The sequence below is a fragment of the Lepisma saccharinum genome, chromosome 28 (assembly GCF_977018435.1).
Source record: "Lepisma saccharinum chromosome 28, izLepSacc3.1, whole genome shotgun sequence".
Classification (NCBI taxonomy): domain Eukaryota; kingdom Metazoa; phylum Arthropoda; class Insecta; order Zygentoma; family Lepismatidae; genus Lepisma; species Lepisma saccharinum.
The window spans coordinates 36,855,596-36,927,684 of NC_139256.1; the positions used below are offsets into that span (position 1 = coordinate 36,855,596).

General features: G+C 41.3%; 1 protein-coding gene across 1 annotated transcript; it reads right to left on the reverse strand.

Annotated features, from left to right (window-relative positions):
* Positions 1 to 14,306: 14,306 nt before the first annotated feature.
* Positions 14,307 to 58,136, reverse strand: LOC145980901 (CLIP-associating protein 1-B-like; the record flags this gene model as incomplete). Its single annotated transcript, XM_083113985.1, is given in 10 exon segments — positions 14,307 to 14,908; positions 15,001 to 15,223; positions 15,225 to 15,839; positions 49,240 to 49,253; positions 56,350 to 56,390; positions 56,392 to 56,637; positions 56,639 to 57,112; positions 57,114 to 57,462; positions 57,465 to 57,755; positions 57,758 to 58,136. Coding segments are annotated over 10 exon segments (3,234 nt in total), but the record flags the coding sequence as incomplete, so codon positions are not given.
* Between the last annotated feature and the right edge of the window lie 13,953 nt (positions 58,137 to 72,089).

Below are 72,089 nucleotides of genomic sequence, written 5' to 3' on the forward strand. Positions count from 1 at the left end.
ATTTCACAAAAGCATTCAATTTTTCAGTGGCAAAGCGACGTCCGCCATTTGCATTTACCACGAGATTTAGCACGAACGATTTTTCATCTTCTTTGCACCACTCGCAACACACGTAAGCATGCTATTGAATACGGGTGTACATTAGGCAGATCTGCCGATAAAGTACGTAGGCATAAGCTCATGTATTAATTGTAACGAATTTCGGCTTATCTCATTGCCGGTTGGTTTGGAGCACATGGATCGCCTCCCCTACCTTATTCCTTTCGTTATACCAAAAGTCCTACTGACACATCATGTTTTACGAGTAAGTCCAGCTGATCTCCAGCCTTTCATCCTTCAGAAAGACTATGACATAGCCCTCATCTTGTCGTGTGTTTGAATATTCCGAAGATTATTTCTTCTCGCCTTCCAATCTTCCGCACATCAACCAATATCCATCCTTCTTACCACCACAATTTTTTACCCAAGTTGCAACAACTCCTTTTTACAACACGTTTTTCCGCGTTAACAAAAACAATATTTCTGAACTTATTATTGAACATGAATATATATATATATATGTGTGTATCTATCAAAGATCTTATTATAATAAAGACTTAAATATTAATAGTTATTTATTTATGCGAAGTATGGAGAATAACGTGCTGTATGAATTAATTTTAATGTTAAGTGCACAAATTGCAAGACCCCGTAAAATCGTTGTCAGCCCGAAATGTCTCCGTGCACAAGGCGACATCAAACTTTTCGTGGTATTTATTATTAAAATAAAGGATATTATGACCAAAAGTCAAAAAGTGCTACCCGAAAGCTTAAATATGAATCAAAATGGATTTTATCATAAGATCGATATCTACACGAGACGTAACTTGAGAATTCATAGTTTAATTCCTAAAATTCCGATTGGGCCCTTCAAACATTAATTTTTTCATATTAACGTGAGGAGTGATTATTTTAACAGCACTTATACTCCATCTTTCGTGAATTACTTGCATTCAGGGTACCTGGACGTGTTTAAATCACAGTTAATCATCCCGCCGGTTTGTAGGTAAGGTAAGATAAACCAGCCATATGACGATATCTGTCATACTACTTTAATCTGTAGGTCCAGTCCGGATTACCCTTTCTGTGCATAAAGTGGACTTTTTAAACACTAACTCCATCAATCAAAATCCATGGCAGTTGATATTTGAGTCTATTTATTCTGATCAAAACTGAACTCTTCCCCCACCAAATATTGAAACGTAACTTCAAGAGTTTGCTAATGCTACGTCTTTTGCTTTCAAAATGTTTTCCTGAACAGTAGTCTATAGAGTTAAGTTCACTCCTGTTCACATAAAGTGTCACATTTTGTAATGTTGGACAGGTGTAGTATGTGCCATTTTATCTGAACAGGAGTGTACAACCAATGAAAATCGCCAACTTAAAATTACTTTTGGGAGCAAGATTGGCATAAACAATATTTTATATACGTAAATATACAATACCTTTCCCCGACATGAACTTTAGGAGTGCAGAAAGTGCCTTGCCCCCCAAAAGTCGGCGCCAATGCTACCAACTCTGTCAACCATTAAGGAAACAGAACTATCCTGATAGGGTAGTGATGAAGTGAGAGCTCTGAGGTGAGTTCTTCCTCGGAAGATCATGGCTGCTCTACTGATCGCAACTCCAACTGGGTTTGACTTGATGGCTATCGTATCACGCCGCAGACGTGAATCGAACCTAGGACCCGGGCATCATAAATAAATAAGCTAATCACATTATAAAAAGGGTCCCGCTGAAGCATTGAAAAAGAGGTTCTTAAAACCTCATCGCGAGAGCGACCTTCAGCGGAGTTGGAAAAACTCTGCTGACATGGCATTAGAAAATGAAATCAGGAATCAGCGTTCTTCCTCAGAATTGCCGTTGCCAAAGGACGCGATCGAAGCAACCGTCGTAACGGCGGATAGTTCGAATTTCACTTAAATAGGTCGCGTGAGAAAATGTCAGGCTCAGTTGTCTTCCGTTTTCCGTCAGATGAAGTAGTTACAAAAGACTCCGTTTCTAGTTGTTTTCAATTTACATTGAATCCGGTTATCCCGAGAGAGCTCCACAGGCATCATAAGTCTAAAAAAAGGAGCGAACGAACAATCGTGATGTTAAAGTTATCGTTTAGAAAATCGGTCTACGAAAGTACAGAGTTTGGAGTAGTGTAAGCTGATTGTTTCTAAGTCGTACTTGGTACGAGTGTTTTTTTAGCCTCTTTTTTTATCAATCGAATATCAGTTTTTGACATATTTTGACAATTTTTTGTCTGTGTTTTAGCGCTTAGCGATGTTTTAGCAAAATTTCCCTTTTTTCCCACTCGTACTTGGTACGAATGCCACGATCTTACGTGATATAACTTAACCTATTCATTTTTTTTCGTGCTAAACTACACGAGAGCCTCTACGTGCTTTGACCTACTTTAGAGTAGGACCATAAAGACAGTTCTGCAACCGAAAGTGAGGCTCGGTGAGGCTCGACTAATGGTTTGCTCTTGTAAGCCTCATTTTCTCGCAGTGTTGCCAACACCTTACTTGAAATAAAATCACCAAGGTTTTTTTCTTGGTCTAACCTATGTTATTGAACTGCGTCGTCACGTCCAAACCCGCATGAATTCCGGACACTATTGGTTCTATTCATACTTTTTCTCACGTATAGGTGTACATGATGAATCCGCAAACAGATTTCTCCTAAGTCTTACAGTTTCCAAGATAACCCCACTTCCGGTCGCCATTTTGGATTTCCGAGCATAGGTTATATCCATATTTTTTCTCACGTATAGGTGTACATGACGAATCCGCAAACAGATTTTTCCTAAGTCTTACCGTTTCCAAGATAACCCCACTTCCGGTCGCCATTTTGGATTTCCGAGCATATGTTCTATTCATATTTTACTTACATATAGGCGTACGTGACGAATCACCAAACAGATTTTTCCTAAGTCTTACCGTTTCCAAGATAACCCCACTTCCGGTCGCCATTTTGGATTTCCGATTATATGTTCTATTGATATTTTACTTACATATAGGCATACGTGATGAATCCGCAAACAGATTTTTCCTAAGTCTTACCGTTTCCAAGATAATCCCACTTCCGGTCGCCATTTTGGATTTCCGATCATAGGTTCTATTGATATTTTACTTACATATAGGCATACGTGATGAATCCGCAAACAGATTTTTCCTAAGTCTTACCGTTTCCAAGATAATCCCACTTCCGGTCGCCATTTTGGATTTCCGATAATAGGTTCTATTGATATTTTACTTACATATAGGCATACGTGATGAATCCGCAAACAGATTTTTCCTAAATCTTACCGTTTCCAAGATAATCCCACTTCCGGTCGCCATTTTGGATTTCCGATCATAGGTTCTATTCATATTTTACTTACATATAGGTGTACATGACGAATCCGCAAACAGATTTTTCCTAAGTCTTACCGTTTCCAAGATAACCCCACTTCCGGTCGCCATTTTGGATTTCCGAACATAAGTTCTATTCATATTTTTTCTCACGTATAGGTGTACATGACGAATCCGCAAACAGACTTTTTCTAAGTCTTACCTTTTCTAAGATAACCCCACTTCCGGTCGCTATTTTCGATTTCTGAACATAGGTTAGTAGTATCACAAATGTGCCTTTGACTGCAATTCTGATTTCTTGACCAAACGACCTCAAAAACCTGAAAAACTCATTTTCTCTCCACGTTCCGCGCCTCATTTATTGCGCTAACGATGTTTCACAGCGTAGAAAAGCAGTGATGAGTGAAATTCACTTTCTCATCCTCTCATCCTTTGAAGTACGAATGTACCTTATCGTAATTTTCCAAGTCCGGGACCAAATGTTTATATATCGTGACCTTTGTAAACCTCTCTTTCTCTCGGGGGAAACGATGTGCCACACACGCGCGCGCGTGCCTCTCATTATTTCCGTATTTTGACGCAAAAAAACAAACAAATAATAATTGTTGTTTTTTTTTTTAGGATTCCCTGGCCCCTATATAACCTCGCCAGGGGTGCGTGGTGCCCAACCAAAAAAAGTAAAAGGTTCTCTAACGGCTGCGGTTATAGATTACCACACCTCTATAGAGTTTCACGTGTTTGTTTTTTTCTCAAAGGTCCTATGGGACACCTCTGTTTGTCAAAAATTCGAGATATTTGCAATTTAACGCTGTGGACTTGGAAAATTTTCGATTGATGAAAAAAAATTGGTTCCATGACGACCTATGTTTTTTTGGTATGGGATGACAGAGGACACCGAGACTCGACCGACGCACTAAACCCAACCTCTCTACGCGTACTCTACGTCACCAAAAAAGGTTAAAGGTTCCAAATAACAATAGTTAGAGTTTCGCCAATCTAGTAAAGTGGATTGGTTGAAATCTCCAAGGCGTATTTTGCATTTTTTTTTTCAAATATGAATACGTTAAAACTGAACTGTCTCGGATTTTTGAGTTTTGTATTCGCTCTGAGAAAATTCTATATAAAATAACATACCTGAAAATTATATTCGCAGTAGATTGATTTTTTTTGAGTTTTGTAATCACCTCAAGAAATTCTATATAAAATAACATACCTGAAAATTGTATTCACAGTAGATTGAATTCTTGAGTTTTTGTATTCGCACACAAGAAATTCTATATAAATAACATACCTGAAATTCTATTTACAGTAGATTGAATTTTTGAGTTTTGTAATCACTCCAAGAAATTCTATATAAAATAACATACCTGAAAATTGTATCGCTATATACTAGATTTTTTGATTTCTGTGATTTTGGAGAAAGCAATGGCATCCACCACCAGTTTCAATCATAAAAATGATAAAACTGAATGTGTTACTTGCGAAAAATTAATATCTAAAACTAATATTAGCAAACACAGGGCAAGATGTAGCGAAACAGGTTCGAGAATTAATCGTTCGTTACCTTCTAAGTCTTGTGCTCGATGTGGAAAGATGATTAGCATTACAAATTTAAGTAAACACCTCAAAATTTGCAAACCATCGACCGGACAAGCATCGGAAAGGAAAATCGATAATTCAGAAACGGAAGCTTCCACTTCCAAGCAAATTAAATTATCTAATGAACGCAAACCAATTAGATCTGCATTCAACGACCAACTCCAGGATTTTTCAATTAAGTCAGAAGCAGGCTGTGACATCCTTAGTTTCTTGCATGAAACGAAAACATCTGTACTAAATATTTTAAAAGATAAACTTGAAAACAACTCTATAAAAGTATACGTTGTTCTGTTTTCTGAATACGAGAAAGTTGATGGCACAACGAGTATTTTTTATCATCGTACAAAAAACCAGACTCTTCATTTGGCGGACGTCGAAAATTTAGACAACTTCTATTATAAAGTTACCAATGAGCTGGTTAAGAAACATGACGATTTCGAGGCTAAAGGGTCGGGATGGTCTCTGTGTGGAAGTCCTCACACGTTAACCGTTTACGTGAACCGATTCTCGCCTCTTCGCGCTTCCAGCTACGTTCCTCTTCCACCGAACATTCAACACAAGAGGGCTGTGTTAAATATACAGAACAGCGATAAAAAGTGTTTCCTTTGGTGTATATTGGCTGCACTGCATCCTGTTCATTGGTCAAATAATCCAGAACGGGTTTCTTATTACAAGCAATACGAGTCCGAATTTGAAAGTGTAATGTCTGACATTGAATACCCGGTGACATTGTCGGATATAACAAAGTTCGAAAATCGTGCAGGAAAACGCATCGCTATTAATGTATATTCCTTCACGTCAGATAAATATCTCGTGCATCCCGTCAGGATAAGCGATATCGACGATGACGATGCTCGTGTAATAAATCTTCTTCTAATTTCCAACGAGGATGTTCATCATTACACGCTAATTCGTTCTCTATCACGTTTGGTCAGAAGTCAAACTACCAAGTATGCAAACAACATTGAAGTTTGCCCGAGATGCCTAACCACGTTCGACGATCGAAAACAACTCGATTATCAAAATTACACCGGACGTCAAATTGCTATCGAGAAACTTGCCGAACATAAAATTTATTGCGGCAACAACAGACCGGCTAGAATGTTGATGCCCTAAACGAACGAAGTGGAAGAATTCAAAATGCACAAGGCATTGTTGGAACATCCCACAATCATTGTTGCTGATTTCGAGGCGTTCCTCAAACCACTCTCATACTGCGAACCGGATCCTGAAATTTCCTCCACAACGCCGTACCAGCTTCATCAACCTAATAGTTTCGGCTATGTTGTTGGGCGACGTGATAAAATAAATGAAGCATATATATACCGCGGGCCAAATGTAATCGAACACTTCCTGGAAAAAATGGTGGAGGAGGTTGAGGTAATTGGTAGCGTACTGCTTACATCAAAACCGATGGCACCTTTAACTGAAAATGAACTTCAAAATTACAATTCCACTGAGGTGTGTCCGGTATGTGATCAAAGTTTCACTGATGAGAACAAAAAAATATTCCACCACGATCATTTCAGCGGAAACTACATAGGTGGAATTTGCAACACGTGCAATCTTAAAATCCAGAAACCTAAATTCATCCCCATATTCTTTCACAACGGAAGCGGATATGATTTTCACCACCTGGTGAGACATCTTGGCTACGATCCGAAACGTATAGGTGTCTTGGCCGAGAATGAAGAACGCTACATTAGTCTCAGCAAGCAAGTGTCGATTCCGGGAACGAAAAATACAATCGAGATGCGCTTCCTGGATTCGTATAGATTTCTCTCTGCAAGTCTGGATGCTTTAGCGAACAAACTCACCGACGAACAATTTAAAATAACTAGAGCTAGTTTTCCCAACGTAGACATAGAACTCGTTAGACGTAAAGGGGTTTATCCTTACGAATATGTTAGTGATGGTTCTAAATTTAACGACGACGCTCTTCCACTTCCAAGAGAATTTTACAGCAGACTCAGAGAGAAAGAAATCACGGACGAAGAATACCAACACGCGCAACTCATGTGGGAGAAATTAGAATGTAGGACACTCGGAGACTACCACGACGCATACTTAAAATTAGACGTGACGATACTCGCGGATGTTTTTCAAGCGTTCAGGAAAACGGCAACGAATATTTATAAATTAGATCCAGCGTATTTCTACAGTCTACCGGGATTAGCGTGGTCGGCAATGTTATTCCAGACAAAGGTCAAGCTGGAACTGATATCGGACGTTGACATGTTGCTATTTATCGAAAGAGGGATACGAGGTGGAATGGTGCAATGCGTACAGAGACATGCAAAAGCTAATAACGTACACATGAAGGAAGATTACGATTCAAATCGAGCATCGAATTACATCTTCTACGCCGACGTTAATAATCTCTACGGACATGCCATGGTTCAGAAACTTCCTTACGGGGGATTCGAATGGTTAGATCCCACTTCGATAGACATTATTCATTTCGACGATAGCGAGTGTGGTTTCTTCGCAGAGGTAGATCTCCAATTCTCCGACCACCTGCACGACACGTTTTCGGAGTTGCCTCCGACTCCCGAAATCAAATGTCCACCCGACTCGGTTCAAGACAAGCTTTTGTTAACATTGGACCCTAAACAGAGATACGTCGTCCACTACAAGAATCTCTGGTTTTTGATTGGGAAGGGTGTTCAGATAGTAAACGTTAGAAGAATACTAAAGTTTAAACATTCCTCGTGGTTAAGACCTTACATAGAAACTAACACACAACATAGAACAGCTGCCACTTCCGATTTAGACAAGGACTTCTTTAAATTAATGAACAATGCGGTGTACGGAAAGACCATGGAGAATGTTAGAAAGCACGTAGACGTGAAATTAATTTCCGATAAGAATAAATGTCGGAAGTGGATAGCCGATCCTAGATTCAAGTCGAGAAAAAAATTTTACAACGAGAATTTGGCACTTTTCAATCTAGATATAAAATTGATGAAATTCAGAAAACCAATTTACGTTGGCGCAACGGTTCTCGACTTGTCGAAACTTTACATGTTCGAATTTCATTATGACGTGATGAAACCCTTCTACAATGATAAAATATCACTTTTGTACACGGACACCGACAGCTTTATTTACAGCATACAAACACCTAACCTATACGAAGACATAAAAAATCCTTCCATGCATGAGTATTTCGATACTTCTGCGTATCCTCAACCCAACAGATTTGGAATTCCTTCCCTCAACAAAAAAGTCTTAGGTAAACTGAAAGATGAATGTAACGGTGATATTATTGTCGAGTTCGCGGGTTTGCGTTCGAAAATGTATGCCATGAGAACAGAGAGTAGCGTCACGAAGAAAGCAAAAGGTGTGGGCAAGAATACGGTGGAGAACAAACTCACCTTCCACGATTACATCGATTGCCTTTACTCACAATCGACGATACTAAGTATACAACAAAGAATCCAAAGTGTAGACCACGTGATTACAACAAACAAAGTTAGGAAAGTAGCATTAGATCCGCATGACGATAAAAGATGTATTTTGTCTTGTGGAATCCACACGTTGCCTTGGGGACACTATCGTTTAGAAATTAGTAAAAATTGTAGGCAATGCAATTGAAAAAAAAAATAAACTTAAATAACTATAACTAAAATAAAAAAACTTTAACTGTCTCAAATTATCACATACACAATAAAGAACTAGCAAGGACAATGAATCTCTTCGGTTTCCGAAAGCAAACAATGGAGACTGTACACCGCAAAACAGATCATGAATTTCTACCTTCCATGTTATCTAAACTCAACGGCCTGTTGATCAATCAATTTTCGGAACGCTGCTCTTCTTGCTGGAACAGTGACGATTTCGGATTCGCGACGATCGACATGACGAGGAAACCGAACGACGGAAAATACAGAAACAAAATCAACGACTTTCTAAACGTTGCAACCATGGCATGTCCGTAGAGATTATTAACGTCGGCGTAGAAGATGTAATTCGATGCTCGATTTGAATCGTAATCTTCTTTCATGTGTACGTTATTAGCTTTTGCATGTCTCTGTACGCATTGCACCATTCCACCTCGTATCCCTCTTTCGATAAATAGCAACATGTCAACGTCCGATATCAGTTCCAGCTTGACCTTTGTCTGGAATAACATTGCCGACCACGCTAATCCCGGTAGACTGTAGAAATACGCTGGATCTAATTTATAAATATTCGTTGCCGTTTTCCTGAACGCTTGAAAAACATCCGCGAGTATCGTCACGTCTAATTTTGAGTATGCGTCGTGGTAGTCTCCGAGTGTCCTACATTCTAATTTCTCCCACATGAGTTGCGCGTGTTGGTATTCTTCGTCCGTGATTTCTTTCTCTCTGAGTCTGCTGTAAAATTCTCTTGGAAGTGGAAGAGCGTCGTCGTTAAATTTAGAACCATCACTAACATATTCGTAAGGATAAACCCCTTTACGTCTAACGAGTTCTATGTCTACGTTGGGAAAACTAGCTCTAGTTATTTTAAATTGTTCGTCGGTGAGTTTGTTCGCTAAAGCATCCAGACTTGCAGAGAGAAATCTATACGAATCCAGGAAGCGCATCTCGATTGTATTTTTCGTTCCCGGAATCGACACTTGCTTGCTGAGACTAATGTAGCGTTCTTCATTCTCGGCCAAGACACCTATACGTTTCGGATCGTAGCCAAGATGTCTCACCAGGTGGTGAAAATCATATCCGCTTCCGTTGTGAAAGAATATGGGGATGAATTTAGGTTTCAGGATTTTAAGATTGCACGTGTTGCAAATTCCACCTATGTAGTTTCCGCTGAAATGATCGTGGTGGAATATTTTTTTGTTCTCATCAGTGAAACTTTGATCACATACCGGACACACCTCAGTGGAATTGTAATTTTGAAGTTCATTTTCAGTTAAAGGTGCCATCGGTTTTGATGTAAGCAGTACGCTACCAATTACCTCAACCTCCTCCACCATTTTTTCCAGGAAGTGTTCGATTACATTTGGCCCGCGGTATATATATGCTTCATTTATTTTATCACGTCGCACAACAACATAGCCGAAACTATTAGGTTGATGAAGCTGGTACGGCGTTGTGGAGGAAATTTCAGGATCCGGTTCGCAGTATGAGAGTGGTTTGAGGAACGCCTCGAAATCAGCAACAATGATTGTGGGATGTTCCAACAATGCCTTGTGCATTTTGAATTCTTCCACTTCGTTCGTTTCGGGCATCAACATTCTAGCCGGTCTGTTGTTGCCGCAATAAATTTTATGTTCGGCAAGTTTCTCGATAGCAATTTGACGTCCGGTGTAATTTTGATAATCGAGTTGTTTTCGATCGTCGAACGTGGTTAGGCATCTCGGGCAAACTTCAATGTTGTTTGCATACTTGGTAGTTTGACTTCTGACCAAACGTGATAGAGAACGAATTAGCGTGTAATGATGAACATCCTCGTTGGAAATTAGAAGAAGATTTATTACACGAGCATCGTCATCGTCGATATCGCTTATCCTGACGGGATGCACGAGATATTTATCTGACGTGAAGGAATATACATTAATAGCGATGCGTTTTCCTGCACGATTTTCGAACTTTGTTATATCCGACAATGTCACCGGGTATTCAATGTCAGACATTACACTTTCAAATTCGGACTCGTATTGCTTGTAATAAGAAACCCGTTCTGGATTATTTGACCAATGAACAGGATGCAGTGCAGCCAATATACACCAAAGGAAACACTTTTTATCGCTGTTCTGTATATTTAACACAGCCCTCTTGTGTTGAATGTTCGGTGGAAGAGGAACGTAGCTGGAAGCGCGAAGAGGCGAGAATCGGTTCACGTAAACGGTTAACGTGTGAGGACTTCCACACAGAGACCATCCCGACCCTTTAGCCTCGAAATCGTCATGTTTCTTAACCAGCTCATTGGTAACTTTATAATAGAAGTTGTCTAAATTTTCGACGTCCGCCAAATGAAGAGTCTGGTTTTTTGTACGATGATAAAAAATACTCGTTGTGCCATCAACTTTCTCGTATTCAGAAAACAGAACAACGTATACTTTTATAGAGTTGTTTTCAAGTTTATCTTTTAAAATATTTAGTACAGATGTTTTCGTTTCATGCAAGAAACTAAGGATGTCACAGCCTGCTTCTGACTTAATTGAAAAATCCTGGAGTTGGTCGTTGAATGCAGATCTAATTGGTTTGCGTTCATTAGATAATTTAATTTGCTTGGAAGTGGAAGCTTCCGTTTCTGAATTATCGATTTTCCTTTCCGATGCTTGTCCGGTCGATGGTTTGCAAATTTTGAGGTGTTTACTTAAATTTGTAATGCTAATCATCTTTCCACATCGAGCACAAGACTTAGAAGGTAACGAACGATTAATTCTCGAACCTGTTTCGCTACATCTTGCCCTGTGTTTGCTAATATTAGTTTTAGATATTAATTTTTCGCAAGTAACACATTCAGTTTTATCATTTTTATGATTGAAACTGGTGGTGGATGCCATTGCTTTCTCCAAAATCACAGAAATCAAAAAATCTAGTATATAGCGATACAATTTTCAGGTATGTTATTTTATATAGAATTTCTTGGAGTGATTACAAAACTCAAAAATTCAATCTACTGTAAATAGAATTTCAGGTATGTTATTTATATAGAATTTCTTGTGTGCGAATACAAAAACTCAAGAATTCAATCTACTGTGAATACAATTTTCAGGTACGTTATTTTATATAGAATTTCTTGAGGTGATTACAAAACTCAAAAAAAATCAATCTACTGCGAATATAATTTTCAGGTATGTTATTTTATATAGAATTTTCTCAGAGCGAATACAAAACTCAAAAATCCGAGACAGTTCAGTTTTAACGTATTCATATTTGAAAAAAAATGCAAAATACGCCTTGGAGATTTCAACCAATCCACTTTACTAGATTGGCGAAACTCTAACTATTGTTATTTGGAACCTTTAACCTTTTTTGGTGACGTAGAGTACGCGTAGAGAGGTTGGGTTTAGTGCGTCGGTCGAGTCTCGGTGTCCTCTGTCATCCCATACCAAAATAAACATAGGTCGTCATGGAACCAATTTTTTTTCATCAATCGAAAATTTTCCAAGTCCACAGCGTTAAATTGCAAATATCTCGAATTTTTGACAAACAGAGGTGTCCCATAGGACCTTTGAGAAAAAAACAAACACGTGAAACTCTATAGAGGTGTGGTAATCTATAACCGCAGCCGTTAGAGAACCTTTTACTTTTTTTGGTTGGGCACCACGCACCCCTGGCGAGGTTATATAGGGGCCAGGGAATCCTAAAAAAAAAAAACAACAATTATTATTTGTTTGTTTTTTTGCGTCACAATACGGAAATAATGAGAGGCACGCGCGCGCGTGTGTGGCACATCGTTTCCCCCGAGAGAAAGAGAGGTTTACAAAGGTCACGATATATAAACATTTGGTCCCGGACTTGGAAAATTACGATAAGGTACATTCGTACTTCAAAGGATGAGAGGATGAGAAAGTGAATTTCACTCATCACTGCTTTTCTACGCTGTGAAACATCGTTAGCGCAATAAATGAGGCGCGGAACGTGGAGAGAAAATGAGTTTTTCAGGTTTTTGAGGTCGTTTGGTCAAGAAATCAGAATTGCAGTCAAAGGCACATTTGTGATACTACTAACCTATGTTCAGAAATCGAAAATAGCGACCGGAAGTGGGGTTATCTTAGAAAAGGTAAGACTTAGAAAAAATCTGTTTGCGGATTCGTCATGTACACCTATACGTGAGAAAAAATATGAATAGAACTTATGTTCGGAAATCCAAAATGGCGACCGGAAGTGGGGTTATCTTGGAAACGGTAAGACTTAGGAAAAATCTGTTTGCGGATTCGTCATGTACACCTATATGTAAGTAAAATATGAATAGAACCTATGATCGGAAATCCAAAATGGCGACCGGAAGTGGGATTATCTTGGAAACGGTAAGACTTAGGAAAAATCTGTTTGCGGATTCATCACGTATGCCTATATGTAAGTAAAATATCAATAGAACCTATTATCGGAAATCCAAAATGGCGACCGGAAGTGGGATTATCTTGGAAACGGTAAGACTTAGGAAAAATCTGTTTGCGGATTCATCACGTATGCCTATATGTAAGTAAAATATCAATAGAACCTATGATCGGAAATCCAAAATGGCGACCGGAAGTGGGGTCATCTTGGAAACGGTAAGACTTAGGAAAAATCTGTTTGGTGATTCGTCACGTACGCCTATATGTAAGTAAAATATGAATAGAACATATGCTCGGAAATCCAAAATGGCGACCGGAAGTGGGGTTATCTTGGAAACGGTAAGACTTAGGAAAAATCTGTTTGCGGATTCGTCATGTACACCTATACGTGAGAAAAAATATGGATATAACCTATGCTCGGAAATCCAAAATGGCGACCGGAAGTGGGGTTATCTTGGAAACTGTAAGACTTAGGAGAAATCTGTTTGCGGATTCATCATGTACACCTATACGTGAGAAAAAGTATGAATAGAACCAATAGTGTCCGGAATTCATGCGGGTTTGGACGTGACGACGCAGTTCAATAACATAGGTTAGACCAAGAAAAAAACCTTGGTGATTTTATTTCAAGTAAGGTGTTGGCAACACTGCGAGAAAATGAGGCTTATGTCTTACAAGAGCAAACCATTAAGTCGAGCCTCACCGAGCCTCACTTTCGGTTGCAGAACTGTCTTTATGGTCCTACTCTAAAGTAGGTCAAAGCACGTAGAGGCTCTCGTGTAGTTTAGCACGAAAAAAAAATGAATAGGTTAAGTTATATCACGTAAGATCGTGGCATTCGTACCAAGTACGAGTGGGAAAAAAGGGAAATTTTGCTAAAACATCGCTAAGCGCTAAAACACAGACAAAAAATTGTCAAAATATGTCAAAAACTGATATTCGATTGATAAAAAAAGAGGCTAAAAAAACACTCGTACCAAGTACGACTTAGAAACAATCAACTTACACTACTGTTTGGAGCCCGGAGTTGCTCCCTCGTCCGTTTTCTTACAGAGTATGGCCACATGACAACGAGAACCAGCGGAGAAGAGATCGCCGCAAACTTCAGGTAACGAACATTCCTTATGTCTTTCCTCCCCCTGCCTGTTCAGTCAAAGGTAGTGTTTTTAAATATATGTCCGTGTGTTCTTATTTCACGGGGCTAGTCCCCTTGCAGTTTGAGTGTCGACGTTGCTCTTCAGAACTACCCCCTTTCTCTTACAACGTTCCTCTCGCTTAGTAAGCGTGTGGCTAAAGGCGGTCATAGCCTATCAACGATCCCCAAATATTTAGACTTTATACGTGGTGGAGGTGCGGGGCATATCCTCCTCTCCGACCACTGAATGAAGAGCCACCATACAGAACACAGCAGACTTCCTTACGCTACTCTCTTCATTGTCACATGCCTTAAGCAAACTTGGCATAAGATCGGTTAGATGAGGCTCAATCACTTCCTTCTCCTTTTGTTCAATTAACCGTGTAAGCATTTTTATTGCAGCCTGGTTCACAGGAAAGTCTCCGGTCTTGATCAGAGGGTTGAGAACACGGATCACAACATCCGCTGGTAACACGCTCCCCATAGTGTCAGCACATGCTTCTGCTGCTCGGACAACATCTTTGTCACCGCTCTTGTGGGCATGAAGGACTTTCAGAATCAAGAGTTCTATGTAGCTCTGGAAACAGGCAGTCATTGATGGTTTCTTGAACATCTCCATAAGAACTCTCAGGACAAGTGCTCGGACACCACTTTCAGGGCCGGTCAACTGCTCCAACAGGACCCTGAGCAAAACTTTGAAATGATCTATTACAGCTAGGGTGCTTCCTTCCCTGACTAGTCTGATCAACTGGGTCAGCGCATTCTTTCTCTCAGCTATCAGACCGTCGGTTGCATCTACATTTAAGATTTGCAGGACTTATCAAGGCCATTGAACTCCCGAAGACATCCAGGTATCCTATGGATTGGAGACGAGAGGAACGACGCACGCCCAGAACCCGAGTTATTAAGGCTTCCGCAATCCTCCAGCCTCTCTTCCAAAGTATAAATCTTGTCTCCTGCTCCTGCAGACATTTGGCTTATTCCGGAATCTTGTGATGTTGTATCCCTGTCACTATCTAATTTACCGCATCTATCCAGGGATTCAAAACTGTAGTTCTGAATTTCTTCTGTGGTTCGACGTAAAGACCTGTACACTTCCTCAGGATTCAAAATTTTGGTCGTCAAGGTCAAGGGTGTTGGAACGAGATGACCTTCCACATTTTGGCTGAGGAGTACCAGGTGACTGCAGGCGTGGGGATGACACGAGTGGAGACGGCGGTGACTCTTCTGTGCTGCTGCGACGCAAGTGATTCTGCACTAATGCTGCTGCTGCCTCCTGATATTCCTTAGGAAGCTGTGACAACAGCATCGTAACTTCGGGAGTATTTAGGTTGAAAAGAGCTATCACGGTATTGTGAGAAGCCTTCCGGATCTCGACCGACTTGTCGCTAGTCCAGCCAATGATCTTGGAGAGAGCCATCTGCGTGTCTTTCCCACTGCTGAAATGCATCGGTTCCATCTGAGCTGTCAGCTGCGTGAGGTAGGAGAGGACAGCCACTTTTACCTTTGAGTTGGGAGTCTGCGTCTGATCTACGAGGAACCTCACGATGACATTGAACTGCTGGTCGTAAGGGAAGGAATCCCTCACTACATCCAATTATTTGTGTATTTTGTTCTGAACGGAGCCTAAGAGATCAGCACCAAGTTTGTTTAGTATACTGGTCAGGAGCATATAGAGTCAGTCCTGCAAATCTGCCTTGTGAGTTATTATGAGTTCGTTCAGTGACTGCCCTTCCAAAGGCAGAAACACCAATGGTTGTATACCAGCAACGGTTTTTAGAACTTCGTGCGAAGCACCCCAATTTTAATGTGTTTTACACGGATGGGTCCAAGACAGTGGAATCTGTTGGTTGCGCCTTCGTCCTAGACACTCAAAGTTCCAGTTACTCGCTACATCCTGCCTGTTCCATCTATACGGCAGAGTTGTACGCCATTCTAAAAGCACTGGACTTTGCAGACGTGAATGGGCTGAAGAAAGTCCTTGTGTGCTGCGATTCGACCAGCGTGTTGCAGTCTCTGGATTCGCCGTATTCCCGGCATCCGGTAGCGCAACGCATATTAAGACAGCTTGTGTCCTTATCTGCCAGTGCGGATGTACACTTCTGTTGGGTCCCTAGCCACGTGGGCATTCAGGGGAACGAAGCAGCAGATGCTGCCGCCAAGTCTTCTGATGCAGATGGCGACGTTCTCGTTCACCTTTTGCCAGCTAGCGACCTGCGGAACGTTTTCCGCTGTTGCCTTCTTGACACTTGGCAAGCCGAGTGGGATGCGGAAACGGGGAACAATCTTCACGCTGTTAAGCCCACCATAGGTGCTTGGCGTTCCTCGTCCCGTCCCTCTCGGCGAGAAGAAGTTATTCTTACCCGCATGCGTCTAGGACACAGCCGTCTAACGCATAGTCACCTGCTCCAAGGGCTGGACCCTTCGTTGTGTCATGTTTGCAATGTTTTATTAAGCATTCGACACATTCTCGTTGAATGTGTCGATCTTGCTTATCTCCGGCAGACTTTTAACCTTTCTGGCTGTTTGTCATCCCTCTTGGGTGATGACAGCAGTATTTTAACAAATGTTTTTAGTTTTTTGCGAAGAGATGGACTCTTCCACCGTCTGTAAGGAGGTTTTTAGTTTGTTCTGACTTTTTAATGTGTCGTGTTTGTCTCGTGCAGGTCTTTTTACAACCTTGCACTTTTAGTTTTTCCCAAGGGGCTATCTACACCCCAGTAGACCTAGTGTCCGGGTACTGGGCCATCATTTGGGGCTCGATGGGGCTCGCTGTGTTGCCAACATCTTACTCGAAAAAATCACCAAGGTTTTTGGTCTAACCTAACCTAAAAAGCAAGAAAGCTGGCAATTTTGCTTGAGAGTTCTGCAACCGGAAGTGGGGCTCGATGGGGCTCGCAGTGTTGCCAATATTTTACTCGAAAAAATCACCAAAGTTCTTGGTCTAACCTAACCTAAAGCAAGGAGCTGGCAACTTTGCTTGAGGCTTGCCTTACAGTGCATAAAGCATGGAGCTGGCAACCTTTTTCGCAGTGTCGCCAACACTACACCCGAAAGTAAAGCTCGGTGGGGCTCGCCTTAATGGTTTGCTTTTGTAAGGCATAAGCGCTATTTTCTCGCAGTGTTGCTAATATTTTACTCGAAAAAATCACCAAGGTTCTTGGTCTAACCTAGCCTCAAGCAAAGTTGCCAGCTCCTTGCTTGAGGCTTGCCTTACAGTGCATAAAGCAAGGAGCTGGCAACCTTGCTTGAGGCTTGCTTTACAGTGCATAAAGCAAGGTTGCCAACCTACTGGTATTTTTGCCATAATTTTTTACAAAAGAGAGAGGAGAGAGAGGGGGAAGAGTTAAACAACCGACAGTGCTGCCAACACCCACCTACAGCCTTTTTTTTCTTGATCTAACCTAACCTAAAGCAAGGAGCTGGCAATTTTGCTTGAGGCTTGCCTTACAGTGCATAAAGCAAGGAGCTGGCAACCTACACACACTGGGCAAGGAGAGCCGGCAACAATTCTACAAAAATTCCACTATATGATATTTTGAAACTTCTGAATGCAACTTATCGTAATTTTCCAACTGTGGGACCAAATGTTTATATATCGTGACCTTTGTAAACCTTTTTCGGGAACAATGTGTCGCACACACACACGCGCGCGAGCGTGCCTGTATTGTGACGCAAGCAAACAAAAAAAAACTTTGCCTGTTATTACAAAAAAAACTTTGACCGTATTCTTAAATAACTAACAAAGACAATGAATTTTTTGGCTTCCGCAAACAGATCAACATGGAGACTGCACCGCCAAATTCCAATAACCTCTTACCTTCCGTGTTATCTAAACTCAATGGTTTACTGATTGTTCATCTCAACAGCATTTGGACGAAACTGAATGACGATGTGGGCAAGATGTTTTATGTTTTTAATAACAATTTACATTTCTACGAAATTCCGATCGACGGGAAACTTCAAATCACCGTGAATCCGGAAAACGCAGGCGAAATCAAAATTTCTACCGGCAAGAATATTTTTCGAATCAAGCACGACAAGATGCTTTCTAACATTACGTACGATGTTTCTGCAGGAGATTATCTTTACATGGAACTCCTCGGAGATTACGACAAACTCATTCCTCTCTTTGTAGAATTACGAATCGTCTATCCTATTATAAATAACCGTTAACCAAAAATGCCTAACGACATTTTCGGCAACACCAAGCGTGTAGACCACGCAGAAGAGATTCTCATGTTGGACATTCGAGTTAAGAAGTTGAGGACCGATTTGATTGCTTTGCAGGAGACCTTAAACAAAAGTTTAGAGTCGGAAATCGCTACGCTCCAAACGCAATGTCTCGACCCCATTCTGAAAATCGATTCCGAACTGAAGACGCTCATAAAAAATTATGTCGACGTACCTTCTTACGACAGCGTTCAAAATATACAGTTGAGCGTGGATTCGCTTCAAAATGATTTGGCCAAATTACAACAATTTCAATCGAAAAATGAAGATTTGGAAAAATTGAAACTCGAAATCGAAGAACGAACTTCCGCAATAGAAAAGAATTTCTCTGAACTTCAAACCGTCGTGAACGATATAGATGCAGAACGCTTGCACGTCGTCGTTTCCAAATTACAAGAAGAATTCACCGGCACGTTGGAAGAAATTAAATCCAAGTTGCAGACTTTGGAAGATACCATGACGAACCTACCATCGTCGGACGAACTGCAGGTCATCGGTAAAAGCGTCGCGAACATAAAAATTCAATTGGAGGCGTATCAAGATTTCGAACACATTCAAACCACCATCGCTACGCTTCAGGCATCCTTGGAATTGATCAACGAGGAAATTAAAAATATTCACGCTGAAGCGAGAGCGTTGACGAGCATTCAAGACACGTTGAGCACGGTTCAGCAGAAGATCGAATATTTAGAAAATTTAAACGTCGAAACGAATCTCGCTCATTTTCATCACGTACTCGACAACATACAGGGTGACTTGGAATCGTTACGGACGAGCGTGCCTTCGAGCGAAGATTTGGAAAAATTGAAAACGGCGGTGACGGCACTATCCGAATCGAGCGACATCAAAAGTTCATTGAGCGATCTCGAGAGTAGGGTGGCCAATCTCCCCACCTCCAAAGAATTGCACGCTTTGAAAAGGAACATATCTCGAATGCTGAAACGACTGGAAACGGAAACGGCGAACGTGGAACAGATTCGAGACGAAATTAGTTCGCTGGTGTCGACGCTGCCCACTTCCCAGAGCGTCGCCGACCTTCACACGCAGTTTACAGAGATGCGAAGGATCGTGAACGATCTTACCGAGAAGAGCTCGAAATTGAATCAAGTCGAGAACCTTCAGAACATCGTCGTCAACATCAGAGATCAAGTTGGAGTGCTGGAATCCACGCAGGAATCGACGCTGGCCTCTTTCGGTGCCAAGTTGCAAGAACTCAACGAAAACTACAAGCAGTTGAACGTGGAAGTGAAAATCTGCTCGGCGTCGACACTAAATTCGCTAAACTGCATTTTCTGCAAGCCATCGAAATCAACAGCATTCCCAATCAACAAAGAATCTCCACGTTTGTCGAAGGTAACAAACTGTACATGTTACATCCTTATCATCCGTACTACAAGTTTCTCCTCGATGGCACGATTCAGATAAACGAATTTTCGTACTGGTCTCACGGTAGAAAAGCTAGCGTTCCCACCATGACTTTGATATCGAATCGTGGTGTCCAGAAAGCAGGAAACATTCCTCTGGCACGTTGGAACGAAACGCGCAACATATATGAAATACACGAAGACGAAGATCTTACCGTTTTTGACGTGAGTGCCGGCGATAAGCTGATCATTCAAAACACGAGCGAAGTGCCACCCTCTTTGAATCCCATCACGCTTGTGCTTCTCTTGAAACGTAATCTCTAAAAAAAAAAATGTCTAGGCAAGCCATCGTCGAAGAATTGCATAAACCTGCACGCCGCAACTACGAACGTTTGGCTGTGGTAACCAAGGGCATCGACGACCTCTGGCAAAGCGACCTCGTGGAGATGAGTAGCGGCAATTTGAAAAACGTACATAAATTGAACAAGGGCAACAAGTACCTCCTCACCGTCATAGACACATTTTCGAAATTCGCATGGGCTCTACCTTTGAAGGCGAAAACGGGAACATGCGTCACGGAAGCATTCAAATTAATTTTTCGCGAAAGCGGTGGCAGACGACCACGGTTTCTGCAAACGGACAACGGTAAAGAATTTTACAACGCCGTATTCCAAAAATTTATTCAAAAACACAAGATTCGACATTATTCGAGCTTCAGTCACATCTAAGCCAGCATCGTGGAAAGATTCAATCGAACCTTGAAAACACACATGTGGAAACGATTCACGCTTCGGGGAAATTACAAATGGGTCGACATCCTGCCGGAACTCGTCGACACCTATAATGATACGGTACACAGAACGATAGGCATGAAGCCAGCCGACGTTACCAAGTCCCACGAGCAGCGTTTAATTTCTACAGTTTACTGTCCAAAGTACACACCCACGACAAAAAAAGCTAAATACAAAATTGGAGACCAGGTGAGGATCAGCAAATTCAAACGCACCTTCGAGAAGGGATTCACAAAAAATTGGAGCACAGAACTTTTTACCGTGGTTCGAGTTCTACCCGGAAACCGACACACGTATATAATAAAAGATAGTAGCGGCGAGATTTTGAAAGGAAGATTTTACGAAGAGGAACTCTCTAAAACAAAACACCCCGACACGTACCTCATCGAGAAAGTATTGCGTAGGAAAGGTGACAAACTTTTGGTCAAATGGCTGGGACTTCCGGAAAAGAGTTGGATCGACGCGAACGAAGTGATCTTGTAAGTACGTGGAACGTGGTGAAGCGTCTACCGGATCCGGAAAGTCAAACGAGAAAAAAAAAGAACGGCAAGTTGCTTCCCGACAGCATCCGCTGTCTGATCGTAGGTCCTTCGGGGTGTGGGAAAACGACACTGCTCGTGGACAATTTTCTCCTCGCACCGAATTGGTTAGATTGGAAGAACAGGCACCTGTACGTGTTCTCGAAAAGTTTGGAGCAATCCAAATACCAGCAACTGATGAAACTGTACGATGGTCTGGACATTGCAACGTTCGCCTCGGAAATAAAACCACTCGACGATTGTCGTGAAAATTCAGTCGTTGTGTTCGACGACGCCATCCTGGAAAATCAAAATGAAATTCGCAACTTTTTCACGCAAGGTCGTCACAAAGAAATGGATTGCTTCTACCTAGCTCAAACGTTTTCCAAAATTCCAAAACAGTTAGTACGCGACAACGCTAATTTCATATGTTTGTTTCGTCAAGATCACACCAACCTCAAGCACGCGTACGATGACTACGTAGGCGGAGACATGAACTACAATCAATTTTCGGAACGCTGCTGCTCTACTTGCTGGAACGGTGACGATTTCGGATTCGCTACGATCGACATGACGAGGAAACCCAACGACGGAAAATACAGAAACAAAATCAACGACTTTCTAAACGTTGCAACGTTGTGAGAAACGACGTGTATAAATAACGTCATGACGAAACGAAAAATCGAAGACGAAAATCTCAAGCTTCGCGATTACCTCGCGAAACGCTTTAAAGGTTGGAAATCCGAGAATCGCGGATTCTACGAAGAGAAGAAACGTCAGGATCAACCCGTGATCGATGCCATCAGCAGTCTAGGTAAAGAAATTAAAAGTGTCACGGAACAAAATAAAAATTTGATTAATGAACTCGTACCGCTCGCAGCTAAAAGTTACGCCGTACCCACACCTATTTCGAGCATTCCTTCGACGCCGTTCGAACTGAAGGATGCACCGGCACGACGTCGAGCCATTGGTAGCACGTCGTCTTCGGATAAAATCGAGTTGGGACCTTTGGCACGAGACTACCTGAGTACGGGGAAATTCGACAAGGATGAAGTATTCGGATTGTATCCCAGCATGGAAACCAGCGAAGGCGGCGGTGTGGTGTGGAAGATTGGGAAATCGAAGGTGACCTTCGAAGGCAACGACATTAAAGTCAATTTAGGCGACAAGGATAGTTGGAACAGGTATCCGGGTACGGTGGGACTGTGGGAACTCGTCGCCAAAAAGCAGCCGAAAGATTACACCGACGAAGATTACCAAAGTTACAAGGAAATTCTGATCATGACGGATGCCTTGTACCAGAACAACGACGCCTCGCAGAATAGGGTGAAATCGAGCAGCGGCGAGAAGTACAGGAATCTCATCAAACCGATTTGGAACCAGGTCAAAACAGGGAGCGGCGTCAAACGCTACAACACGTTACCCAAAGAATTCGTTTGGGTGGACGACGTTAGGAAACTCGTGGACCGATTGTTGGTGATAGCCGGCGAAGAGAATGCAGGTAACCGTAATTTCTACAACGAGAAGGTTGGCATCGTGGACATGATCAGCACGAAACTTTCCAACTTCATCGTGAACGACGACAAGGGCATAGGTTACCTGATCAAAATCATCAACACGCTGCCTCCGAAATTTTGGAACGTGGCCGAAGGAAAGGGACTCGTGAACGACATCATCAACAAGTTACCTTTCGAGATGCATCTACCTGGCTACCAGTACTGCGGACCAGGTACCAAACTCGAGAAAAGATTGGAGAGAGGAGACAAGGGTGTGAATCTGTTGGACGCGGCATGCAAAGATCACGACATAGCCTACAACACCACGCAGACGGATCTGGACGCACGTCACGAAGCAGACAAAAAATTGGAACGTGCAGCTTTCGAAAGGTTCGTGAGCAGAGACGCATCGTTGGGTGAACGGGTCGACGCACTGGGTACCACCATCGCCATGAACACGAAACAAAAATTGGGGTGGGGTATATAAATAACATACCGTAAAAAAAACTACACAAGAAAAAATCTCAGAATATATATATAAATAACATACCGTGAAAATAACACATAGTGCATCAACATGAAGCCCAAGGGTGTCGTGTACCAGATACCATACTCCAATCTTAAAAATCTAGGTGCCCTCGATGGGTTACTCACCAAGAAACAACGCGAGAAGAAACGTTCTTGCTTGTCGAAAGGACACGGAATGAAATTGCTGCTCAGCACACCTCAATTGAAAAGATTGCAGCGTTCGCGGAAACAGCAAAAGATCGGAGGTTTCATATTCAGCATCCCGGCCATCCTAGCAGCATTGGGGGCCGTTGGAAGTTTGGCCGGCGGAAGTGCCGCCATCGCGAAAACCGTCATCGACTCGAAGAAGAACAAGGCCGAGTTGGAAGAACAGAAACGTCACAACCTGGCCATGGAGAAGAAAGGAGGAAAGGGCGTGATGAAGAAGTTTAAAAAAAAGAAACAGAAGCACTCACCAACCGAGACATTGAATCTCTGATCGAACCGTTACAAATCAAACACTTCAGAGGAGTTTTCATGTCCGACTCGTTACCTTCAAGCGTTAAAAAAAGAGAATGCGGCGTAGTCAACTTGGACGGTCAAGAAAATCCAGGCACGCATTGGATATGTTACCACAAAAACGACAATGATAAAGCATTCGTTTTCGATTCTTTCGGAGGTGTCCCACCTACAAATTTAATTCATTATCTGAAAACGAACAAAACCTCCATATACTACAACGACGAACGCATTCAAAATTTCGGAGACGTGAACTGCGGTCATCTCTGCCTCTCCGTGCTCGCGTTTCTCTCTAAAATAAATAACCCTACGATCGAGGATTTCCAGAAAGCATTGTGGAACCTCAAACAGCATCACTAGGATGGGTGTGTTCCATCTCACGAGCGAATCTTCAATCTTGAAACTCACGCTGCACGACGACATCGTCTATCCTAAATCCGTGGCTCTGCGTGCATTCTACAGCATGTACCTCATACCTAATGTTACGCAGCACAACAACAAAATTAGCGTCGGAAGCGAACACATCGTCGTCACGCCAGGACAATACAATCTTTCCACTTTGCAAGCTCAATTACCCAAAGGCACGTACCTTTCTCAAAATTCGGTCACGCACAGAGTGGAAATCCTATCCGCGACGGAGACCGTGGACCTGGGCACCATCGGAGAACTTTTAGGTTTCGAGAACGACACCAAACTCGAAGCTGGCATCAAGCACGTAGCAACCAACATTCCTAAATTCTTGGCCATAGAGACTCTGAACGTGCACTGTAACGTGGCCGAAGGTATGATCACGAAATCTTCGGACGGATTGTTAGGAAGTCACAAGCAGACGGGAATCATAGCCACTTTCAAACCAAGTTCCGAGTTCATGGAACCGATCATCTACACGCCCTCTTCGCCGATCTATTTTCCAGTATGTCGCAACCGCATAGACGACATAGAGTTGGTGGTGACGAACGAGAAAGGAGACGTGGTGGATTTCGCAGGTGCCACTACGACGGCCATCGTGGAGATCAACGTATAATAAATAACCATACATGTAAAATGGAGCAAATCGAAAGTTACGAATTGCAATCTTTCCCTCCCAACCGTCGCACGTTCGCCAATCTGAACGAAGCGAACAGGGAGATCGAATACGATGTGGACGTAGGCGACGGGTTCATTCATCCTCACAGAGCGGACCTCTACCTTCAATTCGACGTGGTGAAGAAGGAAAGCGGAGACGCGTTTCCCGCAGCAGCAAACTTGATACTCGTGGACAACTTCGTGCCTCACCTGTTCTCGCAGGTGGAGGTGAGGAAACACAACACCGTCATCGACAGAATAGATTATCCAGGCATCACGTCGACGGCAGTGGGAACGTTGAAATTATCCAAAACGGACGCAGCGTACTACCAGGCCGGGGGATTCGAAGCCGGAACCAAAATATCGACGAAAAGTCACACGGTGCTCTTTCCCATGCGTCTGCTGCCTGGTTTCTTCTCGGACTACAAGGAGATCATGTGGAAGGGAGGACTGCGCGTTACGTTTCGAAGAGCGGCCAACGACAACGACGCACTGATGCGATACGCTACTTTGGGTCCGGACGGCACCACGCCGATAGCCAACACTTTACCCGAAGCAGCGAAATGCGTCATCCGGAGCATGGAATTGAGAATGCCGGTGGTGGAATACGAAACGAACTACGCCCTCAAGTACAAAGCGGAGATCTTGAAAAGTCCGCAGGTGCCGATTCACTTTCACGGTTACCAGTGCGTGCAGAAGATGGCGTCGGGAAGTCACATGGAATTCGACGTGACGACACAGTTCAACAACATACAGTTCGACATGCCAGATTTCGTCGTAGTGCTTTTTCAGACCGGACGCGATAACGATCAGGAAAAAGATTCCAGCAAGTTCGACGACTGCAAGATCAAGAACGTTTATCTGAAGAACGGTAGGAACGAAGTGTTCCCGCGCGAGAATTACAACCTCGACATGACCAAAGACGATTACCTCAAACTTTACGAAGCTTACACGGCTTACAAACGCGTGACCGAGGGAAGCGTGGACGTGTACTACGCGCCCAGCGAATTCAAAGCACGGAGACCCATGACCGTCATCAACACATCTAAGAGGAAGCAAGTGGTGGTCAACGATCGTACCAACATCAAGATTGTGTGCGAGTTCCACGATGCCTTGCCTGCAGATACTCTGTGCAGTGTCATTCTTATTGCAGAGAAAACATTTGTGTATGTATATAGAAACAATGGGCATTGATTGCCACTTTTCAGACAAGTTTTAAATTCCATACAAATACAGAGTTGAAACTGTCATGGCATAGGGATGAAATAACATCTAGACACTCAATAGATGTGAAGAATTAGTGATACCCTAACTGTTAGTCCATATCTCAGAGCTATGCTCTGTACAAATCCCACACAGACACAGGAACTGTTATGAAGAAATAAAATATTAATATCCCTATCTACACAGACACAGAGCCTTGCTGAGCATGAAACTGTTATGGGAATTTTTAGATGTAAAAAATAAATTTCACAGAGCTGTTATGGATATGGAGGTGAAGAATTGAAAAAAATAATATTTATACCCATCTACTCTGTCTCTAACAAAGCTATGTTGCTGTACAAATCCCACACAGACACAAAGCTGAGCATGGAACTGTAATAGAATTGTTAGATGAGATTTGTTTGTGGAGAATAAAATAATTTTTAAAATTTATACTTAATATCCATATCTCTAACAGTTTTGCTCTACATAGACACAGAGCTGAGCATGGAACTGTTATGGAATTGTGAAGAATTGAATATTCTGTCTCTAACAGAGCTGTGTTGTTTTGATGTTATTAGGTACAAATCCCCACATAGACACAGAGCTGAGCATGGAATTGTTAGATGAGATTTGTTTGTGAAGAATGAAATAATTTCTAGATGTTTCAATACTCAATATCCCTATCTCTAACAGAGCTGTGCTTGCCTCACACAGACACAGAGCTGTTATGAAGAAATAAATGAAATAATATTTATACCTATTTGCTCTGTCTCTAACAGAGCAGCTGTGCTGTACTGATGTTATTAGGTACAAATCCTTGCACAGACACAGAGCTGAGCATGGAATTGTTAGATGAGATTTGTTTGTGAAGAATAAGCCTTGTTGATATTTCCTCAAGACAGGAAATTTGTGACAATATTTGTATCACCGACAGGAATAATTATTACAAGATTACAAATCACAGAACATGTGGCAAATATTATTATAGTGATGGTCCAGTATGTATACAGGGAAGTGTTTGTAACAGCAGAGCTTGAAAAATACAGAAACACATCCAAATTATATTTTATTAGGGCTTTTGCTGAGATTCAGATCCCACCCAGTAAGGTTTCAAAACAATATGCATATCTCAAGCCGGGAGGCACAGATCCTATGTGATTGCCAGATTTGTACCTACCTATACCGGGAACATGCCTCAAACACAGACACAGGGCCATGCTGAGATTTTTTGCTATGCTCAATTATACAATTGGAAAGAATGAAATTTATTAACAGAGCTGTGCTTGCCTCACACAGACACAGAGCTGAGCATGGAACTGTTATGGAATTGTTAGATGAGATTTGTTTGTGAAGAATGAAATAATTTTTAAATTTATACTTAATATCCCTATCTGCTAGCTGAGCATGGAACTGTTATGGAATTGTGAAGAATTGAACTAGTTAGAATTGAACAATGTTTTTATCACCGACAGGAATAATTATTACAAGATTACTTATAATCACAGAACATGTGGCAAATATTATTATAGTGATAGCCCAGTATGTATACAGGGAAGTGTTTGTAACAGCAGAGCTTGAAAGTTATCATATCTTATAGGGGGGTTTGTTCTGAATACAATTATATCCTATCAATTATGATCCCTGACACAGCGGAGCTGTGATTAGGGCTTTTGCTGAGATTCAGATCCCACCTCAAAACAATATGCATAGTCCCTTTCTTCTCAAGCCGGGAGGCACAGATCCTATTTCAAATCTACCTATACCGGGAACAGGCCTCAAATCTCACACTAACACAGGGCCATGCTGAGATTTTTTTGGCAAAAAACACAATTTCATGCCACACATTGGGAGATGTGAAGAATTGGACAAGCTTTAAATCCCACACAAATACAGAGTTGAAACTGTCTTGGCATAGGAATGAAATAACATCTAGACACTCAATAGATAGGAGGAATTGTTATAGTTGTTAGATGTGAAGAATTAATTATACCCTAACTGTTAGTCCCTATCTCAGAGCTGTGCTCTGTACAAATCCCACACAGACACAGGAACTGTTATGAAACTACACAAACACAGAGCCTTGCTGAGCATGAAACTGTTATGGGAATTGTTACATGTGAAGATCTATTATAAACACAGAGCTGTTATGGATATGGAGGTGAAGAATTGAATAAAATAATATTTATACCCATCTACTCTGTCTCTAATGTTGCTGTACAAATCCCACACAGATACAAGCTGAGCATGGAACTGTTATGGAATTGTTAGATGAGATTTGTTTGTAAAGAATGAAATAATTTTTAAATTTATACTTAATATCCCTATCTGCTCTACATAGACACAGAGCTGAGCATGGAACTGTTATGGAATTACACAGAGATGTTATAGATATGGATGTGAAGAATTGAACTAACAGAGCTGTGTTGTTTTGATGTTATTAGGTACAAATCCCCACACAGACAGAGCTGAGCATGGAACTGTTAGATTTGTGAAGAATAAAATAATTTTTAATCCCTATCTCTAACAGAGCTGTGCTTGCCTCACACAGACACAGAGCTGAGCATGGAACTGTTATGGAACTGTTAGATGAGATTTGTTTGTAAGCTGATCATGGAACTGTTATGGAATTACACAGAGATGTTATAGATATGGAGGTGAAGAATTGAATGAAATAATATTTATACCTAATAACAAAAATATTGAGTATCTTCATGGTAATCACCTATCCATAATAGTTCCAAAATTTGAATCCTGTTCTCAATAATTATATCACTGGTATCTTCACTCTAAGCTCAGCAAGAATCTGTATTTGTGCGGGGATTTGAAGCTTGTTCCCAATAATTAATTATATCACCGCACAGTTTTGTTCATGGCATAGTTCTAAGTTTAGCAAGAATCTGTATATTTAAATCCTGTTCCAATAACAGCATCACTGCACAGCTCTGTCAGGTATAGGGATATTGAGTATAGATTTATGGAAACCACAGCTCTGTTAAAATTGTTCCCAATAACAGCGTCACTGCACAGCTCTGTCAGGTATGGGGATATTATTTCATGGCAATCACCTATCCATAATAGTTCTAAGCCCAGCAAAAATCTGTTTCTGTGTGGGATTTGAATCTTGTTCCCAATAACAGCATCACCGCACAGCTGTCAGGTATAGAGATATTGAGTATAGATTTATAGAAACTACAGTTCTGTATGCATTATTATTTATCTAGATATTATATCTGTGTCTGTGTAATTGAATTTTGTACCTAATAACAGCAGATCTTCCATGACAATCACCTATTAAGCTCAGCAAGAATCTGTATCTGTGTAGGATTTGAATCCTGTTCCCAATAACAGCATTATTGCACAGGGATCTAGATATATTTCATGGCAATCACTCCTATCCATAAATCTGTGTAGAATTTGAATCCTGTTCCCAATAACAACATCACTGCACAGCTCTGTTAGGTTTAGGGACTAGATATTCATCATCACAACATGCAGCAGAGCTGTTCATAATTGATAAGATATAATTGTACTCAGAACAAACCTCTATACCAACAAATATTATAAACACTTCACCTCTTGCTCAAATATATCATGCAGAAGCTGAGATAGACCCGCTTGTAGAATAGCTTCACTTTTATGAACTTCCAGACAGTTTGGATTCTGTTTCAAATTTAAGAAACCTGAAATACATAAGCTTTGGGAGTTTTGTTTGCAACCCGTACAATATTATTTTTCCTACATTTATAGACAATATATTGCACAGTCCCGAACTGCTGAAGCTCCAATTGCAGTATAATTTTTTTGTCTGATATGGAATCGTGGAATCCATGCCATCGCTTGGAATTATGATTTTATGCGGTGCGTGCCTTGTAATAGTACTTGTGATATTAATTGTATTAGAATAGGTGTGACAGAAACCAAGAACTTAACATGTTCCACAGCAATACTGTACTACAGAATCAATGCTGATCTTAAAAACAACATATTCCCACTCAAGAAACTTGAAATTGTTAGCAAAAAAAATATTTTGTGTAATTATTTAAGTCCATCTTGTATTGAATAAGCCAGAATTGATATTGTTTTTAAGCAGGTACATAATCAACTCATTAAAATATAAACCAGAATTTACATCCAATTTTCCTGCCTCATCAAGTATGGAAATTGTTGTGTCCCATGATATGTCATCAACAGGCCACCTGCTGTTTGTATAAATTCTATGATCATGGAAAAATTTGTAAAACCTAAATTTTTCTAAACTTGAAGTACTTTTTGTAAAAAAAGCAACATATTTTCCCCAACAACAATGCAACAGGTATGCATCAATTCTATGCCAGTATGTATTGGATTCAAAATCATCATATTCAGAACCCAATTCTATGCTCACATACCCAAAGCCAACATCACTGTCAAGTACCCATCTTGCCTCTGTTTCATTTTGCACTTTAAAAAAATCATACTCTGATAGATTTTCAAATTTTTCCCTAAAACAATCCAACAGGTGGTCTGATTTTATATATCTTGCAATATTTCTTCTTTCAAAATATGTTTGCATGTTCAGGTATCTATATTTCCTGGAAGATATTATTCTGATTGTTTTTTAACATTGAAACATTTGGTAAATATTTACTGCTGTTGAAATAGCCCAGTCTAACATGTAATATTGTTTGCAGGTTGATTCAAGATGCAAAAATATTTCCAGATACATCAAATCCAAATCTCTTGTTCCTGAATTTAAATTGAGATTCTCAAAATTGTAAAATATATTGTGTGCTCCATGATGTTCACATAATTTGTGGAGAGCCTGTTTCTGGTGCACAGGGTCAAGTTTGGGGCCAATTTTTGTGACTATTCTGGGGTCCAAATCAAAATTCTATGCTGGATCAGTTGGGTTCAGCACTGTGCTTTGTGTGTGTGTGTGTGTGTGTATGTGTGTATGTGTGTATACACTTAATATTTTTGGCTTTGGTATTTATATACAATTTCTTGGGGTTCAAATCAAAACTCTATGCTGGATAATAATTTGTTGCATCATGCTGTGCAACATAAATAAACCAGAAATAGGCCACAACTTGGCCACAAGTGGACCGGAAGTAGGCAAACCGGAAGTGGACCGGAAGTGGACAGGAAGTGGACCGGAAGTGGACAGGAAGTGGACCGGAAGTGGACCGGAAGTGGACCGGAAGTGGACCGGAAGTAGACCGGAAGTGAACCGGAAGTGAACCGGAAGTAGACCGGAAGTGAACCGGAAGTAGACCGGAAGTGAACCGGAAGTAGACCGGAAGTGAATATGTGTGGGTGGGTGTGGGTGGGTGTGGGTGGGTGTAGGTGTGTATAGGTGGGTGTGTATGGGTGTGGGTGGGTGTGTATGGGTGTGGGTGGCCTAGTTTTAAGTGTGGCCCCAAGAGGGGCATATTTTTAACAAATTTATGGACAACAATCTCACAGAAGTGCCTTTTATAAGTATAGGCAAATCAATCTGAGGGGGTTCATACTTTCCGAGAGCATTTTTACAAAATCTTGGATTAGACAGGGTTCCACAAGTAGTGCATATTGAGCGTTTCAAAATAGTACTTAGTAGGTATGGTCTTTTTTTACCAATTGAATATCACTTTTTGACATACTTTGACAATTTTTTGTCGATGTTTTAGCGTTTAGCGATGTTTTAGTACAAATTTTCACCATACTCATTTTTCCCCCACTCGTACTTGGTAGGTATATCATGATGTTACGTGATACAACTTAACCTATCCTTTTTTTACGATTATTTAATTTTTTTACGATCCTAAGTGATATAACTTAACCTATCATTTTTTTTATTTAGGTACTGTTTGAACGTCATTATTTGAGGATCATATTTTGTAGGTATCCTCTTTTTTTATCAATCGAATATCACTTTTTGACATATTTTGACAATTTTTTGTCGATGTTATAGCGTTTAGCGATGTTTTAGTACAAATTTTCACCGCACTCATTTTTTCCATTTATACTTGGTAGGTATATCACGATGTTACGTGATACAACTTAACCTATCTTTTTTTCTTACGATCCTAAGTGATATAACTTAACCTATCATTTTTTTTATTTACGCACCGAACTAACCTACAAGGGGGACTCCGTTTGTTTTAATATTTCAGTATTATAAGGTTTTCACAAATTTTATATAACCTAAAATGTGTTGGATGTTGATTTTTAGTATGTGGCAATTTTTTATGAATTTAAAACTGCTCCGTGACCCTCTCGTTCTTCACGTCGTAGGCGAAGGACTTCTCTGCAATCAGGATGACGCTGCATAGGGTATCCTCGGGCAAGGCATCGTGGAACTCGCAAACACCCACTCTACAAAAATTCTACTATATGATCTTTCACTGGCTAACCTAACCTAACCTACTCAAACCTAACCTAACCTAACCTAACCTAACCTAACCTAACCTAACCTACTCTAACCTAACCTAACCTAACCTACTCAAACCTAACCTAACCTAACCTAACCTAACCTAACCTAACCTAACCTACTCTAACCTAACCTAACCTAACCTACTCTAACCTAACCTAACCTAACCTACTCAAACCTAACCTAACCTAACCTAACCTAACCTACTCTAACCTAACCTAACCTAACCTACTCAAACCTAACCTACTCAAACCTAACCTAACCTAACCTACTCAAACCTAACCTAACCTAACCTAACCTAACCTAACCTAACCTACTCAAACCTAACCTAACCTAACCTAACCTAACCTACTCTAACCTAACCTACTCTAACCTAACCTAACCTAACCTAACCTAACCTACTCAAACCTAACCTAACCTAACCTAACCTAACCTACTCTAACCTAACCTAACCTAACCTAACCTAACCTACTCTAACCTAACCTAACCTAACCTAACCTAACCTAACCTAACCTAACCTACTTTAACCTAACCTAACCTAACCTACTCAAACCTAACCTAACCTAACCTAACCTAACCTACTCTAACCTAACCTAACCTAACCTAACCTAACCCACCCTAACCTAACCTAGCCTAAAGCAAGGAGCTAATTGTACAATACTTGTACCTAATTGAGAGAGCCTTCTCGTAACTTACTTCATGCACAATTTATATGATTTTACAACTGTGAAAAGAAAGCATATGTGTTCTGTAAGCACACATTCATTCTTATTTTTCGAAGTTGAATGGAAGCACGTGTTTTTTACGTTCTCGTAATACTGACCTTGCCCCAGTGATTTTAAATTGCTTCCATCCGGTATTTTTTCTGTGCTATTTCCGCATGCACGTAACATTCGCTTTCAATAGACAGAAGGAGTTTTAGTATAGCAGGCTCCGAGTTTTACAATTTATTAAATTAAACAATAATTTATGTAAGAATATACTTGTACTTACCGAACACAAAATAATAAAAGCACATGTGAATCTTTGCGTGCGTTCATGTTATATGACGACTGAGTAAAAAATAATGTTGACTCCCCGAAAGATAAAAGTTCCTGGTTCGACATCAGATGCATGCAAATTTTATGTTTTGCTCTCCAAAATCTTGATTTCTATGTTTGTGCTATTTGCCATACAGCAGAGGAGAAGAGGGGAGAGGGCAGGGGAGGGGGTACTATTAGCGCCATCTATTAGCAAACAATAGAAATAAAAAAGTAGGGTCAAACTTTTTCAACACCCAAAAATTTTAAACGTCCTCGTTTAGTAATACGATCAGCAGAAGACGTTTGAAAGAGTACTCTTAGTCGAGAAAGCTAATTGCTAGGGCCCATATATTGCTAAAATGTTCTTTGATTTGCATATTTCTCATACCGCCATATGTTGTTCTAGTTGACTTCTTCCAAAAAATGCTAATTAGCGAGAGTTAATTAAGCAAGGCAAGTAAAAGAAGCAAATAGGACAATATGTGGCGGCGTGGAAATATGTAAAAATTCGACTCGATTCGAATTAAAATTGGAGGATATTTTGCATTTTTTTCCTATAATGTACAAAACATTTACCGTACATAATCTTTTCTATTTACAACAGTATAAAATAAGAGGAGTGTGTGACAATATCCATATTAATTAGGAAGGTATGTTGTATGCTAGGTTAGCTAATTGTGTCTTCACTGTATAGAGGAAAGATGGAAAAAGAGAGCTCTACAAAAACTAACGCTCTTAACAATATTGAACGCCCCCGAGAAAATTATATATAAATAAGGCATAAGCGCATTATCTGCTTTCATGTCAGATTTTACCGACCTGTGAGCTGTAGTGTTTAGGCGACAAGCGACGTGCTCTAATATGATACCGTTGACAATATTGAACGCCCCCGTGAAAATTATATATAAATAAGGCATAAGCGTATTATCTGCTTTCATGTCAGATTTTCCCGACCTATGAGCTGTAGTGTTTAGGCGACAAGCGGCTCGCTCAAATATGATACCGTTGACAATATTGAACGCCCCGTGAAAATTATATATAAATAAGGCATAAGCGTATTATCTGCTTTCATGTCAGATTTTACCGACCTGTGAGCTGTAGTGTTTAGGCGACAAGCGCCGCGCTCTAATATTATACCGTTGACAATATTGAACGCCCCGTGAAAATTATATATAAATAAGGCATAAACGCATTATCTGCTTTCATGTCAGATTTTCCCGACCTGTGAGCTGTAGTGTTTAGGCGACAAGCCACGTGCTCTAATATTATACCGTTGACAATATTGAACGCCCCGTGAAAATTATATATAAATAAGGCATAAGCGTATTATCTGCTTTCATGTCAGATTTTACCGACCTGTGAGCTGTAGTGTTTAGGCGACAAGCGGCTCGCTCAAATATTATACCGTTGACAATATTGAACGCCCCCGTGAAAATTATATATAAATAAGGCATAAGCGCATTATCTACTTTCATGTCAGATTTTACCGACCTGTGAGCTGTAGTGTTTAGGCGACAAGCAACGCACTCAAATATTATACCGTTGACAATATTGAACGCCCCCGAGAAAATTATATATAAATAAGGCATAAACGTATTATCTGCTTTCATGTCAGATTTTACCGACCTGTGAGCTGTAGTGTTTAGGCGACAAGCGGCTCGCTCAAATATTATACCGTTGACAATATTGAACGCCCCCCGTGAAAATTATATATAAATAAGGCATAAACGTATTATCTACTTTCATGTCAGATTTTACCGACCTGTGAGCTATAGTGTTTAGGCGACAAGCGCCGCGCTCTAATATGATACCGTTGACAATATTGAACGCCCCGAAAAAATTATATATAAATAAGGCATAAACGTATTATCTGCTTTCATGTCAGATTTTCCCGACCTGTGAGCTGTAGTGTTTAGGCGACAAGCGACGTGCTCTAATATGATACCGTTGACAATATTGAACGCCCCGAGAAAATTATATATAAATAAGGCATAAACGTATTATCTGCTTTCATGTCAGATTTTCCCGACCTGTGAGCTGTAGTGTTTAGGCGACAAGCGACGTGCTCTAATATAATACTGTTGACAATATTGAACGCCCCGAGAAAATTCTATATAAAATAACATACCTGAAAATTATATTCACAGTAGATTTATTTTTTGAGTTTTGTAATTACCCCAAGAAATTCTATATAAAATAACATACCTGAAAATTGTATTTACAGTAGATTGAATTCTTGAGTTTTTGTATTCGCACACAAGAAATTCTATATAAATAACATACCTGAAATTCTATTTACAGTAGATTGAATTTTTGAGTTTTGTAATCACTCCAAGAAATTCTATATAAAATAACATACCTGAAAATTGTGTCGCTATATACTAGACTTTTTGATTTCTGTGATTTTGGAGAAAACAATGGCATCCACCACGAGTTTCAATCGTAAAAATGATAAAACTGAATGTGTTACTTGTGGGAAGCTAATCTCAAGGAACAATTTATCGGTACACAGGGCAAGATGTAGCGAAACAGGTTCGAGAATTAATCGTTCGTTACCTTCTAAGCCATGTGCTCGATGCGGAAAGATGATCAGCATTACAAATTTAAGTAAACATCTCAAAATTTGCAAACCATCGACCGAACAAGGAACATTGAAAAGAAAAATCGATGATCCAGAAACGGAAGCTTCCACTTCCAAGCAAGTTAAATTATCGGATGAACGAAAACCAATTAGATCTGCATTCAACCGTCATATTCAGGATTTCTCTTTTACTTCGGAAGCAGGTCGTGATATTCTTAGTTTCTTGCGTGAAACGAAAATATCCGTGATAAATATTCTAAAAAATAAATTGGAAAATAATTCCATAAAAGTATACGTTGATCTATTTTCCGAATACGAAAAAGTCGATGGTACAACAAGTATTTTTTATCATCGTACAAAAAACCAGACTCTTTATTTGGCGGACGTCGAACATTTGGACAACTTCTATTATAAAGTTTCCAACGAGCTGGTTAAGAAACATGATGATTTCGAGGCTAAAGGGTCGGGATGGTCTCTATGTGGAAGTCCTCACACGTTAACTGTTTACGTGAACCGATTCTCGCCTCTTCGAGCTTCCAGCTACGTTCCTCTTCCACCGAACATTCAACACAAGAGGGCTGTGTTAAATATACAGAACAGCGATAACAAGTGTTTTCTCTGGTGTGTGTTGGCTGCACTGCATCCTGTTCATTGCAAAAATAATCCACAGTGGGTTGGACATTACAAACAATACGAGACCGACTTTCAAAGTGTAATGTCTGACATTGAATACCCGGTGACATTGTCGGATATAACAAAGTTCGAAAATCGTACAGGAAAACGCATCGCTATTAATGTGTATTCCTTCACGTCAGATAAATATCTCGTGCACCCCGTCAGGATAAGCGATATCGACGATGACGATGCCTGTGTAATAAATCTCCTTCTAATTTCCAACGAGGATGTTCATCACTATACGCTAATTCGTTCACTATCACGTTTGGTCAGAAGTCAATCAACCAAGTATGAACATTGCATCGAAGTTTGCCCGAGATGCCTAACCACGTTCGACGATCGAAAACAACTCGATTATCGAAATTACACCGGACGTCAAATTGCTCTGGAGAAACTTGCCGAACATAAAATTTATTGCGGCGACAACAGACCGGCTAGAATGTTGATGCCCGAAACGAACGAAGTCGAAGAATTCAAAATGCACAAGGCATTGTTGGAACATCCCGCAATCATCGTCGCAGATTTCGAGGCGTTCCTCAAACCACTCTCCTACTGCGAACCGGATCCTGAAATTTCCTCCACAACGCCGTACCAGCTTCATCAACCTAATAGTTTCGGCTATGTTGTTGTGCGACGTGATAAAATAAATGAAGCATATATATACCGCGGGCCAAATGTAATCGAACACTTCCTGGAAAAAATGGTGGAGGAGGTTGAGGTAATTGGTAGCGTACTGCTTACATCAAAACCGATGGCACCTTTAACTGAAAATGAACTTCAAAATTACAATTCCACTGAGGTGTGTCCGGTATGTGATCAAAGTTTCACTGATGAGAACAAAAAAATATTCCACCACGATCATTTCAGCGGAAACTACATAGGTGGAATTTGCAACACGTGCAATCTTAAAATCCAGAAACCTAAATTCATCCCCATATTCTTTCACAACGGAAGCGGATATGATTTTCACCACCTGGTGAGACATCTTGGCTACGATCCGAAACGTATAGGTGTCTTGGCCGAGAATGATGAACGTTACATTAGTCTCAGCAAGCAAGTGTCGATTCCGGGAACGAAAAATACAATCGAGATGCGCTTCCTGGATTCGTATAGATTTCTCTCTGCAAGTCTGGATGCTTTAGCGAACAAACTCACCGACGATCAATTTAAAATAACTAGAGCTAGTTTTCCCAACGTAGACATAGAACTCGTTAGACGTAAAGGGGTTTATCCTTACGAATATGTTAGTGATGGTTCTAAATTTAACGACGACGCTCTTCCACTTCCAAGAGAATTTTACAGCAGACTCAGAGAGAAAGGAATCGCGGACGAAGAATACCAACACGCGCAACTCATGTGGGAGAAATTAGAATGTACGACACTCGGAGACTACCACGACGCATACTTAAAACTGGACGTGACGATACTCGCGGATGTTTTTCAAGCGTTCAGGAAAACGGCAACGAATATTTATAAATTAGATCCAGCGTATTTCTACAGTCTACCGGGATTAGCGTGGTCGGCAATGTTATTCCAGACAAAGGTCAAGCTGGAACTGATATCGGACGTTGACATGTTGCTATTCATCGAAAGAGGGATACGAGGTGGAATGGTGCAATGCGTACAGAGACATGCGAAAGCTAATAACGTACACATGAAAGAAGATTACGATTCAAATCGAGCATCGAATTACATCTTCTACGCTGACGTTAATAATCTCTACGGACATGCCATGGTTCAGAAACTTCCTTACGGAGGATTCGAATGGTTAGATCCCACTTCGATAGATATTATTCATTTCGACGATAGCGAGTGTGGTTTCTTCGCAGAGGTAGATCTCCAATTCTCCGACCACCTGCACGACACGTTTTCGGATTTGCCTCCGACTCCCGAAATCAAATGTCCACCCGACTCGGTTCAAGACAAGCTTTTGTTAACATTGGACCCTAAACAGAGATACGTCGTCCACTACAAGAATCTCCGGTTTTTGATTGGGAAGGGTGTTCAGATAGTAAATGTTAGAAGAATACTAAAGTTTAAACATTCCACGTGGTTAAGACCTTACATAGAAACTAACACACAACATAGAACAGCTGCCACTTCCGATTTAGACAAGGACTTCTTTAAATTAATGAACAATGCGGTGTACGGAAAGACCATGGAGAATGTTAGAAAGCACGTAGACGTGAAATTAATTTCCGATAAGAATAAATGTCGGAAGTGGATAGCCGATCCTAGATTCAAGTCGAGAAAAATTTACAACGAGAATTTAGCACTTTTCAATCTACATATAAAATTGATGAAATTCAGAAAACCAATTTACGTTGGCGCAACGGTTCTCGACTTGTCGAAACTTTACATGTTCGAATTTCATTATGACGTGATGAAACCCTTCTACAATGATAAAATATCACTTTTGTACACGGACACCGACAGCTTCATTTACAGCATACAAACACCTAACCTCTATGAAGACATAAAAAATCCTTCCATGCTTGAGTATTTCGATACTTCTGCGTATCCTCAACCCAACAGATTTGGGATTCCATCCCTCAACAAAAAAGTCCTAGGTAAGGTGAAAGATGAATGTAACGGTGACATTATTGTCGAGTTCGCGGGTTTGCGTTCGAAGATGTATGCCATAAAAACAGAGAGTAGCGTCACGAAGAAAGCAAAAGGTGTGGGCAAAAATACGGTGGAGGACAAACTCACCTTCCACGATTACATCGATTGCCTTTACTCGCAATCGATGATACTAAGCATAGAACAAAGAATCCAGAGCGTCAACCATGTGATTACAACAAACGAAGTTAGGAAAATTGCCCTGGATCCCAACGACGACAAGAGGTGCGTCCTCGAGTGTGGTATTCACACATTGCCTTGGGGACATCGTCGTTTAGAAATAAATAAGAATTGCGCACAGTGCAAATAATTAGCACTCACCACCACACACAACAATTTTTACTAACTCAAAAAAAAACCTTTTGTTACTCAGTAAAAAAAACACTGACTGTCATTACAAAATAAAACTATGCTCGTATCCTTAAATAACCAGCATGCCTATGAACTTGTTCGGTTTCAAAAAACAGATCATCATGGAAGCCATACCAGATCATGAAGTCTTACCTTCCGTGTTACCTAAACTCAACGGTCTGTTGATCATTCACCTCAACAGCATTTGGACGAAACTGAATGACGATGTGGGCAAGATGTTTTATGTTTTTAATAACAATTTACATTTCTACGAAATTCCGATCGACGGGAAACTTCAAATCACCGTGAATCCGGAAAACGCAGGCGAAACCAAAATTTCTACCGGCAAGAACATTTTTCGAATCAAGCACGACAAGATGCTTTCTAACATTACGTACGATGTGTCTGCAGGAGATTATTTTTACATAGAACTCCTCGGAGATTACGACAAACTTATTCCTCTCTTCGTAGAATTACGAATCGTCTATCCTATTATAAATAACCGTTAACCAAAAATGCCTAACGATATTTTCGGCAACACCAAGCGTGTGGACCACGCAGAAGAGATTCTCATGTTGGACATTCGAATTAAGAAGTTGAGGACCGATTTGATCGCTTTGCAGGAAACCTTAAACAAAAGTTTAGAGTCGGAAATCGCTACGCTCCAAACGCAATGTCTCGACCCCATTCTGAAAATCGATTCCGAACTGAAAACGCTCATAAAAAATTATGTCGACGTACCTTCTTACGACAACGTTCAAAATATACAGTTGAGCGTGGATTCGCTTCAAAATGATTTGGCCAAATTACAGCAATTTCAATCGAAAAATGAAGATTTGGAAAAATTGAAACTCGAAATCGAAGAACGAACTTCCGCAATAGAAAAGAATTTCTCTGAACTTCAAACCGTCGTGAACGATATTGATGTAGAACGCTTGCATGTCGTTGTTTCCAAATTACAAGAAGAATTCACCAGCACGTTGGAAGAAATTAAATCCAAGTTGCAGACTTTGGAAGATACCATGACGAACCTACCATCGTCGGACGAACTGCAGGTCATCGGTAAAAGCGTCGCGAACATAAAAATTCAATTGGAGGCCTATCGAGATTTCGAACACATTCAAACCACCATCGCTACGCTTCAGGCGTCCTTGGAATTGATCAACGAAGAAATTAAAAATATTCACGCTGAAGCGAGAGCGTTGACGAGCATTCAAGACACGTTGAGCACGGTTCAGCAGAAGATCGAATATTTAGAAAATTTGAACGTCGAAACGAATCTCGCTCATTTTCATCACGTACTCGACAACATACAGGGTGACTTGGAATCGTTACGGACGAGCGTGCCTTCGAGCGAAGATTTGGAAAAATTGAAAACGGCGGTGACGGCACTATCCGATTCGGGCGACATCAAAAGTTCATTGAGCGATCTCGAGAGTAAAGTGGCCAATCTCCCCACCTCCAAAGAATTGCACGTTTTGAAAAGAAACATATCTCGAATGCTGAAACGACTGGAAACGGAAACGGCGAACGTGGAACAGATTCGAGACGAAATTAGTTCGCTGGTGTCGACGCTGCCCACTTCGCAGAGCGTAGCCGACCTTCACACGCAGCTTACAGAGATGCGAAGCATCGTGAACGATCTTACCGAGAAGAGCTCGAAATTGAATCAAGTCGAGAACCTTCAGAGCATCGTCGTCAACATCAGAGATCAAGTTGGAGTGCTGGAATCAACGCAGGAATCGACGCTGGCTTCTTTCGGTGCCAAGTTGCAAGAACTCAACGAAAGCTACAAGCAGTTGAACGTGGAAGTGAAAATCAAACCGTCGTTTTCTACCGTAACGGATACCATAGTCGAGCATTTGCTGCCCATCGAAAATAAACTCGGACAAGTTCACAGTAACCTCGTTAGCGTCGACACTAAATTCGCTAAACTGCATTCTCTGCAAGCCATCGAAATCAACAGCGTACCCAATCAACAGAGAATCTCCACGTTCGTCGAAGGTAACAAACTGTACATGTTGCATCCTTATCATCCGTACTACAAGTTTCTCCTCGATGGCACGATTCAGATAAACGAATTTTCGTACTGGTCTCACGGTAGAAAAGCTAGCGTTCCCACCATGACTTTGATATCGAATCGTGGTGTCCAGAAAGCAGGAAACATTCCTCTGGCACGCTGGAACGAAACGCGCAACATATATGAAATACACGAAGACGAAGATCTCACCGTTTTCGACGTGAGTGCCGGCGATAAGCTGATCATTCAAAACACGAGCGAAGTGCCACCTTCTTTGAATCCTATCACGCTTGTGCTTCTCTTGAAACGTAATCTCTAAACAAAAAATGTCTAGGCAAGCCATCGTCGAAGAATTGCATAAACCTGCACGCCGCAACTACGAACGTTTGGCTGTGGTAACCAAGGGCATCGACGACCTCTGGCAAAGTGACCTCGTGGAGATGAGTAGCGGCAATTTGAAAAACGTACATAAATTGAACAAGGGCAACAAGTACCTCCTCACCGTCATAGACACGTTTTCGAAATTCGCATGGGCTCTACCTTTGAAGGCAAAAACGGGAACGTGCGTCACGGAAGCATTCAAATTAATTTTTCGCAAAAGCGGTGGCAGACGACCACGGTTTCTGCAAACGGACAATGGTAAAGAATTTTACAACGCCGTATTCCAAAAGTTTATTCAAAAACATGGCATTCGACATTATTCGACCTTCAGTCACATCAAAGCCAGCATCGTGGAAAGATTCAATCGAACCTTGAAAACACACATGTGGAAACGATTCACGCTTCGGGGAAATTACAAATGGGTCGACATCCTGCCGGAACTCGTCGACACCTATAATGAAACGGTACACAGAACGATAGGCATGAAGCCAGCTGACGTTGCCAAGTCCGACGAGCAGCGTTTAATTTCTACAGTTTACTGTCCAAAATACACACCCACGACAAAAAAAGCTAAATACAAAATTGGAGACCAGGTGAGGATCAGCAAATTCAAACGCACCTTCGAGAAGGGGTTCACAAAAAATTGGAGCACGGAACTCTTTACGGTGGTTCGAGTTCTACCTGGAAACCGACACACGTATATAATAAAAGATAGTAGCGGCGAGATTTTGAAAGGAAGATTTTACGAAGAGGAACTCTCTAAAACAAAACACCCCGACACGTACCTCATCGAGAAAGTATTGCGTAGGAAAGGTGACAAACTTTTGGTCAAATGGCTGGGACTTCCGGAAAAGAGTTGGATCGACGCGGACGAAGTGATCTTGTGAGTACGTGGAACGTGGTGAAGCGTCTACCGGATCCGGAAAGTCAAACGAGAAAGAAAAAGAACGGCGAGTTGCTTCCCGACAGCATCCGCTGTCTGATCGTAGGTCCTTCGGGGTGTGGGAAAACGACACTGCTCGTGGACAATTTTCTCCTCGCACCGAATTGGTTAGATTGGAAGAACAGGCACCTGTACGTGTTCTCGAAAAGTTTGGAGCAATCCAAATACCAGCAACTGATGAAACTGTACGATGGTCTGGACATTGCAACGTTTGCCTCGGAAATAAAACCACTCGACGATTGTCGTGAAAATTCAGTTGTTGTGTTCGACGACGCCATCCTGGAAAATCAAAATGAAATTCGCAACTTTTTCACGCAAGGTCGTCACAAAGGAATGGATTGTTTTTACCTAGCTCAAACGTTTTCCAAAATTCCAAAACAGTTAGTGCGCGACAACGCCAATTTCATATGTTTGTTTCGTCAAGATCACACCAACCTCAAGCACGCGTACGATGACTACGTAGGCGGAGACATGAACTACAATCAATTTTCGGAAGGCTGCTCTACTTGCTGGAACGGTGACGATTTCGGATTCGCGACGATCGACATGACGAGGAAACCCAACGACGGAAAATACAGAAACAAAATCAACGACTTTCTAAACGTTGCAACGTTGTGAGAAACGACGTATATAAATAACGTCATGACGAAACGAAAAATCGAAGACGAAAATCTCAAGCTTCGCGATTACCTCGCGAAACGCTTCAAAGGTTGGAAATCCGAGAATCGCGGATTCTACGAAGAGAAGAAACGTCAGGATCAACCCGTGATCGATGCCATCAGCAGTCTAGGTAAAGAAATTAAAAGTGTCACGGAACAAAATAAAAATTTGATCAATGAACTCGTACCGCTCGCAGCTAAAAGTTACGCTGTACCCACACCCATTTCGAGCATTCCTTCGACGCCGTTCGAACTGAAGGATGCACCGGCACGACGTCGAGCTATTGGTAGCACGTCGTCGTCTTCGGATAAAATCGAGTTGGGACCTTTGGCACGAGACTACCTGAGCACGGGGAAATTCGACAAGGATGAAGTGTTCGGATTGTATCCCAGCATGGAAACCAGCGAGGGTGGTGGTGTGGTGTGGAAGATTGGGAAATCGAAGGTGACCTTCGAAGGCAACGACATTAAAGTCAATTTAGGCGACAAGGATAGTTGGAACAGGTATCCGGGTACGGTGGGACTGTGGGAACTCGTCGCCAAAAAGCAGCCGAAAGATTACACCGACGAAGATTACCAAAGTTACAAGGAAATTCTGATCATGACGGATGCCTTGTACCAGAACAACGACGCCTCGCAGAATAGGGTGAAATCGAGCAGCGGCGAGAAGTACAGGAATCTCATCAAACCGATTTGGAACCAGGTCAAAACAGGCAGCGGCGTCAAACGCTACAACACGTTACCCAAAGAATTTGTTTGGGTGGACGACGTTAGGAAACTCGTGGATCGATTGTTGGTGATAGCCGGCGAAGAGAATGCAGGTAACCGTAATTTCTACAACGAGAAGGTTGGCATCGTGGACATGATCAGCACGAAACTTTCCAACTTCATCGTGAACGACGACAAGGGCATAGGTTACCTGATCAAAATCATCAACACGCTGCCTCCGAAATTCTGGAACGTGGCCGAAGGAAAAGGACTCGTGAACGACATCATCAACAAGTTACCTTTCGAGATGCATCTACCTGGCTACCAGTACTGCGGACCGGGTACCAAACTCGAGAAAAGATTGGAGAGAGGAGACAAGGGTGTGAATCCGTTGGACGCGGCATGCAAAGATCACGACATCGCCTACAACACCACGCAGACGGATCTGGACGCACGTCACGAAGCAGACAAAAAATTGGAACATGCAGCTTTCGAAAGGTTCGTGAGCAGAGACGCATCGCTGGGTGAACGGGTCGCCGCACTGGGTACCACCATCGCCATGAACACAAAACAAAAATTGGGGTGGGGTATATAAATAACATACCGTAAAAAAAAAAACTTGATATATAAATAACACACATCGTAAAAAAATAATCTTCGGTATATATAAATAACACACATCGTGAAAAAAAAGCAATTAAATTTCTCTCTAACACTTTGAAATTTTTCTTGATATGACAACTGAAAAAATAAGCGATCTCCAAGCATTAAAACAAATGCTAAATTTGTCAGTCGAGTATGTAAAAATTCAGGAATTGGAAGTCGACAAACCTTACACGATAACTTCCGGTTCAATCGTTTCTACCCAGTATGGTCCCAAGGTACGCCTGTTGCTCAACGCACAATACAGTCTATTTTTACCAGATCGATATGCTAACATGTTATCCGACGAGAAGCTATCTATTTTAATCGAGAACAAAACTCGAATCGTGTACAAGGGGACAAAGGAACTTCTTGGCAAGAAAACGAAACACGTAATAGAATTTGTGTAACGACTGCGAGGCCTTGAAAATATATAAATAACATACCGTAAAAAAACTACACAAAAAAAATCTCAGAATATATATATAAATAACATACCGTGAAAATAACACATAGAGCATCAACATGAAGCCCAAGGGTGTCGTGTACCAGATACCATACTCCAATCTTAAAAATCTAGGTGCCCTCGATGGGTTACTCACCAAGAAACAACGCGAGAAGAAACGTTCTTGCTTGTCGAAAGGACATGGAATGAAATTGCTGCTCAGCACACCTCAATTGAAAAGATTGCAGCGTTCGCGGAAACAGCAAAAGGTCGGAGGTTTCATATTCAGCATCCCGGCCATCCTGGCAGCATTGGGGGCTGTTGGAAGTTTGGCTGGCGGAAGTGCCGCCATCGCGAAAACCGTCATCGACTCGAAGAAGAACAAGGCCGAGTTGGAAGAACAGAAACGTCACAACCTGGCCATGGAGAAGAAAAAGGGGAAGGGCGTGATGAGAAAGTTTAAAAAAAAGAAACAGAAGCACTCACCAACCGAGACATTGAATCTCTGATCGAACCGTTACAAATCAAACACTTCAGAGGAGTTTTCATGTCCGACTCGTTACCTTCAACCGTGAAAAAAAAAGAATGCGGAGTAGTCAACTTGGACGGTCAAGAAAATCCCGGCACGCATTGGATATGTTACCACAAAAATGATGATAAAGCATTCGTTTTCGATTCTTTCGGAGGTGTTCCACCTACAAATTTAGTCTATTATCTGAAAACGAACAAAACCTCCATATACTACAACGACGAACGCATTCAAAATTTCGGAGACGTGAACTGCGGTCATCTCTGCCTCTCCGTGCTCGCGTTTCTCTCTAAAATAAATAACCCTACGATCGAGGATTTCCAGAAAGCATTGTGGAACCTCAAACAGCATCACTAGGATGGGCGTGTTCCATCTCACGAGCGAATCTTCAATCTTGAAACTCACGCTGCACGACGACATCGTCTATCCTAAATCCGTGGCTCTGCGTGCATTCTACAGCATGTACCTCATACCTAACGTCACCCAGCACAACAACAAAATTAGCGTCGGAAGCGAACACATCGTCGTCACGCCAGGCCAATACAATCTTTCCACTTTGCAAGCTCAATTACCCAAAGGCACATATCTTTCTCAAAATTCGGTCACGCACAGAGTGGAAATCCTATCCGCGACGGAGACCGTGGACCTGGGCACCATGGGAGAACTTTTAGGTTTCGAGAACAACACCAAACTCGAAGCTGGCATCAAGCACGTAGCAACCAACATTCCTAAATTCTTGGCCATAGAGACTCTGAACGTACACTGCAACGTGGCCGAAGGTATGATCACGAAATCCTCGGACGGTTTACTGGGAAGTCACAAGCAGACGGGAATCATAGCCACTTTCAAACCAAGTTCCGAGTTCATGGAACCGATCATCTACACGCCCTCTTCGCCGATCTATTTTCCAGTATGTCGCAACCGCATAGACGACATAGAGTTGGTGGTGACGAACGAGAAAGGAGACGTGGTGGATTTCGCAGGTGCCACTACCACTGCCATCGTGGAGATCAACGTATAATAAATAACCATACATGTAAAATGGAGCAAATCGAAAGTTACGAATTGCAATCTTTCCCTCCCAACCGTCGCACGTTCGCCAATCTGAACGAGGCGAACAGGGAGATCGAATACGACGTGGACGTAGGCGACGGGTTTATTCATCCTCACAGAGCGGACCTCTACCTTCAATTCGACGTGGTGAAGAAAGAAAGCGGAGACGCGTTTCCTGCAGCAGCAAACTTGATACTCGTGGACAACTTCGTGCCTCACCTGTTCTCGCAGGTGGAGGTGAGGAAACACAACACCGTCATCGACAGAATAGATTATCCAGGCATCACGTCGACGGCGGTGGGAACTTTGAAATTATCCAAAACGGACGCAGCGTACTACCAGGCCGGGGGATTCGAAGCCGGGGCCAAAATATCGACGAGAAGTCACACGGTGCTCTTTCCCATGCGTCTGCTGCCTGGTTTCTTCTCGGACTACAAGGAGATCATGTGGAAGGGAGGACTGAGGGTCACGTTTCGAAGAGCGACCAACGACAACGACGCACTGATGCGATACGCTACTTTGGGTCCGGACGGCACCACGCCGATAGCCAACACTCTACCCGAAGCGGCGAAATGCGTCATCCGGAGCATGGAATTGAGAATGCCGGTGGTGGAATACGAAACAAACTACGCCCTCAAGTACAAAGCGGAGATCTTGAAAAGTCCGCAGGTGTTGATTCACTTTCACGGTTACCAGTGCGTGCAGAAGATGGCGTCGGGAAGTCACATGGAATTCGACGTGACGACGCAGTTCAACAACATACAGTTCGACATGCCAGATTTCGTCGTAGTGCTTTTTCAGACCGGGCGCGATAACAATCAGGAGAAAGATTCCAGCAAGTTCGACGACTGCAAGATCAAGAACGTTTATCTGAAGAATGGACGTAACGAAGTGTTCCCGCGTGAGAATTACAACCTCGACGTAACCAAAGACGATTACCTCAAACTTTACGAAGCGTTTTCGGCTTACAAACGCGTGACCGAGGGAAGCGTGGACATGTACTACACGCCCAGCGAGTTCAAAGCACGGAGACCCATGACCGTCATCAACACATCTAAGAGAAAGAAGGTTGTGGTCAACGATCGAACCAACATCAAGGTCGTCTGCGAGTTCCACGATGCCTTGCCCGAGGATACCCTATGCAGCGTCATCCTGATTGCAGAGAAGTCCTTCGCCTACGACGTGAAGAACGAGAGGGTCACGGAGCAGTTTTAAATTCATAAAAAATTGCCACATACTAAAAATCAACATCCAACACATTTTAGGTTATATAAAATTTGTGAAAACCTTATAATACTGAAATATTAAAACAAACGGAGTCCCCCCTGTAGGTTAGTTCGGTGCGTAAATAAAAAAAATGATAGGTTAAGTTATATCACTTAGGATCGTAAAAAAAAAAGATAGGTTAAGTTGTATCACGTAACATCGTGATATACCTACCAAGTATAAATGGAAAAAATGAGTGCGGTGAAAATTTGTACTAAAACATCGCTAAACGCTATAACATCGACAAAAAATTGTCAAAATATGTCAAAAAGTGATATTCGATTGATAAAAAAAGAGGATACCTACAAAATATGATCCTCAAATAATGACGTTCAAACAGTACCTAAATAAAAAAAATGATAGGTTAAGTTATATCACTTAGGATCGTAAAAAAATTAAATAATCGTAAAAAAAGGATAGGTTAAGTTGTATCACGTAACATCATGATATACCTACCAAGTACGAGTGGGGGAAAAATGAGTATGGTGAAAATTTGTACTAAAACATCGCTAAACGCTAAAACATCGACAAAAAATTGTCAAAGTATGTCAAAAAGTGATATTCAATTGGTAAAAAAAGACCATACCTACTAAGTACTATTTTGAAACGCTCAATATGCACTACTTCCACACTTGAGCAATAGGCATGTTGAGAATTTTTCAGAAAGTATGAACCCCTCTCATACTTTCCGAAAAATTTTCGAGGGCATTTTTTACAAAAATCTTGGATTAGACGGGGTTCCACACTTGAGCAAAAAGCTCATATGGGCATGTTGAGCAAGTTTTAAGTGTAGCAAATCTGCTTGAGGGGGGTTCATACTTTCCTGTCCTGTCCGTACCGTAAATCATACTACTTATGACGTCAAGAATGAAAGAGTAACTGAACAGTTTTAGATACAAAAAAAAATTTAAAAAAATAGCACACAATAAGAAATGTGGAATTTTATATACACAAGTACAAACTACAATAAGCAGTTTCCCAGAAGTTTAATTTTGCTGTGCCATGCATGCATGTAATCGAGGAAGTGGAAGTAAATTAAAATTGTTTTTTTCGCATTGCCTATTACTTTTTGTTGCACTCTGGGCAGGCCTTACTAGTTTGGAGGCGATAGTGGCCCCACGGAAGTGTATGGACCCCACATTCAAGAATACACCTCTTGTCGTCGTGTGCATCCAGAGCAACTTTCCTGACAATATTAGTTGTAAGCACATGATCGACGCTTTGGATACGATGCTCTTTTTGTAGAATGGGCGATTTTGTTCTGAGGCACTCGAGGTAATCCTCAAACTTGAGGTGCTCCCGAACCACTTGCCTGCTTACACCCTTTGCCTTTTTTGTTACTGAACCCTCAGCCCGGATCGCATAGGCTTTGGCACGAAGTCCAGCAAACTCCACAATCACATCCCCGTCTTTCTCGTCCTTGAGTTTACCGGGTATTTTTTTGTTCCGGGGCAGAATTCCATACCGGTTTAGCTGGGGATAGCCCGATGTGTCGAAGAGCTTGACAAGAGCTGGAACTTTGGCTATATCACCATATGCATCGGCCGTGCGAACATGGTACACCAAGCTGTCTGTGTCTGTGTAGAGGAGCGAGATATTGTGGTTGTAGTGTGCACGTAGTATGCCGTAATATGTCTCGAACATGCACAACTTGCTCAGATCCAAAACTGCAGCTCCCACATAGATGGGCTTGTTGAGTAGCACCTTGCCCCGGTTCATGTGAATCAGAGACATCTGTTCGTTGTAAATTGTTCGAGACCTGAACAGCGGGCTTGCAACAAGTCGACGACACTGTGTTTTCTTCGTCACCAACCTCACATCAACGCGATTTCGCACATTCTCCATGGTCTTCCCAAATACCGCATTGTTCATTAATTTGAAAAAATCGCGATCAAGTTCCGAAGTGGCAGCAGTGCGATGGTTGGTGTTCAGTTCGATGTACGGCTTCAACCATGGAGACTGCCTGAACAAGAGCACGTGGTAAACTGCTTTGACCGAGACCCCTTGCTGCATTAACCACTGGAGGTTCCGGTAGTGTAGCACATAACGCTTTTTGGGCTCCAAGTCCATGACGAGCTTCGGTTGATCCGAGCCAGGTGGACACTTCAATTCCGGAGCAGGCGAAAGGTCACAGAATGTATCCTGCAGCTTCTCGGGGAAGTCAAGGTCCACCTCGACGAAGAACCCATGTTCTGAATCGTCGAAGCTTTCGATGTCGAAGTTGGAGGGGTCAGCCCACTCAAACTGTCCTGTTGGGAGTGGCTGCATCATGGAGTGCCCGTAAAGATTATTCACGTCAGTGTACATGATGTAGCTTGATGGTTGGGAGGGGTCGTAACCAGTGGCCATGTGGTGATTGTTGGCGTGTGCGAAGCGTTGCGACACTTGGACCATGCCGCCCCGGATAGCTCTCTCGATGAAAAGCATGATATCATTATCGGAGATAAGTGAAAGTTTAACTTTAGTCAGCAGGAGCATGGCCGACCATGCCAGTCCAGGAAGGCTGTAAAAATATACAGGGTCCAGGTTGTAAATATTTATCGCAGTCGCCCGAAACGCCTGGAACACATCGGCAAGAAGCGTCACATCAAGCTTCAGGTATGCATCGTGGTAATCACCGAAAGTTCGGCAACCCAACTTCACCCACATAGACTGAGCATGCTTGTACTCCTCGTCGGTAATACCTGAACCTCTCAGCTGGCTGTAGAACTTATCCTGGGGAGGCAGCAACTCTTCTTCGAACTTGGAAGGGTCTGTGACGTATTCGTAGGGGTAGACCCCTTTACGCCTGATGAGTGCGACATCTAAGTTCGGGAAACTTGATGTAGTAATGGCTAGTTGGTCGTCTCTGAGCTTCCCAGCAAGAGCATCGAGGCTTGCCTGGAGGAACCTCAGAGAGTCGAGGAACCGAAGCTCGATGCTGTTGCTTGAGTTGGGGATCGGCACCCACTTGCTGATGCTAATATAACGCTCCTCGTTCTGTGCCAGGACATTGATTCTCGCATTGTCGTACCCTAGATGTGTGACCAAGTGATGGAAATCATATCCCGAGCCATTGTGAAAAAAGACCGGTATGAAGCGCGGGTCCCTGGCTCTCAAGTTACATCTGTTGCACCACGGGCCAATGTAGCTTCCGGTCCCATAATGGTCATGGTGGTGGACCTTTTTGTTATCGTCAGTGAAGACCGAGTTGCAAACAGGACAATTTAGAGCCATTTCGTGCTGATGCTTGTTTTTGGGAGACAGAGGCAGCATGGGCTTGGGGGCCAACAGCACCTTCCCTATCTTGATGGCTTCCTGTTGCATTCTCTCCAGGAAGTGTTTGGCCGGGTCGGGACCGCGATACACATAGGGCTCGGAGGCAATATGTTGGTCTCGCCACACCACAACATAGGAGTAACTCGAGGCCTCGTGGATTTGGAAAGGAATGGTAGACGATGTTTCGGGGTTGGGCTCGCAGTTAGACAGAGGTTGAAGAAAGGCCTCGAAGTCTGCTACAATATAGGCAGGATGCTTCACCATAGCACTGTGCATGCGAAAGCACTCTACTGCACCAGGTTCGGGCAGGATAATTCGTGCAGGCTTGTTGGTACCACAATAGAGCATGTGGCGAGCTAGCTTCTCAGCAGCAATGTTGGGACCTCTGATGCGCCGGTAATCCTGCTGTTCTCGATTATTAAATGTAGCCAAGCACCTGCGACACACCTCGACGTGGCGACTATCACTGCTCCGTTGGGTCGAAACAAGCCGAGAGAGGGAACGGATAAGAGTGTAATGGTGATGGGTTTCATCCTTGATGAGCAGGAGGTTGATTTCTCGTACCTCGTTGTTGTTGCTCACGTTGCTCACCCGGATGGGGTGGACCTCATTTTCGTTCTCGGTGAGACCGTAAACATTGATGGCTAATTGCAGGCCCAACAAGTCACGAGCACTAACCTCAAACTTGCGAATATGCGAGACTTCTACAGGGTAGGCAATCCCGGCCATTGCATCCTCCAGTTCCGACTCATACTGCGTGTAGTGGTTAACACGGCGTGGACTGTTTTCCCTAGGTATAGGGTGCAATGCTGCCAGCACCGACCAGAGGAAGCATTTGGTGTCTTTGTTCTGAATATTGAGAACAGCTTTCCTTGCTTCAACCTCGGGTGGCAGGGCAATATAGCTAGACCCTGCCAGTGGCAGGGACTTGCTAAGTTTCAGACGAAGTTCGTGGGGGTCGCCACACAGCGAACCGCCCGAGCCTTTAGCCTGATGCTCCTCGTGCTTTGCCACAAACTCCTCGACAAACTTGTCGTAGATGCTGTCGAGGTCAGTGACATCTGCCTGATCCAGTGTTTTTGCTTTTGTCGCAAGGAAGAATTTATATATTTCATCAGACGGTTTCTTATACTTGCAGCATAACACAGCATAGAATTTAGTGGAGTATGTAGCCAATGCATCGTTGAGGATGGATATTATCTTAGCTCGCTCGCTCTCCAGAAAACTACGCACATCGCATGAGCTGTCTGATGTTATGTTAAAGTCTTCTAATAAATGCTCAAACGCAAACCGGTCTGCTTTCTTCGCCAGCTTGACGCGTTTGGCAGGTGGCGATGCATCGAGGGAGGTTACTTCTACCTTTCGCTTGGAAGGTTGCGGTAGAGATGTTCCAGTGCTCTTGCAAGTAAGCTGGTGTCGCTTGAAGTTGTCAATAGAAAAATTTATTCCACACTTAGAGCACAGTTTGGTCGCACATATTCGCTTTCCCGGCACACAAGTACGACAGTGCCTTTGAAAATGTTCACTTGACATAGCAATTTGGCACGTAGGGCAATTTTTTACAGAACGCATAATGCAGAGATTTTTTGGGGGTATGTTATTTAATATCCAATGCTGTGCAATGCAAAATATAATTGTTCACTTTTTTTTAAATATTTTCTATAACCTTATTTGGGTTTTTCTACCAAATTATATGCTTCTAGTCTCCTATACAATACAATATACGTACAATATTGTCAACGTAGGGCAATTTTTTACAGAACGCATAATGCAGAGATTTTTTGGGGGTATGTTATTTAATACCTAATGCTGTGCAATGCAAAATATAATTGTTTATTTTTTTTAACTATTTTCTATGACCTTACTTGGTTTTTTTTTTTTCGCCAAATTATATGCTTCTAGTCTCCTATACAATACAATATACGTACAATATTGTCAACAGTATCATATTTGAGCAGGCCGCTTGTCACCTAAACACTACAGCTCACAGGTTGGTAAAATCTGACATGAAAGCAGATAATACGCTTATGCCTTATTTATATGTAATTTTCACGGGCGTACAATATTTGTCAACAGTATCATATTTGAGCGGGTCGCTTGTCACCTAAACACTACAGCTCACAGGTTGGTAAAATCTGACATGAAAGCAGATAATACGCTTATGCCTTATTTATATATAATTTTCACGGGCGTACAATATTGTCAACAGTATCATATTTGAGCAGGTCGCTTGTCACCTAAACACTACAGCTCACAGGTTGGTAAAATCTGACATGAAACCAGATAATACGCTTAACTCTTCCCTCTCTTTCTCTCCTCTCTCTTTTTTTTGTAAAAAGCTGTAGGTAGGCTGTCGGTTGTTTAACTCTTCCCTCTCTCTCTCCTCTCTCTTTTTTTTTGTAAAAAGCCATGGCAAAAGTACCAGTAGGTTGGCAACCTTGCTTTAGGTTAGGTTAGACAAAAAAAAAGCTGTAGGTGGGCTGTCGGTTGTTTAACTCTTCCATCTCTCTCTCTCTCTCCTCTCTCTTTTTTGTAAAAAGTTATGGCAAAAATACCAGTAGGTTAGCAACCTTGCTTTATGCACTGTAAGGCAAGCCTCAAGCAAGGTTGCCAGCTCCTTGCTTTAGGCTAGGTTAGACCTGGTTAGGTTAGGTTAGGTTAGGTTAGGTTAGGTTAGGTTAGGTTAGGTTAGAGTAGGTTAGGTTAGGTTAGGTTAGAGTAGGTTAGGTTAGGTTAGGTTAGGTTAGGTTAGGGTGGGTTAGGTTAGGTCAGGTTAGGTTAGGTTAGAGTAGGTTAGGTTAGGTTAGGTTAGGTTAGAGTAGGTTAGGTTAGGTTAGGTTAGGTTAGAGTAGGTTAGGTTAGGTTAGGTTAGGTTAGGTTAGGGTGGGTTAGGTTAGGTTAGGTTAGGTTAGGTTAGAGTAGGTTAGGTTAGGTTAGGTTAGGTTAGGTTAGGTTAGAGTAGGTTAGGTTAGGTTAGGTTAGGTTAGGTTAGGTTAGGTTAGGGTGGGTTAGGTTAGGTTAGGTTAGGTTAGGTTAGCCAGTGAAAGATCATATAGTAGAATTTTTGTAGAGTGTGTTGGCAACACCGACGAGCATCAAATAATGATTTCAAGCCTCAAATAATAATTTCGATCCTCAAAAAAAGGAACATCCAATAAAATTGCCAAATATAAAAAGGGGGCAATAAACCCCCCCCTCATAAAAAGCTACAGTAAAAACCCACAGTGTCGCCAACACTAGGCCCCCAACAGTATTGCCAGACATAAAAATACATGGACCCCTCAGGTCCTTTTATGAAAATTTACAGTGAAAAAGCTTTCATTTTTCATGATGTCAAGAGCATCTACCTCTAGCGCAGGTTGCTTGTTGCTGACTTACAGACTGATAAGAGCTTATGCAAGAGCACCCTGCTTGGCGAGCTGTAGAAGCCACAATTACCTAACCTATTTTTTTAAAAATATATTTGTAAAATCCATCTAATGTCTGAATTTAAAAAAAATATATATTATATTTGTTAACTGTTTAAGGAAAATTTTTGCAAAATACCCCGACAACGTTTCAGCTACTAGGACCTCATTACCATGAGCCTAATCCTAGTAAGCCACATACACACCTGTTCTTCGTATCGCATATACTAGTAAGTCAGATGACATCATGGGAGAATCACATTTCCCCCAAGAAGCCCACCACAACAAACGTCGCACATGCTAGAAGAAACAGGATCAGGATATTTTATGCTAAATTTACGGCTGCCTGTATGCAGTTATAGGCAAATCATTAAAAGAGCGCTCTAATATACAATGATTTCTCCTACCATATACCCTAACATACAATTTAACATAACAAGTAAAATTTCGATTCGTCTATATATACCCAACAAAACTCAGAAACTGTCATACGCGAGAGCTAATATTTTGCAACAACTGTAATTACCCAACACTAGCAACAAGAACAAAAAAAAATATATCAATTATTTGTATAATATTAATTAGTAACTTTAGATAATATTAATTATTAGTTTTCAGTTGTAATTAATTTTAAAAAACAATTAATAACATCTTAGGTGATGATAACCAAGTGCAAAAAGCATTGCATTTTTTTTTACACACAAACAAAACACCACATAGTTCACAAAACCTCTAACAGATGGCAGATAGTTACATGGTTCTAGTTAGGATGATTTTTGGGTTGTTGGATTGGGGTTGAAGAAGACTATTTGTTGTAGTGACCACAGTATTGTTTTTTTTTTGTGTGTGTGTGTTTTCTGTTCTCTTACGAGAATTAATATAGGTTGTCATAGAACCCTCCAATTCATGACTTAGGAAAAATCTGTTTGGTGATTCATCACGTACACCTATATGTGAGAAAAAGTATGAATAGTGGTAGTGTTGCCAGATGTAAACAGAGGGCAATAGACCCCCCCCTCATAAAAGGCTACAGTGCCCCCACAGTGTCGCCAACACTAGGCCCCCCAACAGTATTGCCAGACATAAAAAATACATAGGCCCCTCAGGTCCTTTGATAAAAATTTACAGTGAAAAAACCCAGTAGGTTAACAACACTGTCAATCTACGGTAGTGTTGCCAGATGCAAACAGAAAGCAATAAACCCCCCCCTCATAAAAGGCTACAGTGCCCCCCACAGTGTTGCCAACTCTGCCCTCAAAATATACATCATAAAAGGCTTCAAAATATCATATAGTGGAATTTTTGTAGAGTAGGTTGGCAACACTGACGAGCGCCACATGATGATCATGCCTTACGAGAGAAATCCATTAAGGCGAGCGCCACATGATGATTCGAGCGCCAAATGAGGACTGGGTACCGGGCCACTAGGTCTACTCACCCCTTTTTTAAAATTAAGTCAGAATTTTAGATAAGGGGACATTTCCCCGTATACATAGAAGGGTGCGAAATGGCCTTAAGTGCCGACGCACCCAGAAATTTTAATTCAATCAATCAATCAATCGTTCAGTGTGTCCGGAAACAAACTGAATACCTTGGTATGTGCATCCATAAACATCTTTGTGAACATTTGTCACTCGTTTCAGTTCGGACCCTGTGAGGACATTGCCTGTTTGGAAATAGTTCTGGAATCCAACGAGGCTCTCCTTCCGATCGCTCCAGAGGGTGCTTGCGCAGTTGGTGATTATTTCGGATATTATATCATCAGACGGCCGCCTGTAGGAATCAAAAGATCTTTCGGAGCACACACTGGAAGTTTCGCTGTCGTCGGAATGGTCGTCGAATTGCCGGTATGCTTTCCTATTGGGTGTTCGCATCTGCAAGTGCAGACTCTGCTTCCCTGCTCTGCTGAAGGATCTTCTGGGCCATCACTGGCCTTGCAGGCTGCGGAGGTCTCTCTGATTGAGTCATTCCCAGCAATGACCTACCCCTTAAGTTGCTCCCGAAACTCCTGTCGTGAGATGCAAAACGATTGGGGCTTGTCTCTCTGCTGGCTTCACGGCTAGTTCCTGTGCTCCGAGGAATTCCTGAAAGCCTTCTCGGCCGGCCGACGTTGTTGCTGTCTCCACCTGCAGCAGAGCACGTGGCGTAACTCAGCCGCCGAGATGATGGAGACCTTGACTGACGGCTTGGTTGAGATTGTGATACTCCTGACAATCATGTCCGTGTTCTCCTGACTCGCTCAGGCGATGTGATGGCACTTACTGACATCCCGGCATCGGAGAACTTCCTAGGCCGCGGTAAAGAAGTTCCCGATCCCACTTTCATCCTGGCCGCGGCTGCATACTGCCTTCATACGCTGCGCAGCTTGCAAGTCTATGGCACTGTTGGACCTGAGAGCAAGGCTGTGTCTTGCAGATCCTCCGCCGCGCCCATCTGTGGTGCTAGAAGCCCTTGAGCGAGGCGTGGTACCTCGACCGGATCCAGTCGTGTTTAGCGAATTGCTGGAACTTGAGTTTGAAAGTGAGAGTTCACCGTGGAGCAGTCGTTTATAGGACCCATCTAATGAATTGAGTAGACTGTCGGCCTGGTCCCGAAAGTGGTCTGCAAATCCCCAGAAACCTTTCCGTGAGGAGGCTCTTGCTTCAGGGTCTGCATCCGCTATTCCTTTTCGAATCGCATCTTGCAGAAGTGCAATTGTCTTTCTAGCATGTGTGTTGGCCACGTATGGAGCAACTGATCCAGAAACTCACAGCAAGCCCTACGAATGTCCTTAGATTTTGAACTCATATTTGACGCAATTATAGGGATAAGACGAGGGGAATTTGTATTCTGAATGATGAAGCGAATTGCCACAATACCTGCTGTTGCCATAACCTTTGCACTACTCTGGATGAGGTAGATTGTCCCCGGAAACATTGATTCTGTAAAACGATCACATTTATGTCCCAATTATTGTGATAGATAGGCTATTGTAATACATGCCTTCCGTACCTGAGATCTTGCACTGAAATTTGGAATGGTGGTTCCAAGAGTCGTAAATGAACATAGAGTTCATCAAAATTTGAAGCTCCTGCCAGAAGCAAAGTCCTCAGTCTTTTTAAAGATTCTACCCTTTTGGACCAGTCCTTATTTGGGTCTGCGATTGTTTCACGTATTGACACCAACTGTTCCTCGATCTCCTTGGCAGAAAACAACTGTATTGTTGGAACATCCTCAAACGAACGAATGAACGTTTCTTCATCAACAGCACCAGCCTGACCTGATGAAAGGGGCGGTGATTTATTTGAGGTGTATATTGCTCTGCATGGCGCTGGCACACTACTGGCTCTCTTTGCTGAATTCGCAATGCGATCAGTCTCATCGTCTCCACGTCACCTGGGCTCCTGCCACGCCCCCCTCCGTGCACATCGCACTGGCAGGCACGCGTCCTACCCCCGGGGTGCGTCAGCAGGTTGTCGAACAAGAGGATCCACTCCGAGTCCACGTCCCACTCGGGGTCGGGGGTTCGAACCCGGCTGTTGGGTTCAGAGGACGGCATCGCTCAACGGAACCACACAGCAGAACGTCACGTGCGACACGTGATGTCCACACACACACAAACACCGGCACGACACGTTCAGGGTGACAGAAGACACCGACGGGCACTGGGCGGAAACCAATTCACTATTTTTGTTTTCACTGGACCCCCTCCCCGCCCCCCCCCATTTACTTTAAAAGGGGAGGGGATCTGTGCACTATTCTCAGTTTTTTTTGTGGACCTAAGGGGCGTGTTGGATTGGAACGCGTGTCACTCGCGCCTCGTAAGCGTAGCGCCGCACCATTTCTGAACTTGCCAGCGTAAACGACGATGCCACACTGGCGCGTCCTGTCCCCGAATCATTTTCGGGGCCGCGTGGTCCGATGGGTGTCAAAAAACTCAGTTGCGAAGTAAAAGCTGAAGGGGTCACATCGCTCTCCCGAAGCAACGTTGCCAAGCGTACTTCTGTTTTTGCCAGTTGTCTTTATATGACTTTGTGTCCGCCTGCATTCCGACCTGTGGGTGGTCCTTCCGGAAACTTCATCGTTCAGGACTGCGTGTGCAGTTGTACCATCAACCCCCGCTGATTTCTGGGGCTGGAAATATCGTTGCCCGAGAAGACTCTCTCGAGCTTTACAGTACATTTGGCAACATGTGGTGGACCCAACGCTTATTTGTCTCGTCCCGCGAACAACGTTCGGTACCTTGTGACTCGAAAATGGCCGATTTCAGTAGAAGAAAATTCAACTGATCGCTGATTCGCTGTTTCCCAGCCGCCAGTTGGAGTTGTGTTCAGTATAGACAGGTTTCCTTAATCTTCAACATAAAATGTACTGGCACCATGCCTACCTACCTACCACCTTCATCTTTCTGCCCGAAACTGGGTCATAGATACCCAGCTTTGGAGGCCAATTGTCCGGGCCTTGTTTACAATTGACACGCAAATCCCGGGCTCTGATTTACTTGCACGCTGAAGCAGTAGCGGCTCGTGCCTAAAATAACAGGTGAAGAAGTACATTTATAGGCAATGAAAAACAAATAGTAAGTTGAACTGAATCATGCTTGACTCACCTACGTTTTGTAGATCAAATCGATCCTTCTATCTTTCAGGGCTGCAAATCTATTGATAATGTCTTCATGGAAGGGGTGACGTTCAATTTAGTTTAGTTTAGTTTATTTGCGTCCAAGGACTACCGGTGTGTACAAATTACAGTACATGGTAATATAGGACATGTCAATACTTACATTACAATTCAATATTACATTAATAGATTTTACAAATACAAAATATATAGCCAAAAATTGTAAAAAAAATTGGATCTTACTCTGGTATTATATCAAAATCACAAAAAATATAACATGAGAAGATATAGAACATTCCAGCCTACTTCTAGGTGATACTATAGTGCGCGTCAAATCTCCTGCATATGGCGATAGCCAATAGCAGCGCACTGCAGCGGTGCCATGTCGAAATCTCACACGGAAAAGAGACAGCGTGGTTGAGCGAAACGCCTTGTCACGGAGAGCACGGAACATTAGATAATATAACATATAATAAACTTAATGGGAGAAAAGAACATACCTGATTATGCCAGAGGGACTGCATAATTGTTTCAATATTCTCAAGGTGGAAGTTGTACAGCCTTTGTAAGATATTTTGTCCCGTGAAGAGTACGTTATCTTTTTGGCAGTAGAAAATTCGCCACAATCGTAAATTTCAAAGACGGTTCTACGAACTACGTCTTTTTCAAAGTCATCTAAGTTTGTCGTTCTTTTTTGGTACGTTAATGTGCTTTCTAGGTGATTGAAACATTGGAGCAGGCCCCGATCCACATTGTTTTGCCCCCGAACATATCCAAGAAACGGTAGCTTGATTCACACCACACGCTTGAGCTGTTAGAGCCTGGCACTTCTTAAAGTCGATTTTACTGCTCTCTTCTTCACTCGAACATTTTTTTTAAAAAAAAATTGTACACCTAAAAAATCACCTGTCGTGCCTGGCTTCGTACAACACTGCATTGTTCTCTCTTCTCTCGCTATCACTACCACTTGGTTTACTCAACGACATGCTGCACACACACACACTAAAGACGTGGGAAAAACGAACAGTGACGGTATCCTCTTCGTCAATTTCTCCTTCTACCATCACTGGGAACGAACCTGCTCTGTTCCCTTCGCTAATCGGAAAGTTTCGGAATGCGACAGGAACGAAGGGAGAACAAAAACGATACAATGCAAATACGTTTATAATAACATTGCTTCTACAGAGGGAACGGTATAAGCTACAATCACGCTTGTTTTTCGTACATACTCGCAAAATCATTATCTTTCCATCTGTTGAACTACTGACACTTGAAATAATATATTTATATCCGAGCGCCAGGTACACGATTTAGTGGCGAGGTGAAACAGGTTCTGAACTAGGCAACGCCGCACGTCTGTGATTCGCTGGTGCTGTTCAGCAGTTCAAGGCCATATGCAGGAGATTTGACGCGCACTCTAATTATCCACTTTCATTTGACATTTAATTTTACAAGAATAATATGTGATTATACTACATTATGTACATTTCTCTTATGTAAAAGTTGTATAAGTTCGTTCAAGAGCTCCTTTTGGATTGAAACGTTCGCCAAAGATGAAAGTCGGTTCTGTGATGTCGCGCTTCTTGAGTAGGTTTTTATTCTCTTGAGACACGAGAAACTCCTTTCCAATGATGCACTGGTTGAGGGTATTGTTTCGACCAGGGAGAAGAGTTTGTAAGTTTCCTCGAATACATCTCGATTTGCCCTCAAAGAGTGAAGAACTTCTTCAGGTGTGCAATTTTTGTACTTTAAATGATCATTGTAAAAAAGAGACAGCTCATTTTTAAGGCGCTGAGGCTTATTGAATATTTGGGGATAACACTGTTGTAGCTGGCATAGTGCATCGGAGGGGAAATTAATGGAATGTGTCTGAAATTTCGATGTGTCTACAAGACAGAGGAACTTCAATTTGTCACAGTCTTGAAACCGAACACTTATTTGCATCAAAATATTATCAACTATTTCAAAGTAGAGGATTCTATAATTAAGGAAAACTTCTGATTGTTCTCTTCTGGTAGTCACACTCGTGAGTTTGGCTGTGTTTTCAAACAATGTACCGAAATATTGTTCGTTCCTTCTTGCCGTTAGAATATCAGTCGTACTCTTGATTTTAGATTCGCAGAAACTGATGTCCAACGATCTTTTCTGAAGAACATCGAAAAGAACGTCAGTCATACTAAAAATGTCATTGAAAACTACGGCCAGGAAAGTGAACCGAAAACTGTTCATTTCATGAAGAAAACCTTTGCTTGATCGAATGGCCTTTTCATCAGATTCTGGATCGTCCATAATTATTTCAAATACATGTTTCAGCCTGTCCCAGTCTTCAATGATCACACGAATGAGTCTGGAATGGGAACTCCACCTCGTCTCAGTTAAAGTTGGAATTCTTTTGGCCAAAACTGAATCAAGAACATGCGTTCGTTTGGCAGATTTGTGAAAAAAATTTGGAAAACCACTGATACTCGCAAAAAATATACGGCATTTTGAATTGCTATTGCAACTTTGTTTCAGAACTATATTTAGCCGATGGGCTAAACAATGGACAAACATTGCTTGAGGTGCTTTATCCTTAATTCTTTTCTGCAGTCCGTTTAAGTGCCCTGACATTACACTTGCCCCATCGTAGCATTGCGCAACTAATTTACGTTCATAATCAAACTCTTTCAATACACCGTCTAACAAATGAAACAGTGTTTCTGCAGACCTATCAGCACCTACGTAAAAAAAACCTAAAAATCGTTCAACCAGTTTCCCCTCTTCATTAACATATCTCACAATAATGGAGCACTGTGATATCTGGCAAATATCTGTGGTGTCATCCACTTGAACAGAAAAAAACCTGAAGCTTTAATTTCATTCCTAACATATTCCTGTAAGTACTCAGAAATGCATGCAATGAGTTCGTTTTGTAATGTCTTAGAGTCACCACTGAACACGTTTTTTATTTTCTTGTAATGGTTCTGTATTTCTAACGAACCTCTCGATATTAATAATGCAACAAGTTCCTTGAAATTCCCACGATTAAGCAAAGACACGCTTTCGTCGTGACCCCTGAACGCAAGTTCTTGTTTACATAAATACAGCGTTGCGTCAACTATTAATTGTAGGAAAAGCCTATTTAATCTTACATTTTCATTGAACCGTACCTTTAAAAGCCTACTATTTTCTTGAAGGGCATCTGCTATGGTATTCCTGTTTTTTTCAAAAACTTTGAATTGTAATTTACACTTTAAATGTTCCACCGAATCATTGTGCTTATGCAGAGAACGCGTTATATTGACAAAATCGTTATACCCTTCTTTATTCCACACATTGTATTTGTTACTAAACAGTAAACAAAGCCAGCAGAACAACGATTGCAAATAACGACTACTACACAACCAAGGAAAAGTCGACAAACCAGGAACTTTTAAATTTAATTTTGTACGATTTCCCTGCCTTTTTGTTCTCTCGCTTAACTGATATTTGACGAATGTCCGTGGGCCGCCCACAATTTAAAACGTCTTTTTTGTCTTCATCCGTCCATCTGGAAAATGGTGTCTGCAACAAATTACACACTAAGTCATTTACTGGGTTCATGAACACAACACACGATAGGAAACGCGAAACACACACGCGGAACAAGATCTCGCGAGAACGCAAAGATTTTGCCACAATCACTGGATGCAATGTTTTCTCCGATGGGAGAACTGCTGCATCTAGAAGGCGACACCCGTTCAAGGCCACCGCTAGGTGACGTCACCGTTGCCATGACAACCGGCTAAGTTTTCCGCAACCTGGCGGCGTTTGCTCTTGGGTTGTTTTATGCTACGACGAACTCTTCACGTGCATAGCGCCGAGCGGCGTATTATTGAGTATTATCGTGTGCGTTCTGCTGGGAAATAGTTTCATTTAACAAGCAAATGAAAAATGTCTATTAATTCGAAAATTAGGTGAAAACATCTGCACTTGTTGCACTTGGCCAGCCGGCACTGCGCTGAAGAGTAAACAGGGATATTGGTGCTCGAGAACGTGATGTAATTACACAGAATACATTACAGATTGACTGCGGGAAGGACAGCGGGATGAGGCTTATCGGGTCGCGTCGCGTCGCATAGCCTCGCCTCGCTCTGAAAGTGCTTTTACGTGCAACTGAAATGGTCTTCGATACTTTAAAGGCGCAAATGTGTTGGCTAATTTTATACAGCATTAATAAGATGTAAGTCATGTGAAAATGCTGTTAGTTGTAACGAACGAAATACAGTTCAGATTGCTTTATACGTAACTCAGTTCTGCGTAATTCTGTTTTATACGTAAATTACTGTAGGTCCAGGCAAAATATAATTTAAAAGCGTGTTAATTAAACCTTATTTGTACGTAATGCATTTATGCGTAATTCGGTGTTATTAATTTTCATAAAATATTGTTGAGTTGTACGTAACCAAGCTACAACAATGTCACAAAAATGGCAGTCTAAAGTTGCTATTGGTCGACCATGGAGAACAGGAAGAGGAAAAGTTACACGCTTGACCAGGAGGTAAAATTTATTCGGGAAGTGGAATCCACATAAAAATAAAACTGATATAGCGGCAGATTTAAGCATCGCTTATATCACAGTTTGCATAGTCATGAGTAAAACAAATGCTATGTTAGACGATTTTTTAAAATTGGGTAGTAAAACCAGTGTCTACTGTAGTATTTGAGCATCAAATGTTCACTAATAAAGTGCCAATTGTAATGTATTTAACAATTAAACTTTTAGATTCTATAATTTACCACTTTATGACAGAAATAACATGTAATATATACCAATATCTTGTTCCTCAGAATAGATACAATTACAGTATTTTAATAATGATACGATGGTATCTAAAGCTGATTTGTAAGTAATTCTCAGTTATACGTATTATTTTGTCTTCACCTTGACATACGCATAACTCAGGTTCAATTGTAAATAGGCTTAATAGGTAGGTGTGTTTGATTTTGAACATCGGAAAATTCCAATTGGGAAATCAATAGCTATATTGTCACCGGAATCCTATGTTATTAATTTGATTTGAATGTTATTGATGGGAGAAGTAGCTGCAGGAGAAAATATTTATGCATTGAAACTCGCCAATTCTGTCTTCTTATCAGGAAAAGCAGCAGAAGGGCGTCATCTTCCAGACGAAACATTTATCACATTCATACTCCAAATATGTGTTTTCGTATAAGTGAATGAAAATTGCTAAGCTAATGCAATGAGAAATTTTAGAAGAGCTTTTTGCTTCCCGGCATAATTGATCCGCGACCAGGAGTCTTTGAAAATAAGTCTTCTTGGCATTGTTTTTAATGTTTTATTTGTTTAAAACATGTTCCTTAGGTTCTTGTTTAAAACATTTAAAACATGTTTCTTTAAAAACACAAATTTTACCAAACCTACTTGCAGGGTGGATAACAAACATGATTTTTATTTAAAAAATAATTTTGGTTGATTCTTTTTATTTAAATCAATTTTAAAAAAAAAACATGCTTAAAATTGCTTGCATGGTTCTTGGCACCATGCACACAGATATGTGTTTCTTTTTATAGAAAGGCTTTTTCTAGTAAATGGCCCTGTAAAATACTTGAACAGTTTGATTTAAGGAAATAAAAAATGAACTTAAACATGCATTTTTCTGTTTCTGATACTGTAACTACTATGGAAATGTTTCTTGAGTTTGTTAATGAAACTAAAAATAATTTCAGTAATATTTCTTCCAGTGAAACATTCTGGATGTATTATATAATTGTACCTTAAATAATGATGTTGACACTATTTATGGTTTAACATGATTAGTATTTTGTATATTTTTCTACACAAAATGTTTGCTATTTTTGCCCATAAAGCTATTGAATTTTAAATATCAAGAGAAATCCTGTTTACATTTCCTTTCATATGAGCTTCAGACCATCTACATATATTTTATTTTCCTATCTTAGAACCTAATTAAATGATTACAAGAGTAATGTATAAGCAAAAGTGTTATATTAACACTTCCAAGTTTGTACATACTTGAAACACTTAATTTCATACACGAAACAAAATTGAACTATCCAAAGAACATAGACACTCAGAATTACAATACCAAACAAAACAATAAGTTCCACGTTCCCGAAGTGCGGCTAACTGCACACCAAATAGGACCTTTTTACACAGGCATCCAGTTATACAATATGTTACCTACCAAATATGTGCTGGAAAGCATGCGAATCCTTACGGCAACGTCGACCAATTTAGAAACACATGTAAGCATATCTTACTTTCTCTCTTTCTCTCTCTATTTTTCTGCTATATGCGTTACTCTCTTTTTCTTTTCCATTTTCTCTCTTTCTCGGTCTCCCTCTCCTTCGTCTCACTGTCACCATTCATCGTTTTACCTTTCCTCTCTCTCGTTTTTCTTTGCTCTTTGACAATCTCTGTTACTATTTCGTTTTATAGATCACTGATTCTCAATTTCGTCTTGTATTCTCCTTCTGAATCTTCTTTCCTCTTTTTCTGTCGACCTCTCTCCTTCGATGTGTCTAATGCCATTCTTTCTTGTCAATCTTTCGTTCTTCTTCCCTTCTCTCTCTATTTTATTTCTCTTATCTCTTTTATTTCTATTTCGACCTTTCTTCTCTTGATCTGCATTCTCTCTCTCTCTCCTTTTCCTATTCCTCTTCCCTCTTGTCTTCTATCGGTCTCTCTCTCTTTTCTAGACACTTTGTTCTCCATCTTGGCTCTCTCTCGTCATCCCTTCTCTCATACTTCACACAGTAATGAGTATACGAGTCAATCCATGCCAAATCAACACAGATATGTGCAATTTCCAACCTGAACATCTCCGATTTTCATGAAATTTGGGAAGTTGAAACTATGCATGGAACTTAGCAACTATGGAAATTTTGAGACTCGTTTGTCTTGTGATTGATAAATTATTCAAGGTCAAAGATCGCATAAATTGCTCTTTTTGAGCCCGCTTAGCTGTACTAAATGTGCTGTAACTCCGTCGTCCCTATTTAGCCTAGGAAGCTCAAATTAAGCTTATTGTACAGGGAATTGAACAAGCTTTCAGGTGATATATAACAAGTCTACCTTTGGATAAAAATATAATTTTGTCACGTGACCTTGGCCTTTCACCTTGAATATCTCAAAACATCTCATCACCAAAAATCATGAAAAAAACATATTTGGTCCCTCATGTCATACTCTAAAACATATCAAAATATGATTCTGGGTCTGCAATGGGATCAAAAGATACAAAATAATATGTATATGTGTAACTATGTGACTGATAAAAGCCTCATTACATGAACTATGACGAGTCAAATTTCCCTTAACACCCCCCTACAAAATGTAAAGGAGTTATCCTGGGTATAATTGGTCATGAAAGAAATAGGTTAGGCACAGGGAGATCCCTAGCCGTGTGTGTCAAGCGCAGGTCCAGCATATTGTTGACCGCCATATTGAATTCAACGAAAAATTTCAAAGGAAAGTGGGTGATAAGATATATCAAATCAGGATAGAATTTCACGAGAAATGAAGTGACGAAGGTTTCTCCAACGTACCTTTAGCCAGCAAAACGTTTTACGCATATCTTTGACTTACGTTATATGCACATTATAATGTTGTCAATGTTCCTGTCAGCACACTCGTTGACGTCTCTCACACTCACATAGAACATTTGGCAATGTAGCAGGTGCAACATCATCGCAAGCAGCAACTATGCCTTCTCTCAGATGGTCAATATCACGGACTTTTAGTGCATGCACCATTCTCTTCAAATGTTTCTGAAGGTAAAAGTCCTCCTAAGATGTTAGATCTGGGGAATGTGCAGGCCTTTTAATAGATCACCATCTACCCATCAATCTACCTAGAAATTTACCATGAAAAAATTGCCACAATGTTCACATACTGTGGTCACACTCTGTCCTGTTTCAAAACTCTAGAAAATGCCATATCCCGTTAGGAAGGATGAAAAACTTGTTCACTTAACAAATCGAAGAATCCCTCACCATTTAAAGTGCCTTTGTTGAATATGGACCAACCATTCCCGTTCTCCATACACTATACCAACAAAAACCATTCGACTGGGATCTGTCTACTGTAGATTATCAAATCACAGGTGTGGCATATTCTTTTTATTAACTTCACCGTTAACATGTAAATTAGCCTCGTCACTGAAGATTTCTTCATTTCAAAGGAAGTGCTTGTTTGAGATTATTTTCCCAGTATTCTTCACTATTCAACTATTTGTTGAACGTCGCTGATTAAAATCATATGCAATGGTGGGTATGCTTCTTTCTCTCCCGAGATGTCAGCGTGATCTCGATGAGTTCCTAACACGTTAGGAGCATTCTAATGCTTTGTTTCTAACACCTGGAAAAGGAGAAAATGGTTACAAGCATGCAGTAATAAGTTTTTGCTGGTTAAATATATGTTGGAAAAATCTTCGTCACTTCATTTCTCGTGAAATTCTAGCCTGATTTGATGTATCACATCACCCCCTTTCCTTTGAAATTTTTCGTTGAATTCAATATGGCGGTCAACAATATGCTGGACCTGCACTTGACACACACGGCTAGGGATCTCCCTGTGCCTAACCTATTTCTTTCATGACCAATTATACCCAGGATAACTCCTTTACATTTTGTAGGGGGGTGTTAAGAGAAATTTGACTCGTCATAGTTCATGTAATGAGGCTTTTATCAGTCACATAGTTACACATATACATATTATTTTGTATCTTCTGATCCCATTGCGGTCCCAGAATCATATTTTGATATGTTTTAGAGTATGGCATGAAGGACCAAATATGTTGTTTTTTCATGATTTTTGGTGATGAGATGTTTTGAGATATTCAAGGTGAAAGGCCAAGGTCACGTGACAAAATTATATTTTTATCCAAAGGTAGACTTGTTATATATCACTGGAATGCTTGTTGATTTCCCTGTACAATAAGCTTGATTTGAGCTTCCTAGGCTAAATAGGGACGACGGAGTTACAGCACATTTAGTACAGCTAAGCGGGCTCAAAAAGAGCAATTTATGCGAACTTTGACCTTGAATAATTTAACAATTACAAGACAAACGAGACTCAAAATTTCCGTAGTTACTAAGTTCCATGCATAGTTTCAACTTCCCAAATTTCATGAAAATCGGTGTTGGTCAGTTTGGGGGCTGTGTTGATTTCGCATGGAATGACTAACTCATACTAAAGGTTAGCTTATACAGTGTTCTCTCTCGCCCTCTCGCTCTCTGTCGTTCTCTCTCTCTCTCTCTCATCGTCCCTCCTCCCCCATTCTGTTTTATATGGGATCACGTCATCATTACGTGACCTGGTTTAGTTTATAGCGTAATACACGAGTTAGGTTAAATTATATCGTAATACGTCATCATCACGTGATATCTCTCGTCCTTCTCCCCCTCTCCTATCGAGTTAGGTTAAACTTGCCTCTTCTTTTCCAAGAGTTAGGTTAGATTAGCAACACTGATTTGTTCTCAAAGCTATAGTTTGGTTAGATTAGCAACACTGATTAAAAGAGTTAGGTTACCTTAGCAACAGCTCAAGCAAGGACGTGGTTGCCATGGCTACTATTCCACAACTTATCTCTAACACTACTGGTAGGCACACTATAAATGCAAATCTCTACTTCAATCTCAAATTGAAAAAATCCGTCAATGAGACAAACTTTTTCATAAACCGCGCTAACAATTAACATTTACATAACAAGTTGGCTATTGTCAGCACTTATTGTAGCAAAAATGTATTGCTCAACAATTAATTTTAATTTTCTATGACATTATCTTCGTGTTTACCAAGCAATGCACGTGAATTGCTCCTATAATGATCGAAAACGAAGAAGAAAGTATTTTATCGAAGACAGGAACAAATAATTTACAGGTATGATGTGAATACAAATTGTTATTGATTTATTGTAGTAATAATAGGGTAGGATTTTGGCGTCAGTTAGATGACTAGTACTTGTATAAAGCTTTCAAGTAAATATCGATGGGATTTCGCACTGAATAGAAATGCTCATATTGAAAACCTTGTCCGTACAGATCAAATTAATCACGACCAACACATTGAATTCCATGCTTAAAGGAAGTGACGTCAGAATAGACGCCATGTTTCTCCTCGAATTCGTAGTTAACGTTCAACAATACTCATTTAGGAACAATTGTAAATATAACATTTCAAGACAGACTGTCGACAATTAGAGCATGTGCTATTGAAATCATATCGAACAAATAGAGCATGGAGGGACAGAATGCTATTTACTTCTATTCTGCGGTGAAGAGAAAGTCACGCTCAGAGTGGAAACATGTGTTTGTGTCCAGCGAGAAACGAAGAGAGTAGAGATGGAATATTCTTATTTATACTTAATTAATCGTCATTATTAGGGAACGGATTTTAAGATGCCGCACCTTTCCAAAAATATAGCTGTTTTCATACAGATCGTTTGAGATAAGAGGACATGAAATCAAATAAAATGAACATATTTAGTTGCACCTTTTTGCACCTTTTCGTGAGATTTACACATTTTTATCCCCTTTTTACTCCTTCTTTGATGTTTCAGCACCTTTTCTCTTCCTTTTCTTTCAAGGTTTGTTAAAAAATGGACAGAAAAGTAAATGATTTACACTCTTCTTGAGCAGCTATATAAAATCCTATAGTCTCATTTTGTAGAGCAGAACGAGAGCTGTAAAATGGTATAATATAATCATTGTAGCTCCAATAGTTCCCAAGATAATGAAGCGAAACCCGCGAGAGAAAACACAAAATTCAACAAAACCTATTCGGCAGAACCACCGTTCTCTATGCGGTCCGCGCGCATTATATACACCGTTCTCTATGCGGTCCGCGCGCATTCTGTACAGAAGGCGAAGAAGAAGAGAGCTTGAATAAAGGCATTTTATGAGCACATTTTTCTTTTGCACATTTTTTGAAAACATTTCCAGAACTTTTTTCCCTTTCCCGGCCATAATTTTGCACCTTCCTTTCCCTGTCATTATACATGAAAGAAAAGTGTATATTTCTACAGTAACGAGTGACGTGATAATAATGTAGATTCGACAATCAACCATAAATTATAATAGTTTTATGTTCTTGATTTATAATTGTATTTTATACCAACTAAACAAAAAAACTACTTGTATACATAGTCCGACCATTAAGTAAGGAGATTGATTTTATGTTGCCCCCCGTGTGCACAGTGGCGGATTACCAAATAGGCCCACTAGGCACGTGGCTAGGGGCGGCAAATCGTTTTCCAGAATATCAAGAATAATAAAAAGTGTCTTACGTACACAGTGACAATTTAGACCTATGAAACCAATGTTTCAAATCAACGGTTTGCAACACTTTCGCTTCATACGAAAGAAACCTTGATGTATCGGATTTATGTGTTATCAAGAAATGTTTCGTCTGCTCTGCCTCCTTCAGGCGCCAATCAATTTGTTTTTAACACTTGCTGTGGCTTTTATCGCTTACAATACAATGCAAGCCGCCCAGCCTTTGTTGGTTTGTTTTTGTAAATACATACCCCTCGATCTTCCACTAAGCTTTTGTTAATGGCCAGGCAGGAAAGAAGACTGATTGCTTGAAACTCGCACCTGTAACAATGCCAGTCTTAAAAAAAATAAACACATAAACACTGCTGATAAGTGAGTGAGTGAGTGAGTGAAGCTTTCGCGTGGACAGCAACTAGTTTTTGTCTTCCTGTATTCTCTGGCTGGTGCATTCAGTTTGTTGCTAGTGCGTTTGCGATTTGGTGGTTTTTCTATTCTTTTATGCAGCAGCCAGAATGAAGTGAACAAAGTTAAGTGGGGCGGCTTATCGTAAACTTGCAAACGCAAAGCGTGAAAGAGGAGCAACCTTACAGAAAAAGCTTGGTACAGTGGACACGTTTTTTAGGCGAAAGGAACAAGTGATTTCCGAAAGCAGTTCAAAAAGGGGAAGCCGAAGTGGAAGCGGCTACATCAAGTGAACTCTGTGAAACGCAAAATGTCGAAAATATTGTGGGTTTAGTGGAGGAAGAAAGTGCACCTGAGATAGTGTCCCCTCAGTTCGTAGGAGTTCCTGATTGTGACAGTGAGAGTGCAAATTTCGTTAGTGACGATCCTGCCGAGTGATGTCTGAATGAGTCTACAATTGACTTCTAAGACGTGGAATTAATCAGAATGCTGAAAACGATTTTTCTAAATCGCGAAGACTCATAGCAGGTAAGACAAGATTTTTAAATAATAGTGGTTTTTTTTCGTAAACTTGTAAATGGCGAATCAATTTTGCGGAAATATTTGGTATATTCGTGCAGCACTGGTGCCGTTTATTGTGCATCATGCTGATTGTTCAAGGGCAAGACAAACATCGCAACTCACGGCATTGCAGACTGGAAAAGCATTTCAAATATTCTAGCATCACACGAAAAGTGGTAAGTGGTGAATTTAATTTCTCAATACGTTACATAATTTTAGGTACAGCACATACAGAAAATGAATTGTTTGTTATTGATTTTTATCCTTTTTTTATTTCAGTATGTTCACTAATTTTTGTATTAGCCTGTAAAAATACTGCAAATAAGTTACTACTTTTCTTTTGAGGAGGGCGCACATTAAGTTTGTGCCTAGGGGCGGCGAGGAAGCTTAATCCGCCACTGCGTGTGCATTCACTCTGTGATGTAACGTGTTCATGGTTTGGTGTGGTCCATAAGCTACAATCGGGAAATACGTCACGAACT